The sequence below is a fragment of the Erinaceus europaeus genome, chromosome 3, assembly GCF_950295315.1.
Source record: "Erinaceus europaeus chromosome 3, mEriEur2.1, whole genome shotgun sequence".
NCBI classification, from domain to species: domain Eukaryota; kingdom Metazoa; phylum Chordata; class Mammalia; order Eulipotyphla; family Erinaceidae; genus Erinaceus; species Erinaceus europaeus.
This window is the reverse complement of record NC_080164.1, coordinates 57238423-57310511: the sequence shown is the minus strand read 5'-3', so window position 1 is coordinate 57310511 and position 72089 is coordinate 57238423.

The window sequence follows — 72089 nt, the reverse complement described above, 5'->3', positions numbered from 1 at the left end:
TTGTCAGAGAAATGCAAATAGAGAGAACAGTGAGATACCATTTCATTCCTATGAGAATGTCATACATCAGAAAAGGTAACAGCAGAAAATACTGGAGAGGGTTTGGGTTCAAAGGAACCCTCCTACACTGCTGGGAATGTAGATTGATCCAACCTCTGTGGAGAACAATCTGGAGAACTCTCAGAAGGTTAGAAATGGATCTACCATATGATCCTGCAATTCCTCTCCTGGGGATATAGCCTAAGGAGCCCAACACACCCATCCAAAAAGATCTGTGTACACATATGTTCTTGGCAGCACAATTTGTAATAGCCAAAACCTGAGAGCAACCCAGGTGTCTGACAACAGATGAATGGCTGAGCAAGTTGTGGTATATATATATATATATATATATATATATATATATATATATATATATATGAATAATACACAGCTATAAAAAAGTGGTGACTTCACCGTTTTCAGCCGATCTTGGATAGACATTGAAAAATTCATGTTAAGTGAAATAAGTCAGAAACAGAAGGATGAATATGGGATGATTTCACTCTCAGGCAGAAGTTGAAAAAAAAGATCAGAAGAGAAAACACAAGTAGAATCTGAACTGGAATTGGTGTATTGCACCAAAGTAAAAGACTCTAGGGTGGGTGGATGGGGAGAATACAGATCCAAGAAGGATGACAGAGGACCTAGTGGGTGTTGTATTATTATATGGAAAACTGGGAAATGTTATGCATGTACAAAGTATAGTATTTACTGTTGAATGTAAAACATTAATTCCCCAATATAAATTTTAAAAAATATAATTATCTAGTGAGAAGAAAAATACAACTTCCTCTCTCTCTCTCTCTCATTCTCTCTCCCTCTTTCTCTCTCTCTCTCTCTCTCTCTCTCTCTCTCTCTGTGTGTGGGGGGGTGTGTTTGAAAGAGGCATGAGTAGGAGATAGCACAATAGCTACCTAAAATGACTTTTATGTTTGAGGCTCCAAAACCCCAGGTTTATCTATTACACTACCATAAGAAGAGATCCAAAGGGCCAACAGACATATGAAAAATGCTCAAGGTCAGTAATTATCAGAGAAGTTGTATGGCAAAATAATAAAATAAAATTTAAAAAAAGTGAGGGTGAGCCAGAACATTGGGCAATCTGCCCTTGAGGGTGATTCCATGTCTACCACCAAGAGCTTTCCTCTAACAGAACCATTTGCCTTCCCTGAGTGACTTTTCCTTTTCTCCCTCTGGCTGATATCTCCCCTTGCTCTATTATTGCCACTATCAGTGTCTATAGTTTTATTAACTCAGTAAATTTAGATTCTCTTAAAGAGCACATCCAAAGTTCAAGCCATGTCAGACAGCCCTAGAAATAGTTCCTGAAACAGAAATGATGACTCCAAAGTTATTTCAGGTAGGAACTAGTAAATGTCATCAGATTGTTCTTGGTCATCTTATTGGCTTTAATTGAGTAGTTCCCCAAGAATCTATCATTTACTGGGACCAAAGATTAAATAGGATGTTAAATAGCAGGTACAAAATTCACCCCCAAACATTGTAATATGGGCAATTACAACAAAGTTTAGGTGCTGCTATATAGGAAAATTCTTGAAAATTGAAAGAGTGTTTTAACAGGGTATTAGAAATACATAAGAAAATCATGTAGAACATCTATTAAAGGAACTCCAGTGAGGAAAGAGGAGGGATACACAAAAGCTGTTCTCAATTTTTGGAGGTGCGTTATCTAGAAGAGGAGAGTTACTCTAAATTACTACACAGAACAAATGTAGGATTGGTGGTAAGTATTAATCACAGGGGAAGACTTTCCTTTTAAGGGCGAGTTTTTAATAAATAGTGTTGTCCTTCAGTGGAATAAGCTGACTTCCAAAGTCATCAATGGCATTTGAAAAGGATCTAAATGGCCAGGCACTAGGGCATTGTTGAATAACTTCCCACACACATAGAATAGTCAAAATCTAAGCATCCTTAAACACTGTGATTCCACCATTCTATAAAACCATCAGTGCTGAATAAGTTGGATGACCACACAGGCAGCCCTGGGTTTTCATGCAAGTTCTGGCAACAGGGAGAGGTGGGAAAGACAGCACAAAAAAGTCTGAGGAGGCAGCACTTCCAACATGTCACCTGTTGGCAGGTTTCGTTTTCTGATTGGCTTCAGTCTGTTGGCTACTCACCTGCCCATCCATTCTCTAAATGAAGTGCTCCAGCAATTGAGCTCAATTCAACAAGCACCAATGCTGTGCTGCTATAAATCATCAGTCCCTTCCTCCCTGAGCCCTTCAGTGGTAGAAGTAATTGGTTAATTGCCAGAGTTGTTAACAAGAATTAAGAATTCAAGGGAATTGGCTATGAATTCAGAACTGTAGCAATATGGTTAGAACAAATGTGTTTGTAAAGGGGCAGGAATTTAAAAATATGACCACCTAAGTCAAAACAAATGGGTCATAAAGTGCCATTTTTGTTACAATTTCTGAGACTTAACTGGGTCAGTATTTCCTTCTTTAAAGGGCTGGCACTATTTAAAAAAGAAAATCTCCTTTCTCTTTAGCTCCTTTCATTATATCTTCCAGATGTAGTGTCTAAAGCACTTTGCACATGCTCTTCTTCATTTCCTATTACAGAGGCTTCACTTTCTACAGCATTCACCCCACACCGACCCCCCACATACTACTTTTCTTTTGATAAAATCATCCCTTCCGACAAGTTCTCATTTTCTTCATCAAATGGATAGAAAATTTATGTAAGGGGTGAGATAAAACCTAGAATATTATTGTCCAAAAAGTTCTACTTTATAGACATGTACCTCATAGAATATAAGTTTGGTTTTTCCAAGTACAGATATTCTACCAGACCCTTTCTGGGTGGAAAGACTAAGAATTGCTAAATGCCCTACAAGTAATATAAATATTTTAAGCAGGAATACATCAAATATAGTTTAGCTTTATATGTGCACACCATTTTAAAGAAAAGTTTTTGTTTCTTTTATTTTATTTGCTATAGTAATAGCATAACACTTAGAACAAGTATCACAACTCCTATTTCCAGAACTAGAAAGTTGAGATGGAGACTAAATAGGTAAGGAAGTCAGAACTAAAACTCCCTCATTCACATTTGTACAACTTACCTTCAACCTCTGTGCTCTAAAAAGAAGATGTGTTCATTTTTTTGTAATTAGAAAATATCTTCAAGTTTGTGTTCAGAAAACATAAATAAACAATTACTTGTGCATACAGCTCGTTTGGATAGTGTGATTGTATTGCCACAAACCTGGGTTTGAACCACTCTCAAGTGCAGTGGCAGAAGCTTTTATGCTGTGGTATCATTTCTCTAGCCCACTCCATCTCTTTCTCTGTCTCGGTCTCTTTCTATATGAAATAGTAGTCAACCCTGAAGCCTGGATGAAGACAAGACAGGAAGGAGTGGAGAGAGGGGAGGAAGGAGGGAGGGACAAGAGAAGGTAGGATGAGAGCCCTACCCAACTGGGGAAAGATGGAAACAGGCTGGGGGTATGGATCCACCTGTCAATGCCTATGTACAGCTAAAAATCAATTACAAAAGCCAGACCTACCACCTTCAGCACCCCAGAAAACTCTTTGGTCCATATTCCTGGAGGGAAAAAGAATAGGGAGCCTTTCTATAGAGAGGATGGTGGTGGGAATTGTATGGAAATGTACCCCTTTTATCCCAGCATTTTATCAATCATTATTAAATAACAAATATATAAATATAAAGAAGGGAGGGAGAACAGAAGGAAATAATACATAAAAACAAAAATGGGGGAAGAAATAGTTGATGTTAGAGGCTAGTGAAAAACATGAAAATTTGAATTAGAATTTTCAAACTCAATAGAAATTTGTGATTTAGTTGACTCATTAATAAGCTACTTTATGTTTGTTATATCAGCACTAAGTATTTGACAAGAGATTACCTTTCATATCAGTTCCTCTAGAAAGAACTTGAAAAAAAAATCCCATAGCTAGAAGTGAGATCTACTTCCAGAATATTGATTGGGGCTGATAGAAGTCAACAAAATATTCAAATATATTGTAGAAGGAAAGCAGACACATGGACAATAAAGGATTCAAATATGAGAAAGACCAAAGAATAAAACACTTCAAAACAACCTCTAATTTTATTGTGGTTAGCTTATTCTTAAAGACTCTATCAATACATCTATCAATCGAAGTTTTGTGTTTACATGAACTGCAATCAGTATTTGTCCTTTCTCTGCAGCCTCTTCTTTCTAGAAGGCCACATTTTCACTAAAGAATGCTTTGGAGCTTTGGGTCCATGATTGCTCAACAACTTGTTTGGCTTCGTATGTTAACTCTCTTTTCAGCCACCAGGTACCAGAGGTCATCAGGATGCGGCCAGGCTTCCCTGGACTGAAGACCCCACCAATGTGTCCTGGAGCTCAGCTTCCCCAGAGCCCCACCCTACTAGGGAAAGAGAGAGGCAGACTGGGAGTATGGACTGACCAGACAACGCCCATGTTCAGCAGGGAAGCAATTACAGAAGCCAGACCTTCTACCTTCTGCAACCCACAATGACCCTGGGTCCATGCTCCCAGAGGGATAGAGAATGGGAAAGCTATCAGGGGAGAGGGTGGGAAATGGAGAATGGGTGGTGGGAATTGTGTGGAATTGTACCCCTCCTATCCTATGGTTTTGTTAATTAATACTTTCTTAAATTAAAAAAAAATGCTTTGGAACTGCTAGCATGCCCTATGAATGGTCACTGTATTTAATACTGTCTCCCTCATGTTGCCCTACCATATGCAATGCAAAATAAGACCAGATACCCTTTTTAAAAAGGCTTAACACCTGATTTCTGTGTTTTCTGAAGTTTTTAATCTATTTAATGCAGTGGCATTTCTAAGAGAGTATTTCTAGAGCTTCCCATTCCCATTTCCAGGTATATCTAGTTGAATTGGCTTCTCTCTGGAGAGTGGGAGGGAAGACATTACTAAATTGGCTCAATTTCGGGTATTTTACCACGTCCAAGGATTTGCTTGGCCAGTGCAGTCAGTAAATTGCTGAGTGAAAAAAAAAAAAAAAAAAAAAAAAAAAAAAAAAAAAAAAAACAACTATGGCTGTAGAAACTGAGACACCAGCAACAAACAATTTCTTTGGGTTAGATAGAGGGCCAGCATCAATGAGAGCGAATCTTGAAGAACTGGTTTTAGAGAGTTTTTCTATCACACTTTGTTGAGTTTCAGTTCTCGCCCTGTAAGTAAAGAAACAAGTTTACTCCCAGTGCTCAGATTCTTGGTCTCCCACATGTAAACTGAATCATAAAGACGTGTGTGTGTGTGTGTGTGTGTGTGTGTGTGTGTGTAGACCTAAGCTTGTATTCCAAACTCAAAGAAAGAAAAAAAAAATACTTTCCCAGATTTTTCAATTCCTATAAGGATTGTAGTTTACTATTTCTGGATTTGGATCATTGAGTTCCCTGGATTATTAAACATAGCAAAAAGCCATCTGCAATGAATCGGGTTTGCTCCTCTAATTGAGTCATGCTGTGAAACCCTTTACTGTTTCCTTCACTTCATTGCTGAATATTTTTTTCAAGAATGATAGGAAATACATTTTTACTACTTATGCCACCTGCAGGTTAAAAAGAAACCGTTGCAAGATTCTTGAAATCCTTACAGCATACCACAATAAATCCCTGGGAGATATTTCTGTAACCTTGCCAATCAAGAGGAATATTGTCTCATTTCATTGTTGACATTCTTTATCAAAAATACGCTGTTGCAATCACCATTGTAACCATCTTCCCCTTTTTACCACGTACTTAAGACCATGTAGGAACATGTAAGGAGTTATTTCCTAGCAAATAATTGCTTTGGACTACTTCATTCCACAGCTTCCCAATGCTCAACGTGCACCATGTCTCATGTCATAGGTAAAGGGGTATGAGAGTTATCCTCAACCAATTAGTTTCCACATGAATTATTTCCTGGTTCAATCAATCATTCTATACAAGTGCTGTTTCTTGGGTTCACTGCATTAAATGAATTAGCACATGTTGTGCCATCTACATGTCTTATTTTTTCTTAGCTAGGAGAGGCTTCTTAAAGAGAGATATTGTTTTCCACTCTAATTAGCCCTTATTATGATTGGCATTACCGTTACTACATTATGATTATTAGTCATAGTAGATAAACTTTGCTATCAGTTCATTATAAATTATGCTTCATCTTCTAGCCACAGTGATGTTAGATTACACTAATATGAGAGAAAGGGAAGGGTGAACCTGTCAATATTCTTACAGCCATTTGAGGCTAGTCAGTATTGAAAAACTGAACAATAGGCCCCACCCCACTTTTTCACTACCAGATAGAGATAACTTTGAATGTGTGCACCACTTTTGACAAGTGTTCACGTGGAAGGTAATGACATAATATGTGGTGACAGGGAAAGCAAGGATAATATGAAGAAATTCCTCTTTACTGAAATAAGCAGTTTGATGACAATTTCAAATATGCTCTGCTCTTTAATGAAAATGTTATACCTGAGCACAGAGATTAAGAAGTAGACGGTTACTTTCATGCACCTGACAAGTTATCCTACACAGTTACTCTACTTTCAGTTCTCTAATGTGGGGCTATTTTGATTCCTAGGAAGAATAACAAAAGAAGATAGAATAGATGACTGAGACAATCCCACCCCTTTTAGAAAGTCTTGGATGACAGTAATAAGAAAATATGCCCATAACTAAGAATGTAGGACAGACTGAACTCACAGAAGAATGCTTACCCAAATCTCAGGCGTGCTTATAAAAATGTGGGATATTGTCTCTGGCCACACACACAACAGTTTTTAAGAATTTATTCTCAAAGTTAAAACTCCATGGGAGCTTCATTCAGACACTGAGTGCCACCAGGTAACAACGTACCAAAGTGCTCACACTTTACTCAGAATAAGGTATAGTTATAGCAGAGAGTTCAAAATAAAGTGGAAACTTGAAATTCCTCCTTCCTTTGCAGCAATCATATCTCTATACATTGGCAAAAATGAGACAGTAGGTTGAACCTATATTTGTCGTGAAGACTGTTCTGTATACTGTAGGATGTTTTAACTGTAGATGACTGTAGCATTCCCCTCCAGTGGGCGCAAAAATGTCTCCATATATTGCCAAATATTCTTTGAGGTGGGTTCAAAATATTATCTTCATCTGGGAAATTACACTGTAAACTCTTCAAGTATAGGGAGTAGCTCTGATTAATCCTTGTATTCCAGCCCAATACAGGAAATATGCTGGGTACTGAGTTCAGTGAAGTTTGACTATGAGAGAGCAAGAGAGCACAGCTGAGGTTGGGAGAGAATCTCACTGTTCCTCTGAAAGGAAGGAATGTTGTCATTCAAGCATTATGATCACTTTCATATAAAGACAAATATGAAAGATTGTCCCTATTGAAATTAAAATACCAATGCCACTGTCCCTGACAAGTCAGCTCAATGAAGACACAACTGGGGGAGGGAGTAGGGAAGGTTGCTTGGACAGAAGGAAGAGAAAAAAAAAAATCACACAGGCAATTTCATTGTGGGAAGTTCAAATCATCTTTGCCAAATAATGAAATTATTAATTGCAATTCATGTCAGTTTTTGCGACAGCCATGTGTATAGATGGACAGGCTGTTCAGCAGTATTTCTGGAAGGAATTGTACATTTAAAAAATGAGGCACTGCTGCAGAAATACTCGTGTGTGTGTGTGTGTGTGTGTGTGTGTGTGTGTGTGTGTGTGTGTGTGTGTGTTTGCAAAAGCACACGCCCTTGTAACTTAACAGGGTGGTGATGGGGAAGCTGCCATACCTTAGGCCAGATGTAGCTTATAGATCAAAAGGGCATCACATTTGCCCATGTTATAGTCCCCTGAAAGATCAAATTCTCATTATATGCCTGATGCAGTATCTTTTCTTTGAGGCAGTTTACATATTTCTCTATTTTAAAAAAAATACTGGTAGCTACTTCCTTCTTTTTACTAATGTTCTTATCAGTTTTGAATTACAGAGATCTATTTTGAGATGAACACATTGAACAAAACCTTCATCTGTGTGTGCATGTGTCTATGTGTGTGTGTTTTTATTTCCCAACATGGCGGTAGGAGCTTATGCCCGCTATCTGCATAAGTCTTTTGTGTATTGCTAATGGAGTGCTGGAATTGTAGCAGCCCTGAGCAGGGAATACATGTGAGCAACAATATGCTGAGAGACCCCTCGGTGGAATCTAATCTGTTCCAGCTCATGCACTCCTCAGAAACTATTTAACTTTCATTAAACTGTGTTTGATATCAGCTAAATAGGATGCATACGGCTCCAATATAGCTCATATGGTCGCATTCATTCGATCACAGCAGTGCTTTTTTCTTATATTTCCCCCCACTTGTGTCAGTACCCAGTATAGCTGGGTAAATAGGAGACCTTTGAAGATGTAGTTAGTACTCAGATTTCTTTATTCTTTTGTACTGGTTTCTTAGTGTTGAAACAGTGATTCATGTATGTCACAGACAGCCTCCATTAATTTCATGTAATGTAGCTTTTATCTCGTAGCTGGGACAACTATCTTTAGCATTCTGTCGCTTTCGCATCCCCCACTCTGTCCCAAGTCCCCTTTGCATTTTCCAGTCTCCCTCCCCCTCCCAGGTCCTATACTCCACAGCTTTATCTTTTTTCATGGAAAATTATGTTCATTTCTAGCCACTGTCTTTATTTTCTTTTATTGTTTGAGCACAAGGAAAGAGTGAATAAATGGGTTTATATGGGTAGAATAAAATGAATGAGGGGTGATATTTTCAGTCTGGGTAAGTTTTTATGTCTTGGGAACTCTGGAGGGGGGGGGGGGCAAACACTGTAATGAAATATTCATCCAGGCAGGAGAACAGCTTTTTGCCCTCAACTAGTACTAGTCTTCCTACACACACACACACACACACACACACACACACACACACATACACACTTAAAAACACTAATTTATAAATATAGCACCATTTGAGTATGCAGTTACCCAATTTATAGGGAAGAGAGGGCCAATGGATTTACAAACTGGAACCGTAGAAAGTTTTAAAGATCAAGTATATATAAAACACAAATACATGAGGGTGGGGAAAACTGGACATATTACCAGTATGTTATCAGCCAAGTAAACATAATTATTTACTTGTAAAACATCACTTCTCCTTAATAATGAGAAACTGTTAAGAATTTCACCTTTAAGAATATTAAGGGGACATGGTTGTGATTGCTCTCTGTTATCCTTACTGATTTTTTTTTCAATTATGTTTTATTAAGTCCAAAGGAATAATCATGATTTTTTTTTTAGATCGCTTAAGAGAAACTACATGAGGTCCTTTGGTACAGGGAACCCAATTATTTAGGATATTATTTTGTGAACCTTTTTCATTTTATTAGTATACCGGAGGGTTTTTACATTCTCAAGGAGAATCTAGCTATTATTGCTTTTTTAGAAGAAATGTCTCACTGGGGCAATTAATTCTATACATTAACACCAGTCACAGTTGTGCTGTATATTATTAAAATTATAAAGGCAAAAGAACACATTTTATCATTCGGTTCAGAAAGGGATCATTTATATGTGAGTGTGTGTTAAAAAATAGGCTGTTTCATCAGTAGCCTTCACTCTGAAGAAACTTCAGGGAGCCCTATGCCAATGTGAATATTTTCTCTCCACAAATGCCCATGACTCGCAGCAAACAAAAACAGGGTTCAGAAAGGTGAACACACAGCCAGCCTGGGAGCATGCCTCTGTCTGACTCTGCACACTTGAGGGATGTTATCTATTTAACTTTGTTGATGAGCACATGTAATTAAGATGCTGTGCCTTAATGTTTGATGCTGGGACTTGAAAGGGTGATTTAAAAAAATTTATTTAGATAAGCATATTGACATTTTTAGTATATATTATTAATCTTATTAATAGTATTAACAAAGGCTAATTGAAAATGCATCATCTATAATTATATTAGTCTTCGTTTTAGTACATTTTTGTCAGAGTAAACTAGAAAGGAGTAATTAATGTGCCACTGTTATTTACCCCTGTTTGTATTAAAGCTGGTATTACACAATGTTAGAGATGAATATAGCCTGATTTCACTGAATACCACAGAGCATAGCATTCAGAAGCAGTAAAATAAGCAGCTGTGTTTTCCTGTACTAGAAACCTAAAAATAAAATCAACTTCAGAAATTCAGAATAGGTGTGCAGGAGATGGAGAGGGGACCATGACCAACTTGCTGCTATACCCAAAACTGCCCTTTCCCTCCCCCGCCAGCAGTAGGCTCAGAGATTCATAACTTCTCAGAATCTAGAGTCCCTGTGCCCCATCCATTTATGATATAAATATAGAAAAGCTTGCCTTAATGTATTTGATCTTTAGGGCCATTGATGCTGGATCCATTTGGGGCAGGACAAGGGAAATAATTTTCCTTTATTAGGAATAAACTGGGCACCACACTTAAACTTTCAGAACACACTTGCTCAGTCTTTACTATGAAAGGAAAAAACTATAACTATGGTTCAAAGAATATTTCCCTCAAGCAACCAAATTTCTAGAGTTAGACTTGACAACTTCCAAACCCCACAGCCTTACTCACAGCGCCACCATATACATGAGGTGTGTGTGTGCGTGTGTGTGTGTGTGTGTGTGTGTGTGTGTGTGTGTGTGTTACACAGGCACAGAAGGGAGTTTAAAAACTATACAGGAAAATAGTCCCTCTGGCTCCATTTTCAAAACAAAACAGAAGGAAAAATAAATAACCTAAAAAATATATATATAAAAAGCAAGCAGAGGAAACCAAACTTCATGTGGAATTAGTTACTTTAAAGTTATCTCCTTATAAGTCAGACTTTCTGAGGTCAGCCATTTCCTGAGGCAGGCTGGGAGAACACAGCACAGGGGTGTGAAATGGAGGCATGCAGGGATGGTGATGAACGGCACATCTTTTAATCAGGTAGAGCCAAGACAGTGATGGCTGGGATTCCAAAGCTGGGCTCTGGGCTTTCTCCTGAGCTCTAATAAAATGCGTGGCATATTGGTAGCACTGGCTGCCAAGTGCTATGTCCGTGCCCTCTCCACAGTGGCCAACCACAAACATGCTAGCTAGAAGCTCTCAGGGGGCCCCATGTGTGCTGTTCCTACATGGCTAACATATGTATTGACACCTGAAAGCTACAGCCTGCCACGTTGCCAGGACCCTGCTCGCCTACCTTTGCTCCTTGGTCACCAAGGGTTAATTTTCTAATGGCTGCTTTGCTGCTGAAGCTGGCCAAGTTTTTCATCGCCTGCAGAGTACCACAAGCTGTGATTTGGAGCCAGAAAACACCATTAATTTTCTAAATAGGAAGGATCACATATGTAAACTGTCTGGTTCTGTAACGAGTCAGGCAGGTAGAAGATGAAGGAGGAGGAAGTGTATTTTTCCAGACACGTAGTCCAAACAACCCAGGCCAATGGGCAGCACGCTGTGCAGGACTTTGAGGGTGCTTGGAAGGTTGTGGAGTCAGGGAATGACAAGGAGTTCCCCTCCCTTCTTTAAATCAGTTTCAAGAGCAAACTTCATTTTTTTTTTTTTAACAAAAAAATCAGTTTGTGATTTATTTGGCGATGTTGGGATTTTTTTCACATTAGACTTAACAAAAAACAAACTTATTTGTAAATTGAAGAAAGAATTAAGCAACGTGTATCAGCTCAGAGACCCCGTAGGAGTTCATGTATAAAAAGAAGTAGTGCAGTTAAGAAGTCCCAAATCTTCAAGGGGGCAGAAAGTCAAAAATTCTCCTGATGGAAACTACTTAGGCAGAAACTCACCCTGATGTTCTCGATGCCTAAGAAATGCATTTTTGCAGATTTCTCAAATCTATCAAAAAAAATCTGTAAAAATGATACAGAACTTTGCATTTGGAATTTGGTGAGTCTACATGTTTGTGTGTATATGTAAATGGGTTGGTAATTTAAAAGCATATTTAAAGGGTAATAAAAATGATTTCATTTCATAAGTTTTTTAAACATAACTTTTTCTACAATATGAACATCTTTTTTGCTTGTTTGCTTGTTTTGCCAAATCACGGATAGCTCTGGCTTATGGTAGTGCTGGGGACTGAACCTGTGACTTTGCACCTTCAGGCATGACAGTCTCTTTGCATAACCATTATTCTATCTACCCTTGCTCATTTACACCTTTTTCTAGAGTAACTGTCACCTAGCTAGATGCCAAAACAGTGTCAGATCTGAAACTACAAAGTAGACCTGATAGGATGTGAATATGACATTCTGTCCTACACTTTCCAGAATAGTAACACTGAACTGTCCTCTTTGTGGAAACTGTTCTCAAAATTTTGGTTAGAGGAGCCCCTTCTTTCTAACTATGCCATAACATTTTGCTTTTATCCCATAACTTTCTTTCTTAATTCCACAGCTTTTGAAAAATGAAAATTATCTCTATCTGGGAGAAAATGAAAACTTGAGTAGTGTGAATAAAACTGCAGAAGCTTTTATAGTATTTCCTAGGGTTGAATACTACTCCTTGATTCTTGTCCAGAAAACTCCCCAAATAGCAACAATTTGGCACCACAGTGTTTTCTATGAAAAGGAAATGGGAGGCAAAGCAATTAGTGTAGGCTTTTGGAGTCCACCCTTGTATGTGAGGGTGCAGTACCAGAAAAGAGTGGTTTGGGTGGGAAAAATAGCATAATGGTTATGCAAAGAGAATCTCATGCCTGAGGCTCCAAAATTCAAGGTGCAGTCCCCTGCACCACCATTAGCCAGAGCTGAGCAGTGCTCTGGAAAAAAGAAAAAGAAGGAAAGAAGGAAAGAAGGAAAGAAGGAAAGAAAGAAAGAAAGAAAGAAAGAAAGAAAGAAAGAAAGAAAGAAAGAAAGAAAGAAAGAAAGAAAGAGAGAGAGAAAGAGAGAAAGAAAAAGAGAGAGAAGGAAGGAAGGGGAAAAGGAAGGAAGGAGTGGTTTAAATTCTGACTAATCAAATGAGGAATGGAATAAAAAGTCATGTAATTTCACATTTATTTATCAGAAAGATAGGTAAGTTATTTCCAAGATTTTACAGGAAAAGGCCACTATGAAGATGCATTGAATCCCAAGATTCCTTAGTTTCTCAGGACTGTTATCATAAAACATCACAAACTTGGAAGCATAAACAACATGTACTTATTATCTCATACAGTTCTGGAGGCTGAAAATCTGAGCTCAAGGTGAATTCTAAGATTCAAGGGTCTGATAAAGATCTGCTCTAGGTTTCTCTCTTTGGCTTGTCTGTGGTAGTCTTGTCTTTGCACATGGTTTCCCCTCTCTGCTTAATGGTCTCTGTACTCAAGTTTCTCCCTTTTCACAAGTATGCCATTGTAATTACTAAAGATCTCAACTCCAATGAACTTATCTCAGTTATATTGACAATGACTCTATTTCCAAGTACAGTCACATTTTAAGGTACTGAAGATAAAGATTTCACTACAGGAACTTGAAAAGGGAGAGTTTTTTAACTCATAACACAGTGCAAGGCAAACAGCTTCCTTGAACGTTAACTAAAACTCTCATACTAATTATCTAAGACATACTGGCAGTTATGTCAATTTGTATGTGCTTACATTTTACATAGTGCTGCTTTCTATAGTTTATATAAATTATTTTATTTTGATCTACCCAAAGAAATGCATTTTTCCACTCTTATAGTGAGAACACAGGCTTTGAGAAATCAAATTGTTACTGTCACGCAACTACATACCTGAAACTCCAATTCAAGATTTCTGCTTCCTATCCCAGTATTCTCTCCCTACTAGTCTCCACTGTCTACTTTGTACTAATAATTTCCACACTTCACCACTAACAATGTAGTTTGAGTCTTATCATTAAGTCACCAAAGTGATCAGTTTCATTCTATAATTAAGAATGACAGAATTTAGGCTGGGGAGATTGCATAATAGTTATGTGAATGATTTTTATGGCTGAGGCTCTGAGGTCCCAGGTTCAATCCCTGACACCATCATAAACCAGAGCTCAGCTATGCTCTGGAAAAAAAAAACAAAAAACCACCAAGGAACTGCAGAATCTAATTCAACAATCCTCTCTCTTATTTCCTCCAAGGTAGAGTGACTTATTTCTCAGTTTTTGTTAACAATCTTAAGAATGTTTCATTCTGTACTAAAATACAAAAGTGAGTCTAAGGTTCAGGAAGATAAGCATAGTGGGTCTGTAAAAGACTTTCATAAATGAGTCTATTGGGTCCCAGGCTAAATCGCCAGCATCACTATAAGCCAGGGTTGGTAAAAAATGAGAAAAAAAGAAAAGAAAAGAAACAACAAAAACCAAAATTACAAAAATGGGGCTGAGTCTACAAAACTCAGTCTCACAGTTTTACTTACACATAGACATGCCCCACTTTGGGAGGCAGACAGACACCAGCACCAAGCAAAATGACTCCAGAATTGGCCCAGAGTAGGCCCAGGCTGGGTGTCGATGTTGGCAATAGCCAGGCGGGGTATATAACAGCCATCATTTTCCAGCTAATTCTTTCCTTTTGCCTACTCCTTTGCTCCAGGTAGAACATTGTTCATTAAGAGTGCTGCAGAGCTCAGTGGAGCTCATTCTCGCTGAGATCGCCTCTCTGATCTTCTGGAGCCTTTAAAAGGGAATGAGCCTTGGCCTCCTTTTTATGGGCTACATTATGACCTGGCTTCAAAGTGTGAAAAGAGGTTCCAAGATTCCCTTTGTGCGGTGGAGTCTCTTAATTGCACTTTTAAACACAGTGTAATTTTTGTAATTAACATTATGGTTTCAGAGGGCAGAGAAGCCTGCACCATGCTAATTACAAACCCGAGTCTTCAGAGTGGTGGAATTTCCAAGGCCTCTGATATTGGGGTAGAATACAGTTTTATGAAGGATTTCAAAGATCCTCTGTGGGCTGTGTTCTGAGTCATCATTAGCATTTGATAACATAAAGAAATTTTACAACATGTGACAGATTTTCTATGTGAAGATTTTATCTGATAACTGGAAAATTTGCATAAAGAGCTTCATTAGGTCTCCTCTCACATTACTGAAAGAGTAAGAAGTATAGTGCACTTTTTCCTAAGATTGTTCTTAGGAGCCAAAGAATTGGTGCGTTATAATAAAATTTACAGTATATTATGAAGTAAAGTTGTAATAATCTTCAATGATGTTGAAAATCAGAGCATATGTGCATTTTAAGGAAAGAGAGAGAGAATATGCATCAGAATTACCATGTAACTGAAAATTTTGCAGTAAAGGTACATTGTACTGTGCTTTGACACATAAAAGATCTTCTCCTGCCATGCTACACACTCAAGGCAAGAACTTCACATATACAACACCAAGTAACAATAATGTGTAATTTTTTTTCATTCTGTGGAGAGTGTTCACTGAGGAAAAAAATAGAAACTTCCCTTTTACGCCAGAAGCAAGCTTATCTTACTTTTAATTTTAACCCCAAAATATCAATCAAATTTTGTGCATAAGAAGATGTACACACCATACAGAAGGGCACACATATACACACATACATACACACACACCCCACACACACTTCTGGAGATACAGTGTGCATTCTATGCAGAGCAATCACAGCTCCTGCCAAGGTGTAACTGCCTTTTCTTAGGCTGATACTGTCAGAAACTGTGCTGTAAAGTAGGAATTGAGTCCCAAAGCCATTCATTTGCTAAAACTCTTTTCACTAACCCTGGATCAATTAAGCCAGTAACAGTGATAATTTTGGGAAAGGTTTCTGTCATGATGGGAACAAGAATTCATCATTATTACATGCTGTCTTATTATTTCAACACTATACATATGCCGTTGGATGTATAGCAATAGCTTGTGGCATTATCTCAGTTGGATGCATTTTCCTTCATGAGAGTCTTTTTCTTGGCGATTATGCAGATAATTCGTAGCTTTGTAATGACATCATCAATTGAACCCCAAGTCCAGAGAAACAATTGATGGAGTATGTCAATACTTCTCTTGTAATCATAACATCATCTGACTTCCAGGGGGATGCTAAGCCAGCTCCCCAAGTTCCATAATCATGTATGTGCACTGATGTCTGCTGCAGTCTATCTTGGAGTCTCACAAACTGTGGCACTGGAGACAAATTAATATGCATTTTAGCCCATTGTCAAGAAGGGAAACCACACTGAGGTTTTGATCACAGAGCCTAGGGTGATAACTAGGCATCCAAAACCCAAGCTGACACAAACTGGATCCTCTGTTTATTGACCTCAGGCAAACCAAGAATACAGTAAAAATAAATAAATAAATAAATAAATATTTAAAAAGCCAATATCCACTGAAAGTGAAGACTAAAGGATCCTTGCAGCAAATTGTTACTCTTTCCTTTCACAAAACTATTTCTGCAGGTGAATTTTTATTTTTAATTCCTCCCTTGAACTATTTTTCCATCCAATGTTTTCTTTCACTCTGGCTTACGTTACCCTTTTTTAGTGGGAAGAGAGGGTCACGTTCTCTAATTGGTTTGAGTCACGTCAGTCACCTCAGCCTTCAAGGGATGCAGAGTCAAACACTTAGCAGACATTTAACACCACAAGGTAGATTTTACAAGTTCTATTTTCTTCTTCATATGGGGATGAAGTAGGAAGAGGATCCATTTATAATTCTGAATTTCTTTCTCAATTTTAGGAAAGGGACAAAGCCTTCTTTTCTCCTCTCTTATAGTTCTCACCAAACAACTGAAAATTTTAGATAAATGATCAAACTTACATAGTATATAGCTTTTATTTTTACAAAATATTTGCTTCCAGCAGGGTGTATCTTAATTCACAAATGTAGAAATCTGTCATTAAGATCTGACCCAGCTACATGGCATTGTCAAATGCAATAACGTATCTTTTAATAGTTTTATATCAAGTAAGGATATAACATATCATTAGTTTAAATGTATTTGCAAGCAATTACCCCCACCAGGATATTTGAGAATGCTCATGCAAAATTGATGAAATTCTGACATGCTTAAACATTGTTCATTTAGCTCAATTCCTTATGTATAGAAAAATAGAATAAATAATTCCACTGCCATTTACAAACTACTGTTAGGCATTTTTATTCCACTCAGGGCTTCACTGCTGCCTTTAAACTATAGCCTTCGGTGATCATTTGGAAAAAAACAGTTTCATATATGTTTAATTTTAAATAATGGACTAGATTTTTCATTCTCCTTATTATTGTTCAATGTAGTAATTTAAATATGGAGTAGATTTACTGCATGTCAGTTGCCTTTCTTTTACAAAATGGGATAAATTATTAAATGAGTAGAGGTTGTTTGACGACCAGTTTTCCAGTACTACACAAAAGAAAGACCTTTGACATTCAGCTGTCTTTTGAAAAGAATAAAGTATAGGTCAATTAAGCCACTGTGCTGTGTTTCAGATATGTCACTCAATGGACAGCTCTGCTTTGCCTTTCAGGTAACTTTGGGATGGCTCCACCATCACATCCACATGGGGAATCGAATGGTAACTATGTTGAGGTCCTCTGTTGTCTTTCACGGGATTGTAAACTTTCCTTGCCCAAGGACAGTCTATCAAAATGTCTGACACAGACCATGGCCAATAGGTTCTTTTCAAAATTGCCTTAGATAGACAGGTGAAAATTATATACTAATGATTGATTAAGATTAATTTTTCTGTTTTTGTACTCACTGTACCAGAGCAGAGAAATCTTGTGTTGAACATCTCATCACCCTCTATGTAAGTCAGGTGAGAAATGTATTTCAATGCCTTTCTATGATATTCCTCAATACCATATTAGCATCTGTGTAATTAATAATACTTTGAGATCTCTCAAGATGAAATCACTTTTATTCTTCCCCAAAAGGGAATCATTCATTAACTATGTGTGAGCACCAAATACATTTTTCTTTACTAGTGTCGCCAGCAACTATACCTTTTGAAATATTAGTCCATCTGTGCAAAGTCATAAAGACTGCTCAAATTATTTTTTAATCTAGATAATCATTGTGAAAATCAGTGAGACTGATTACTTAGAGGGTCATGTGACAGCTATTTTTGGAGTATTCTTTCTGAGCATAGCAAAACCACAGGATAGACAGAAATAAAAGGATAAGGGTGAAACAACAAAAAAAAAATCATTTCTTCCATAAAGAAAATGAGAATCTGATGAGAGAAGATTAGTTTAGTTGGTTCACACAAAACAGCCAGTGGGGCACAGAAACTGTATATAGTTGACAAAAGTGGCAGAATATAACTGCAGTAGGAAGTTAGAAAAAAGAAGTCATTAATAAAGGTCAGAAAACTACAATTAGAAAAACTTCATGAGAGAACCAACAAAGATACAAGAGAATTGAATGAAGAGATTGACAGACTAGACCTCTTGGACATTTACAGAGTCCTTCAAACTAAAAAACTGGAATACACCTTCTTTTCAAATCCACATAACACATACTCAAGGATAGACCACATGTTAGGCCACAAAGACAACATCAATAAATTCAAGAGCATTGAAATCATCCCAAGTATCTTCTCAGACCACAGTGGAGTAAAACTAACATTTAACAACAAACAGAAAATTATTAAAAGTCACAGAATTTGGAAACTAAACAACATACTCCTTAAGAACCACTGGGTCAGAGACTCACTCAAGCAGGAAATTCAAATGTTCCTGGAAACTAATGAAAATGAAGACACAACCTATCAAAATATTTGGGACATAGCTAAAGCAGTAATGAGAGGGAAACTTATAGCCATACAATCACATATTAAACACCAAGAAGAAGCTCAAATGAACGACCGTACTGCACACCTCAAGGACTTAGAGGAAGAGGAACAAAGGAACCCTAAAGCATCCAGAAGGACAGAAATCACTAAAGTTAGAGCAGAAATAAACAATATCGAAAATAAAAGAACCATACAAAAGATCAATGAAGCCAAATGTTGGTTCTTTGAAAGATTAAACAAAATTGACAAACCCCTAGGCAGACTCACCAAACAAAAAAGGGAGCCGACTCAAATTAATAGAATTGTAAACAATGGAGGAGATATCACAACTGACACCACAGAAATCCAGAGAATCCTGCAACACTTCTATGAAGAACTATACACCACCAAGCTAGAGAATCTGGGAGAAATGGAACAATTCCTAGAAGCATATGCACTTCCAAAACTGAACCAAGAAGAACTACAAAATCTAAATGCACCAATCACAGACAAAGAAATTGAAACCGTTATTAAGAACCTCCCCAACAACAAAAGTCCTGGACCAGATGGCTTCACAAATGAATTCTACAAAACTTTCAGGAAACAGTTAGTACCCATACTTCTTAAGCTTTTCCATAAGATTGAAGAAACAGGAATACTCCTTTCCACCTTCTATGAAGTCAACATTACCCTGATACCAAAAGCTGATAGGGACACACAAAAAAGGAAAACTACAGACCAATATCTCTGATGAACATAGATGCAAAAATATTAAACAAGATCTTGGCCAACCGGATACAGCAACATATCAAAAAGATTGTTCATCACAACCAAGTGGGATTCATCCCAGGAATGCAAGGCTGGTTCAACATCCGTAAGACAATCAATGTCATTCACCACATGAATAAAAGCAAAGCCAAAAACCACATGATTATTTCAATAGATGCAGAGAAAGCCTTTGACAAAATCCAACATCCATTCATGCTCAAAACTCTACAAAAAATGGGAATAGATGGGAAATTCCTCAAGATAGTGGAGTCTATATATAGCAAACCTACAGCCAACATCATACTCAATGGACAGAAGCTGAAGGCATTCCCCCTCATATCGGGGACTAGACAGGGCTGTCCACTGTCACCGTTACTCTTCAACATAGTATTGGAAGTTCTTGCCATAGCAATCAGGCAAGAGAAAGCAATCAAAGGAACACAGATTGGAGGGAAAGAAGTCAAGCTCTCAGTATTTGCAGATGATATGATAGTATACATAGAAAAACCTAAAGAATCCAGCAGAAAATTACTGGAAGTTATTAGGCAATATAGCAAGGTATCAGGCTACAAAATCAATGTACAAAAATCAGTGGCATTTCTTTACGCAAACACTAAATCTGAAGAAGAAGACATCCAGAAATCACTCCTATTTACTGTTTCAGCAAAATCAATCAAATACCTAGGAATAAAGTTGACCAAAGAAGTGAAAGACTTATATACTGAAAACTATGAGTCGCTACTCAAGGAAATAGAAACTGATACCAAGAAATGGAAAGATATCCCATGCTCTTGGATTGGAAGAATAAATATCATCAAAATGAATATTCTCCCCAGAGCCATATACAAATTTGATGCAATAGCCATCAAATTCCACCAAGCTTCTTTAAGAGAATACAACAAACACTACAATCATTTATCTGGAACATGAAAACACCTAGAATTGCCAAAACCATCTTAAGGAAAAGAAACAGAAATGGAGGCATCACACTCCCAGACCTTAAACAATCTTATAAAGCCATCATCATCAAAACTGCATGGTACTGGAACAAAAATAGGCAAACAGACCAGTGGAACAGAATTGAAAGCCCAGAAATAAATCCCCACACCTATGGACATCTAATCTTTGATAAGGGGGCCCAAAGGATTAAATGGAAAAAGGAGGCTCTCTTCAATAAATGGTGCTGGGAAACCTAGGTTGTAACATACAGAAGAATGAAATTGAACCACTTTATCTCTCCAGAAACAAAAATCAACTCAAAATGGATCAAAGACCTAGATGTCAGACCAGAAACAATCAAATACTTAGAGGAAAACATTGGTAAAACACTTTCCCACCTACACCTCAAGGACAGCTTTGATGAATCAAACCCAATTGCAAGGAAGACTAAAGCAGAAAAAAACCAATGGGACTACATCAAATTGAAAAGCTTCTGCACATCCAAAGAAACTATTAAACAAACAAAGAGACCCCTCACAGAATGGGAGAAAATCTTCATATGCCATACATCAGACAAGAAACTAATCACCAAAATATATAAAGAGCTCAGCAAACTTAGCACCAAAAAAGCAAATGACCCCATCCAAAAATGGGCAGAGGATATGAACAAAACATTCACCTCAGAGGAGATCCAAAAGGCTAACAAACATATGAGAAACTGCTCTAGGTCACTGATTGTCAGAGAAATGCAAATTAAGACAACACTAAGATACCACCTCACTCCTGTAAGAATGGCATACATCAAAAAGGACAGCAGCAACAAATGCTGGAGAGGATGTGGGGACAGAGGAACCCTTTTACATTGCTGGTGGGAATGTAAATTGGTACAGCCTCTGTGGAGAGCAGTCTGGAAAACTCTCAGAAGGCTAGACATGGACCTTCCATATGATCCAGTAATTCCTCTCCTGGGCTTATACCCCAAGGACTCCAAAACACCCAACCAAAAAGAGGTGTGTACTCCTATGTTCATAGCAGCACAATTCATAATAGCTAAAACCTGCAAGCAACCCAGGTGCCCAACAACAGATGAGTGGCTGAGAAAGCTGTGGTATATATACACAATGGAATACTATGCAGCTATCAAGAATAATGAACCCACCTTCTCTGACCCATCTTGGACAGATCTAGAAGGAATTATGTTAAGTGAGCTAAGTCAGAAAGATAAACATGAGTATAGGATGATCCTACTCATCAACAGAAGTTGAGGAAGAAGTTCTGAAAGGGAAACTAAAAGCAGGACCTGACCAAATTGTAAGTAGGGCATCAAAGTAAAAACCCAGTGGTGAGGGGTAGACATGCAGCTTCCTGGGACAGTGGGGGGTGGGAGTGGGTGGGAGGGATGGGTCATAGTCTTTTGGTGGTGAGAATGGTGTTTATGTACACTCCTAGTAAAATGTAGTCATATACATCACTAGTTAATTAATACGAGAGGGGGAAAATTAATTGTATGTCTCGAAGTTTTTCAAAACACAAAATGAATCTTTTCAATATATAGGCTGTGTAATTGATGTGCAGACTCTCTCAAAAGCCTATACCAAGTAGATCAGAAGCAACCAATAGCACATCTATATACAATATACTGGGTACTGTACAGCAAACCCTAACAAAAGGACTTTTCAAAGTTAACCCAATTACCAAATAATGTGATGATAACATTAACTATCGATTGTCTTTTTGAACCCTAAGACAGCAAGAACCTCACATCTCCACTATAGAGCCTCTACTTCCCCCAGTCCTGGAACCATTGGATAGGGCCCACTTTCCTGTATGCCTCTCCCAATCCATATCAAATAATATTGCATCTGCCGATCACAACCTAAACAACACAACGATTGCCACCTCAACATGCTTCACTTCAGACTGTATCCAGAGACTTCACGTGTGGAATTACAGCCCTTCAGCTTCATTACTCAGGTGAGACCTTTCCTTTCATAGTATACTCTTAGTATACTCTGGCAAATGCTAGAAGAAGAAGAATAGTATACTCTAATTCCACCTCAGGTGGTTCACTTTCTAACAAAGTCCCAAAACCTAGATATACACCAGTTTCTGTGAGAGAGATCATATGTTCACACGTATCTGTAAACTACTGCAAAATATATACCTGAAAGCAGAAGTACACTAGAGTTTGCAGTGAGTACCCCCTAACACTTCCTCTCCACTATTCCAAGCTTTTGGTCCATGATTGTTCAACAATTTGTTTGGCTTCGTATGTTAACTCTCTTTTCAGCCACCAGGTTCCAGATGTCATAAGGATGCCGGCCAGGCTTCCCTAGACTGAAGACCCCACCAATGTGTCCTGGAACTCTGCTTCCCCAGAGACCCACCCTACTAGGGAAAGAGAGAGGCAGACTGGGAGTATGGACCGACCAGTCAATGCTCATGTTCAGCGGGGAAGCAATTACAGAAGCCAGACCTTCTACCTTCTGCAACCCACAATGACCCTGGGTCCATGCTTCCAGGAGGATAGAGAATGGGAAAGCTATCAGGGGAGGGGGTGGGATATGGAGATTGGGTGTTGGGAATTGTGTGGAATTGTACCCCTCCTACCCTATGGTTTTGTTAATTAATCCTATCTTAAATAAAAAAAAGAAAAGAAAAGAAAACCTTCACGGGTGATGGTTCTGATACAATGGATATGGATGGGTGGAAAGAGAAGAGGAAATTCGAGGTGAGAAAATTAAAATTATTGGAAAGACTAAATGCTTTAAATATATGAATAGGCTGTGTGTTGGTGTACCTGGTTGAGCGCACACCTTACAGTGCACAAGGACACAGGTTCAAATCCCTGATACCCACCTGCAGGGGGAAAGCTTTACAAGTGGTGAAGCAGGGCTGCAGGTATCTCTCCTTCTCTCTCTGTCTATCTTCCCCTCACCTCTAGATTACTGACTGTCTCTATCCAACAAATAAATAAAGATAATAGAAAAAATTAAAGATTAAAAAACACATATGAAACAATATGATTCTTTGGAAATAGTAGGAAACTGTGACAAGATGGGGGTGCATGTTGTGCAGTGGATAAGGCACTGGACTTTCAGGCATGATTATGTGAGTTTGATCCCTGGGAGTGTGTGTGTGTGTGTGTGTGTGTGTGTGTGTGTACACACACCTGAGGTAAATTGGATGGTATCTACTTTGGAAGAGTTCCAAAAAGTCAGAAAAAAAGTTTTTTATTTGACAGTTTACTTTAAGCAACACTGAGTCATTAACTCTTTGTGAAAAGAGCTGCTGCAAATATACTCCCCGCCTAAGTTGCTGACAGATTGATAAAGTGGTAAGCTGTTCAGTTATCATGTAGTTAGAGTAATGCAAGGGTGGATTATTAGGTTGCTAGGATATGACTGCAAATGAGGTAAAGACACATCTCAAAGCTGCTGATGAGTCCAAAGAATACAGGTAATGAAGGTGAGGAAGGCACTAAAATATGCTGGGGTGGAATAAATCAAAGTTAGACATTAATAAATGATATTCCCCTCAGGAATATCAACAATGACAAAACCTTTGTTTATCAATGGGGAGGAGAGAAGAAAGAACAAAACAAATTTATTTATGATTTTAACATTTAATCCTCTTATGTAAACATTTTAGGTATGCACCAAACCTGTTATCCAGAATTGGACCTATAAAACATTCATTTCAACATTATTCTTTCTTGTTAAACTACAAAATCTCAGAGTCATGTTAATCTTTGAATTCATGGAAACTACTACAAATTTATCAGAATTATATGCACATACATACACACCAATATTCTATGTATCTTTAGTAAAGAAATGTGGCTTGATTACTCATTTTAAATAGAAGTATTGCTTCCAAAGAGTTGGCTTAGTAGGTAGAGCATAGGACTTATCTCTCTCTTCTTCTCTCTCTCTCTCTCTCTTTCTCTCCCACTCTCTCTCTTTCCCTCTGTAATAAAATAAATCTATAAAAATAAAATTTTCATGATATATTATTTAAGAGGAGATGAGTAAAAAGGTAGAAGAAAATGAATTATACACAACCCACCCCCACACACATTTAATGTTACTAGCATGTTTTCTATAAAACCAGAGCACTAAAGAGTGAAAATAATTATTCAGTGAGCACAATTCAATAAATGAAATTCTGAGATAATAAATAAAGAGCATGTCCCCCAGCAACTGATGACTAAAAGAGACACAAAATTCCTCACCATCGTTTCCCAGTTTCAGTACTTTTAGGGAAAAAAATAAAAGAAATGCATTTGGATTTCCAGGTGGCTTCAAGAAACAAGCAGCTGGAGAAGGACCTAAAGCCAGAGAGAAAGGTGACTGGAGAAAATAAGTAAAAGAAAGCTTCAGCATCCGTCTGGAGGAGAGGAGACTATAAGGAAACTTAATAATAGCTTTCAAGTGTCTTAAGAGTTATTCTACAGGGAATGCTGACCAGCTGTTCTCCATCTTTATTCAGGGCAGAACAAAAGGAGAGACACTAAACTGTAGGATGAAGAATTTAATTTAGACATAGAAAGAGTGGCTAGATAATAAGTATTATTAGATGTTGGGATCAGTGTCAAAGGCAACCCTGCTCATCTGAGAGCTTGCAAACAGGACTCACATGCAGGCTCTCAGGCCCAGCTGAAGTGGACACTGTGACAGTGGTAGTGTAGACTCATGGAGCTGCCTAGTGCTTTTCCAACCTTCATTTTTAAAATAGCAGTCCAGGTCTATGAGGTCAGTTAGAGCCATTCCCAGGAACAAAGAGAAAGTGGGTTGCTCCCCAGCATGCAAACTTTCAACCACGTTTAACAAGGTGCCAGGAAAAACAAGCAGCCTGAGCATGGATTCCCAAGCCTCCTGCCTTGTTAAATGCAGTTTATGGTTTACACAAAAGTTCTCTGTCTTAATTTGCTTCTTTCCTATAAATGAAATGGGGTGCATTTAGTATTCCTAAGGGGTTACTGGCCAAGTTCATGCTGCCTGTGGATTTCAAATATGCCAAGAAGGGGTACCCACATTAGTAATCTTTGGACAGGGAGACCAAGAAGACTGGTAAGTGAAATGTTCTACAATTACTGGCACATGTTCAATTCTTTCCCCCTCTCATCTTTATTGTTGCCTTCCCATGTACAAAACAAATGTAGACAGATAGCACTTCATTAATTGAACATGAAATTTGCAAATTTACATTAACTTTTAGACTTTTCCTTTCAGAGCTCAAATTGGTATAATTTTTATAGCAAAATTGAAAAGTGAAAAACTATAATGCTCGCATAGCTCTTTTTTTATCATACCTTGAACTTACTGATTCTTAATAAATGTCTATTAAATGAATGACTAGAAATTCTATTTTTCATTCCCACACAACTCATATGAAAGGTCTCCTCATGGATAAGCACTTCAACAACTTTGCTCTCTTTATAGAATGAGTCATCAATCCTCCCAACATCTGAGTTCTTCTTCTCTCTCATCAGTGAGAATCAGATAGATATTTCTGAGAGAAGACAGAACAGCCCACATATGGTGTGCAGAGCTGGACATGTCCTTCACTCCCCTTGAATAGCAGTGTCCTTTGTCATTAGTAACTGGGTCTCCCTTTTCTCCATAACTCTGAAATCCTTCTACATGATTTGGTCACAGGGTATTCCACAATTACCTCTTTAAAGAAACAAATAAAATACACACAATATCAGGAATAAGGCATAACACCCTGATTCATATGCTGCCATTTACTCACCATTTACTCTGCCATTTACTCTGATTCATACTCTGCCATTTACTCACTCTATGAACTTAGATAAAAAGAGTTATAATATCTTCATTCCTCAGTTTCCTTATCTACCCAGTGGCCTTGGAATAGTACCTCTCTCATAGGTCTCTCATATGGGGATTAACGATGTTGACATATTTAAAGTATTTACAAAGTGTCTGACCAATATAAAGCATCAAATAAGTGTTACTTAAATAAAAAAATGGAAGTCAGGAATAAAACCATGATATTGTAACCCACAGTTAATAGCTGGTTAACATCTAGCAACCATGCTTGTCCTTTTATCCAAGCACTAGAAAGGCAATGTGTATGGTGTCTGGTGTCACCAAGGCCCAAGCAGTATTGTAAATAGTTAGAATTCTTTGAAAGTTTATTTAGGAAACAAGGACTGAAACAGGGACAATAGCATCATGGAATTAAATTAAAAAGGTGAACCATAATTATTGACTTTTGTCATTACTGAATGTCTACTGACCTACTCAAAATTAGAGTGAGCATCTTTCACTTTCCAGTGAGATGGGGATGTTATGGGTGTTGACAATCACTGATGTCAGAAGTAGACTTAAGAGGCAGCTCTAGAAGAAGCAGCAATAGCAACTAGTGTCCAAAGACCTAAGTTTTAAGATACTAATAGTATCAAAGACAAATAAATGGCATATCTACTTCCATTCACTCTTTTAGCTACAGATATGGTTTTATTTCTCATTGATCATAAACTCTCTTCTTGTAGGAACTACAAAAGCTGGAAAAGGGCAAGAGACTGGCTCACTTAATGGTGGCATTTTTGGCCAGACCACTCCATCACCTGGGGCCCAAGTCAGGTTATCTAGTATTCCCCAATAGATATGATAGTTCTAGACTTCTTACAGACCCTCTATCCACTATCATTGATCACTTCCATCAGGAGTGCCACCATAAGCCGTTTCAAGGGCCTTTCCAGGACATTGTCCTCACTATAAAGTAGCAGTGGTAGGGATTGCCTCAGTCTCTAAAAGGAGATTGGGTCAGCCTGCTCTACCACTTGAAGACAACTGGTGCTGAAATGACAGCAGCCTAGAATGTTTCCAGCTGTGACCATGGACTGCAAGCTCATATTAACAAGGACTCAGAAATTATACAAGCTCCTGTGCTAAATATGAATGAATGTACATGGGCCCTGACTCAGATTGATTTGGTAACCAATTGACTGTATTTACATATTTTCTTCAAGTTTGGGAGCTACTTTGCCATAATCCAGCTTTCTAGCCCTATTCTCAACCTGAATTACATCTTCCCAGATTATATTTTTATCCCACCTCCACTTTAACTATCAAGTGGTTGAAATCTCAAGGAACATACCTAAAATAGATTTCCTAGCTTGTTAAAATCCTAAAAACCCCTGTTCCCATCTGCTTAATTCCTACATTCTGGTTCCTATTCATTAAACAATTTGTCCTGCCTCATAACTCAATGCCTTTCAGGCATCAAGTTGCTATAATGTTTCCATCCTGAACTCCATGGGTAGAGAATGTCACCAACTTGTCTCAGAACCTCACCTGTCCAGAGCCCTACCCCAGAAAGATAGAAACAATCTGGGGATATGAATCTACCTGACAGTGTCCAAGGCAACTGGGAGCAATTACAGAAACCAGACCTACTTACTACCTTCTCCACCCCCAAAAGAATTTTGGTCCATACTCCCAGAAGGAGAAAAATATTAGGGGAAGATGACTAGAAGGCTCTGAAATGCAATTCTATCAAGACCTAGAGAGAGAAGGGAAAAAAAGGAAAGACATCCAGAAGTAATAACAGGTGTTGCTGTGGTTTAAAATGGAAAAGAAGGCAGCACTATAGGGAAATAATGGGAAGTATAGATAGAGTATGATGCTAGATGCTAGATGGTAGAATATGATGATGATAGATAGATAGATAGATAAATAGATAGACAGATAGATAGGCAGATAGACAGTCATAGAAATAATAGTCAACCCATATCTGACCTTAATAGAATCACTGCAGTTTCCAATGGAAGGAATGAGGACACAGAACTCTGGTGGTGGGAATGGTGTGGAATTGCAACCTTATTATTTTGTAATTTTGTAAATCACTAATGAAAAATTATCTTCTTCCATAACCCAATGCTACAGGGAGACTCTAAACATTCAATGGAATTTAAATACAGAATAGGGATAAAAATTTCAAGTTCTAGCTTCTAAATCCATGAAGCAACATGGAAGCCCCTTTCAGACACCAAATCCAAATAAATGAATGCCCAAGAATTATTAATCACAGTCATGTGAATATTCCAAGTATATGGAGCAGTAAATTCTGATTATTCATGAATTATTGTGTATTTTATTTTTATTAAATAATTTTCTTTGGGCCAGAAAGACAAAAGTTTTGTGAAAAAAAAATTATGCCTGAGTTTCTATGGTCTCAGGTTCAGTTCTCTGCACCATCATTAGTCAGAGCTAGTGTTCTGGTGTAAAAAAAAAAAAGATTTAAAATTATTTATGTATTCATGAAGGAAGGATAGGGAAAGGACCAGATTATCCCCCTGGTATATGTGGCACCAGAGATAGAACTCAGACCCAATTCTTGACATTCCAATGATTTACCCACTGCACATGATGGGCCTAGACCTCAAATAGATCCCTCTCTCCATTGTCACTGGTCATTTCTATCAGGAACAACACCCTCTTTGTGGGCCTCCATAGGTCCTTGCCCTCAACGTAGATCAACAACTGTAGAGAATGTTCCATCCTCTGAAGGGAGGATGGATAATATACTTTATCTACCACCTGAGGAAGATGGGTCCTGATATTGGGGCAGCTTGAAATGTTCCTACTCATGACCATAGAATGTAAGCTCAGACCTACAGGTATGCAGAAGTTACATAGGCTCCTAAGCAGTATATGGGCCCCAGATCAAATCGATGGGGTCTACAGTCAATAATATTTATATACTTTTCCCATATTTGGGATCTACTCTCTTCCCTGAGCCAGCTTGATGGTCCTTTTACCAGCCATGACATCATCTCCCAAGGCAATATCAGAGGTCAGGCTCAGGAAAAAAACTAGTATAGTCATAGGCTCTTTGGAATATAACTAAAATAGACCTGCTAGCTATCTTCAAAATGGAGACCCCAAATTTTCATCTGCAATATTCCAGCCTTTAGGTTTATTATTATTCAACAATTTGTTTGGCTTTATATATTAACTCTTTTTTCAGCCACCAGGTTCCAGATGCTACCATGATACCAACCAGGCTCCTCTGGACCCCACCAATAAATATGTCCTGGAGCCTCACCTCCCCAGAGCCCTGCCCCACTAGGGAAAGAGAGAGGCAGGCTGGGAATATGGATCAAGTTGTCAACACCCATGTTCAGGGGAGAAGCAGTTACAGATGCCAGACCTTCCATCTTCTGCACCCCATAATGATTTTGGGTCCATACTCCCAGAGGGATAAAGAATAGGAAAGATTTTAGGGGAGGGGAAGGGATATGGAGTTCTGGTGGTAGGAATTGTGTAGAGTTGTACCCCTCTTATCCTGTGGTTTTTTCAGTGTTTCCTTTTTACAAATAACAATTAAAAAGAAACAAAGAGTGATCTGGGAGTTTGTGCAGTAGATAAGGCACTAAACTCTCAAGAATTAGGTCCTGAGTTCAACCCCCAGCAGCACATGTACCAGTGTGATGTCTGGCTCTTTGTCTCCTCCTATCATTATCATAAATAAATAAATAAAATATTTAAAAAGAAATAAAGAAAAATAATAATTAAAATGTTCATAGATGACGGTAATAATGGCACAGATGAGGACAGGCATAATCACTTTTCGCAACAACCAGATAACTAATTCTAATTTTTTCCTATTTTAAAAATTTCTTACCCACCTGAAGGCTTCTGAGGACTAACAAATCCTAAGAGAAAATGTTAAAAAATAAGGCAATTTTCTTCAAGGTCATAGAAAACATCTATTAACCACAACATTCATGCTTCTCAGGAATGGGAATACAAAAAAAGGTCAACCAACCATCCTTGGTAGTATTAAGTCTCTCAACACAGTTTTAAAGTATTGCTTCAAGAGAAAAGGTTAAATGAGGTTTGAGTGCAGTGTAATAAACCTTCACTGTTCATAAAGCTCTGAGTGATAAATGTATGTATGGTTACTGTATAAAAATATTGGGGTCGAATGTCAAAGATCCGTGAGGTTAAGGTTTTTTTGCATGGATAGGTGAAGGACCCCAAATAATCAAATCTCAAGAAAATGGCAGCTTGTCAGTCAAAGACACATGCTCCAGCTCACCACAGAAGCCCATTCTCAAGCTCTACTCAGTCAGATGTTATACACTTCTAGCTGTGAAATACAGCACACAATGGCATGTAATTTGTTTGGTTCCAAGAGACTAAGACAGGGGTTTGGAAGGTTCACTGCATTGTAAAAGAGATATGCCTGGCTGCAAGTTTGCACATTTGTAAATAAAAAAAAAAAAAAAACCTAAATCTTCAATATCAGGACATCCAAAGGAGAGACATTAATTGGTATCCATAGAATAGCTATGAAGGAAATATTTCAACTAGTGTACTATACATCTCACTGTACACAAGGAAAAGTGGAGAATCTATGACAAAGTCCTATAAGCTGAAGCAAGTTTCTGCTTCTGAGTAACTTTAGTCTGTTACCAAAATTGTGCCATATGGTTTCAAACAATAAAATTTGGACTCCTGTAGCAGTGAGGTGTGAGTGGGTCACACAAAAGTACCATGGGACCCATCACTTTTATACAATGAAGAACCCATTTTCACTTCAAATCCAAAATAAGACTTGTGCTTTTAAGCAAAAATCGCTTGAATCTTATAAACCTTCTTTGTGTCACAGGACCAGGCACAGTAGTGAGGGGTAAGAGAAATTAGAAGGTATGAACATATATTCAGAAAATAAAGTTCCTTCAAATAATTTGCAGTATGGTATTTGTAGAGTATGCTCAATAAAAAGAAAAGTCTTCATTGGAAATCCATGAAGATGGAATTTTGTCTGACATCTGAGTTTTGAGCTCTTAATATTGCCAAGATTAAGATTTCCTTACAGTCAGAAGTAATGTCTTTCAGAAAAGTAAAAGTCAGTGCTCATTTTTGAACATTTACCATGGACTGAACATTCAGTTAAACATTTCATGACACCATCTGCATTTAATTCTCCCAGTAGCTTTATGACTACCTAAATCTTCATCTAAAGAAACAGGCTCAGAGAAATTTAATATAATTCTCAAGTTTAGACAATTAGAAACTATAAACAATTGAATTCTAGAGAAGTCTGTCAGATGATAAAGGTTATGTTCCCATCATACATGCTTAAACCATGTAAGTAGTCATACTGATAACCAATCCCTCCAAACAGTCATGGAATACAGAACATTAGCCAGACATGACTGAAAAAAGAGGACATGGTAATGCAAAATATAGGACTAATAACCTTACCTTCTGCTGGCTACAGTTTTCATTAACTTCTTGGAGACAGATTTTGCAATAAATATCACAACCTTGTATATTATTTGTAGTTTGATCTATGGGTTTATTCTTACATTTACTGTTTAGTAAACAATATTTAGTTGAGGGCTTCCACATATATTATCAGAATTACTTTTTATTGACCTTATAAAGACACCCAAACAATTTAGACATTGTTGCAGAAAGGCATGTATAAAAAACTACTCTCTGGGGGTCAGGTGTTGGTGCAGTGGGTTAAGCACATGTGGCACAAAGTGCAAGGACCAGCATAAGGATCCCGGTTCAAGCCCCCAGCTCCCTGCCTGCAGGGGAGTCACTTCACAGGCGGTGAAGCAGGTATGCAGATGTCTGTCATTCTCTCTCTCTCTCTGTCTTCCCCTCCTCTCTCCATTTCTCTCTGTCCTATCCAACAACGAACAGCATCAACAATGGCAATAATAATGACCACAGTAAGGCTACAACAACAAGAGCAACAGAGGGGGGAAAGATGACCTCCAGGAGTGGTGGATTCATGGTGCAGGCACCGAGCCCAGCAATAACCCTGGAGGAAAAAAAAAAAAAAAAGAAAAAAATTACTCTGAAGAACTATATACCACCAAGCTAGAGAATCTGGAATAATTCCCGGAAACATATATCCTTCCAAAACTGAACCAAGAAGAACTAAAAAGCCTAAAAGCATCAATCACAGACAAAGAAATCAAAACAGTTATTAAGAATCTTCCCAACAACAAAAGTCCTGGACCAGATGGCTTCACAAACGAATTCTACAAAACGCCGGTCCCTGTTCAGGTGCCAATTGCCGCACTAGCTTCTTGAATGGGAGACAGACAGACAACCGGGACTCATGGCTGAGCTGGGAATGCAGTTCAATCTTTATTGATGAGCAGGAATGCAGAGCAATCTATCTAACCTCTCTTCATTAGAAAATCCTGTCCTTTATATCTCCTGAGGCAGAAGTGTCAGGAAGAGGAAGTACGCAGTATACAGAGTGGGGAGAAGGAAAAAAGCACGTGAACCAGTGGGGATTAAATGGTGGAAAACAGGATGTGACTAGGAGAGGGGGCGGAGTGGAAAAAAAGCTCGAACCAGTGGGGATTAAACCAATGCAGGTCTCAAACAAAACAATAATTATGTAAATAGACCACAGTGCTAAGCAATGCAAATGAACTTAATGTCATGATCAAAACAGAAGGGGTCTTAGAAGCAGAATTAGAAGCAGAAAAACATTTCCCCCTTTCTTTTTAACTAATGGCCATGTTATCAGGAGTGTGGGGCGAACAGAAACCTATATCATGCAGGCATTTTCAAAAGAACTGGCACAAGACAGGGAGGAACAAGTAGGAGAGCAGGAAGAACCAGTGTGATGCCAAGGGGAGGCCTGAGGGGGAGTTTCCTGACTCAAAGGGCAGGGCCTATAAGGTGAAATGTCATTTCCTGCCTCTGGGGGCATCTCTTGCCTCTGGGGGCATTTCATGCCTCAAAGGGCATTTCCTGTATTCAGGTTTCTTCCCAACAGTTTTATGTTCACCCCTACACTGCTATTCCCCTGACAGAGATGGAACCTTTTACAGACATTGACCCATTTATATATGGTCATTAAGTAAGAGGGAGATTTGAGGAAATTGTGAGGATGTGGTTGAGCTTGGCAGGGCTTGAGCCTGAGGGGTGTGTCAATCCTGTTGGTATCTCTGTCTACTGAGAGGTTGAGCAAGGAGGGAAAGTAGAACCCCAAAGGTAGGCCTCCTCCTATCAGTCTCCCTGCCCCACAAAGTGCCCTACATTCCTGATACTATGGCCATTAGATAAAAAGAAAGGGGGAGATGTTGGGCAGTATGCCAGCTCCCCCCTGATCCATTGCTTAATGCTGTGGTCTATTTATATAATCACTGTTGTACCTGAGACCCACCCTGCCTGCAGAGCATTGGTTTTATCCCACTGGTTCAAACTCTCTTTTCGCTCCGCCCCCTCTCCTAGTCACACCCTGTTTTCCACTGTTTAATCCCCATTTGTTTGCACTTTCTTTTCACTCTGCCCCATCTCCTAGTCACACCCTACCACTTCCTTCTAGGGATGTATAAAAGAATCTGCTTTTCTGATTAAACACACACTGGATTGCCTTCTGGCTCCATGAGTCCCAGAGTCTCTCTCCTGCAATGCTAGCCGTATAAGAGTTCCTGATCCCTCTCCCATGCAGCAGCCTAGGTTGGCTCCAGTTGAGTTATCTCCAACCCAGAGAGCACATGATCAGAAAGAAGCACCCTCAGGCTATCTTGGCAACAAATCTTGAGGAAACAATTAATATGTATATTTCTAAATCTCTTCCACAAGACTGAAGAAACAGGAACACTCCTTTCCACCTTCTATGAAGCCAACATCACCCTAATACCAAAAGCTGATAGGGACACAACAAAAAAGGAAAACAACAGACCAATATCTCTGATGAACATAGACACCAAAATACAAAACAAGATCCCGGCCAACCAGATACAGCAGTATATCAAAAACATTGTTCATCATGACCAAGTGGGATTTATCCCAGGAATGCAAGGCTGGTTCAGCATACATAAGTCAATCAATGTCATTCACCACATCAATAAAAGCAAAACCAAAAACTACATGATTACCTCAATAAATGTAGAGAAAGCCTTTGACAAAATCCAACATCCATTCATGCTGAAAACACTACAAAAAATGGGAATAGATGGGAAATTCCTCAAGATAGTGGAGTCCATATATAGCAAACCTACAGCCAACATCATACTCAATGGACAGAAACTGAAAGCATTCCCCCTCAAATCAGGGACTAGACAGGGCTGTCCATTCTCACTATTACTCTTCATTGGAATTTCTTACCATAGCAATCAGGTAAGAGAAAGAAATCAAAGGAATACAGTTTGGAAGGGAAGAAGTCAAGCTCTCACTATGTGCAGATTATATGTTAGTATACATAGAAAAACCTAAAGAATCCAGCAGAAAATTCCTGGAAATTATTAGGCAATATAGCAAGGTGTCAGGCTACAATAAATGTACAAAAATCAGTGGCATTTTTTAATGAAAAGACTAAATCTGAAGAACAAGATATCCAGAAATCACTCCCATTCACTGTTGCAGCAAAATCAATAAAATACCTAGGAATAGAGCTGACCAAAGAAGTGAAAGACTTGTATGCTGAAAACTATGAGTCACTATTCAAGGAAATAGAAATTGATACCAAGAAATGGAAAGACATCCCATGCTCATGGATTGGAAGAATTAATATCATCAAAATGAATATTCTCCCCAGAGCCATATACAAATTTAATATGATACCAATCAAAGTTCCACCAAGTTTCTTTAAGAGAATAGAACATAAACTGCAATCATTTATCTGGAATCAGAAAACACCTACAGTTTCCAAAGCAATCTTGAGGAAAAGAAACAGAAATGGAGGCATCACACTCCTAGATCTCAAACTATATTATAAGGCCATAATCATCAAAACAGCTGATACTGGAACAAAAATAGGCACACAGACCAGTAGAACAGAATTCAAAGCCCAGAACTAAACCTCCACACCTATGAACATCTAATCTTTGATAAGGGCGCCCAAAATATTAAATGGAGAAAGGAAGCTATCTTCAATAAATGATGCTGGGAAAACAGGGTTGAAACCTGCAGAAGAATGAAACTGAACCACTTTATCTCAACAGAAACAAAATCAACTCCAAATGGACCAAGGACCTGGATGTTAGACCAGAAACTATCAAATACTTAGAGGAAATCATTGGTGGAACATTTCCCACCTAAACCTCAACGTCATCTTTGATTAAACAAACCCAATTGCAAGGAAGACTAAAGCAGAAACATATCAATGGGACTACATCAAATTGAAAAGCTTCTGCACATACAAAGAAACTGTCACACAAGCAAGGAGAGCCCTCACAGAATGGAAGAAGATCTTCGCAAGAGACTAATCACCAAAATATACAAAGAGCTCAACAAACTTAGCAACAAAAAAGCAAATGACCCCATCCAAAAATGGGCAGAAGATATGAACAGAACATTCACTACAAAAGAGGATCCATAAGGCTAACAAACATATGAAAAATTGTTCCAGGTCACTGATTGTCAGAGAAATGCAAATAAAGATAACATTGAGATAACACCTCACCCCTGTGAGAAAGGCATACATAAAAAAGGACAGCAGCAACAAATGCTGGAGAGGCTGTGGCGACAGAGGAACCCTTCTGCACTGCTGGTGGGAATGTAAATTGGTCAAATCTCTGTGGAGAGCAGTCTGTAGAACCCTCACAAAGACCTTCCATATTACCCAGTAATTCCTCTCCTGGGGATATACCTCATGAACTCCATAACACCCAACCAAAATGATATTTGTACACCTATGTTTATAGCATCACAATTCGTAATAGCTAAAACCTGGAATCAACCCAGGTGGCCAACAACAGATGAGTGGCTAAGAAAGTTGTGGTATATATACACAATGGAATACTATACAGCTGTAAAGAACAATGAGCCCACCTTCTCTGGCCCATCTTGCATGGAGCTAGAATGAATTATGTTAAGTGAGCTAAATCAGAAAGACAAAGATGAGTATGGGATGATCTCACTCATCCACAGAAGTTGAGAAAGAAGAGCAGAAAGGGAAACTAAAAACAGGATTTGACTGAATTTGGTGTAGGGCACCAAAGTAAAAACCCTGGGTTGAGGGTGAGGGTGGATATTCGGCCACCAGAGGGTGGGATGGGACAGAGTCTTTTGGTGGTGGGAATGGTGCTTATGTACACTCCTATTAATTTGTAGTCATATACACCACTATTTAATTAATATGAGAGGGTAAAATTGATTGTATATCTCAAACTTTTTAAAGTACAGACAAGGTCTTTTGATACATAGGCTGTCTTTGATATGTTGACTCTTTCAAAAGGCTAGACAGGGGAGAATAGAAACAACAAGTGACACAGCTATATACAAATAATGTCAAAGGACATCCATTATGATGATGTTGTGTATGATACAGCAAATCGTAACAAAGGGATTTTTCAAAGTTAATCCAATTACCAAATAATGTGATTATAACAATAACTATCTATTGTCTTCTTAACCCTAAGAGAGTAGGAACCTCCCATTTCCTCTATAAAGCCTATATTTCCCCCAGTCCTGGAACCTCTAGGCTGGGGCTCACTTTCCCACATGCTTCTCTCAATTCATACCAAATAATGTTGCATATGTTAACTCTCTTTTCAGTCACCATATTCCAGATGTTAGCATGATGCCAACCAGACTTCTCTGGACAGATGACCCCACCTATGTGTCCTGGAGCTCTGCTTCCCCAGAGCCCCACCCTATAGGGAAAGAGAAAGGCAGACTGGGAATATGGATTGACCTGTCAACTCCCATGTTCAGTGGGGAATCAATTACAGAAGTCAGTCCTTACATCTTCTGCATCCCACAATGACCTTGGGTCCATACTCCCAGAGGGATAAAGAACAGGAAAGTTCTCAGGGGGAAGGGATGGGATACAGAGGTCTGGTGGTGGGAATTGTGTAGAGTGGTATCCCTCTTATCCTATGGTTTTGTCAATGTTTCCTTTTTATAAATAAAAAATAAAAGAAAAAAACAAAAAACAAACAAAAAAATGTACTTTGAATTGATTATTCAAAATCAAGATGCAGGAGCCGAAAGTGAGATGTTCATGTAAATAGCAAACTTTACAGTTTGTTTCACACTTTTGGGTCTGTTTCTGGTGGAGAAGAGTTGAGCACAAAATGCTTTAATTAATTCTTGTCTACTCACTAAAATGACATAGAGATATTCTCCTATGTTATCATTTAAAAGTTATACATTTCACATTTAAATTCTCAGTATAAATGGGATTAATTTTTGTTGTGGTGGTGGTCTGGTGTTGGGCTGCACCACGGAGAAGAGAGCGGATGTCCAGAGCAAAAGGGTACACAAATCTTTATTATAGGATGGGGGGGTTTGGTTCAGACCACGTGGAGCCAGCCGGCAATGGCCGACCACGGGGGGAGAGCAGGGAGTGAGACCTCAGAGAGGGAGAGCTGAGAGCCCAGAGGGGGTGGGTGAGGGGGCTTTTTATAGGGCGACAACCAGGGGTGACGTGTAGGGCCAGGATTGGTTGAAGGGGGCAATGCTAGGGTTTTGCGTGGCGTAGCAAAACCTGGGGGCGGAGACTGCATCAGAATAACTCCTCAGCAACATCTCCTCCTATCCCTTTATATCTAAATGGACACAGTAAAGAAAAATGGAATGGAGCAGGCTTAAATGTTTTAGAGGAATGTCATGCTCAGGTGGGAAGATGTAGGACTTTCTGTGGAGGATGGAAGGCTTAAATGGCTGCGAACCTTGTGAGATTTATGCGTCCTCCTGTGCTCAACCTCTCTTTAGAGAGAGAGACTTACCTGGAGAGACTCATCTCATAGGTTTAAGCGCAGCCTGCTCAACCATCTCTTCACAATATCTCTACATCTTTTCTATCTTTCTATCTAGTAATTGCATAAGATGTACAAAGTCTGTAAAAGACTATCATGGGGCAGAAACCTTTTGGGCATAAGCCTAAATGATATAACAAAATAGGAAGGGACAAGTAGGGGAGTAGTAAAAGCCAGTGTGGTGTGAAGGGAAGGATTGGTGTGTAAAGGAACATTCCCTGCTTGGGTGGGGAAAGTGGCAAGGGTACATAATGAGGGGGAGGCGGGAGGCATGACCCACCAAACAGAGGGGCTATTTGGCATTGTATAGTCCTCAAGGCAAGTCTGTAAAGTCTATGAATTACTCAGGATCAGTCTATGAAAAACCAACACCGTGAAGGGAAATAAGCTGCTTCAAAATTGTGTAAAATCTATAGAGAGTATGTCAGAAAGTCCGATACAAGTCTCAGTCCGAAGTAGATGGCTAGGGGAAGAATTGGCAGGGGATGCAATGCTGCATGAGGGAGGTCAGCCGCTGGAATGTTGCTTTTCTGTAGAAGCCAGCTGGAACTGCCAACACGTGACAAGCAGGTCAGAAGCAGGAACGGTAACCAGGCATGAAGAAATTTCTGTCCTTGGAGTCTGTGTATCAGGTTCTTCAGATAGCGTTGAGTGACATCTAGGGTTTCGGGGGGTGTGCCACAGTAGTCGTGCCATCTAGTGGGTGACGTCAGGGTGTGCAGGGGTTCAGATGGTTTTTCTGGGATTCCTGTGAAAGAAACACGAAGAATCTGCTTCTCGTGGTTAATTTGAACTTGTAACAAGTTATAGGTTTGTTATAGTTGATACCTCAATGATTATAATTGGTTTAGAATCTCTTTATGATTTTATTTAAAGGTCATCTAATGTGACCTCCTGTAGCAGCCTCTACCACAGGATCTTGAGACCAATTTTAGCTAAAATATGTATTTTAAACAGACTCAAATTGCTTAGAGAGTTAACGCATATTCGTGATAATGATTTTAATGTTTACAGTGCCAGATTGATGCCAGATCTGTTGTGGATTAATTTCCACAAGATAGTTTACAGGGCACCTTTGGGGGCCCTTCAAAGGTGTCCTGTATATAAAATTTATATAGTTTAGTTATGGGAATGAATAGTCACATTGAACATTTAGACTTTTGCCTAAATAGTAAGTTGCCTTAACAAATTAATTTTTACCTTGTCTGGTAAAAGTGTAGCTGTAGGGTTACACTTTTGACCGTTAAGTTAGTGTTACCAAACTTGAGACATACCCATAAACATTTAGTTATAACAAACTGGAGGAAAAAGAACTTTTGTTATAAAAACACATTATTTAAAAACAAATTTAAATCTGTCATTAGTCACACAGTTTAAGACTAAACAATTACATATAAACCAAAACTATATATAAAATTCAAAAGAGGGAGGAAGAAAAAAAATTTTGGAATGTTTCTGGACGTCTCCAGAAACTTTGGCTGCGTCCAGCATTTTTATATAAAGCCAATTACCTTTTAGAATACTCCAAGCAGATGGGTCATGCAAAAAAAAAAGTTTTTTGGTCATTCAACACACTCACTCACAAAAACAACTGGCCAGTTATAACATAAGACATACAGGGAAAGGGTAGGAGAGAGGTCTCTGTGAGCCAGATTTTGTAGGTTCTGCCATGTCGTATTATGGGTCCTGGGATGTATCCTGCATCTGGTCCTCTTGTAGTATTTCTTGTTCTTCAGGAATAACAGTGCCATCCTGCGGGTATTGTCGAACATGGCGGGCAGGAACCCAGACAGGTTTAGAGAAATTTTGAGGGAAAATGCATGCGAAACCCTTTCCCATGGTCAATAATGGGTCAGGCCCTTTCCAAATTTTATCGAATGGGTCTCTCCATTTGATCTTAATAGATGGGAGGGTAGATGGTGTTTGCCAGTGAAGAATAATCAGGGGTAAGGCCGAGTTATTGTAAATATTAAAGAGATTTAATGTAGTTAAGGCTTTTGCTAGCTGGATATTGGGGGGATATGTTCCTCCTTTATCTTTATTTAGTTGAGCCTTCAGAGTTTGATGGGCCCTCTCGACAATGCCTTGTCCCTGTGGATTGTAGGGAATGCCCGTGCTATGAGTAATATTCCAGAGGGAACAAAAATCTTTAAATTGTTTGCTTGTAAACATAGGTGCATTGTCTGTTTTCAAAAATAATTGGACCCCATAACGGCAAAATAAGAGAGCATATGGCTTACAAGCTCTTTAGCACTTTCTCCTGTCTGAGCTGTAGCCCACATAAATTTAGAAAAGGTATCAATTGAGACAAACACATATTTTTGTTTGCCAAAGTTTGGTATGTGGGTGACATCAATTTGCCAAATAGCATTAGCTTTTAAACCTCGGGGGTTAACCCCAAGGGTCTGGATAGCAGGTGTCTTTATGAGACTTGCACAAGAAGAGCATGTAGCGAGGATATGTTTTAACTGTGGTACAGGAACATCAGGGAATCGAGCTCGAAGGCCTTTAAGATTAACATGGGTTAGAGAATGAAAATTAGCAGGATCAGAGACAGAGACTGGGAAAGTTCCTGTGGAGGCAAGGTGGTCAACTGCGGCATTCCCTTCGGACAGGGAACCAGGAAGAGAGCTGTGGGAACGAAGGTGTTGAATATATAGTGGTTGGGTTCAAGAATAGAGCTTAGAGGCGATTTGAATCAAGAGAGGGGAAAGTGGGTTGTCATCAATTTTCACATAAGAACGAGCAAGCCATGGAAGTAAGTTAACAGTATACACACTGTCAGAAAAAAGGTTGAAGGATTCTGGTACAGCTTTTAGTGCAAGAAAAACAGCATAAAGTTCTTTGTACTGAGGGGAATTATCAGGAAGCTCAGCAAAGAGAGGTTTAGGAGATTGTTTGTCTGGGTAATATATAAGGGCAGCAGCTCCCCTTTTTCCGCCATCAGTAAAGATTGTAGGAGCAGAGGGAATGGGATCCCGAGAGAAAAGTTAAGGTGCTAGTAGAGGCAGAAGAGGTAAAGAAGCTATCAATTTATTAGAAGGAAAATGGTTATCTATTTGTCCTGGAAACCCCACAAAGCTTATGGCAAAGCGGGAATGATGGCGTATAAGCCACTCTGTATCTGTGAGAGAAAAGGGCAGAATGATTAAATCTGGTTCTTTCCCTTAGACCTGCACAGACCTATTTCTCCCTTGGCGAACCATGAATGCTAACGTGTCTATCTCAGTGAGGAGTCTTGGAGCTCCTCCTACTGGCATGTGAAGCCATTCGAGAACCCCATGTTCTTGCCACAGTGCCCCTACTACTGTGGGGGTGGAGTTGAAGATTAGAAGGTTTACCGGAGAGGAGGGGGAGAAACAAGGTGCATGTCCTGGAGGGCCTGGTTAACCCTTTCCAGTGTCAAGGAGGCCTCAGGAGTTAACTTACGTTTTGAAAAGGGCTGTTTGTTTCCTTTCAACAGGTCAAACAGTGGTTGGAGGCAGCTTGTGGGCAGATAGAGATACTGCCTAAGCCAATTTAAATTTCCTAGAAAACTTTGTAAAGAAGCAAGAGTAAGGTTAGAAGGGAAGGTAACATTAGGTTTCAAGGGACGAATTTGCGTTAGAGAAATCTCTGACCCTAGGAAGGATATTGGAAGGATTAGCTGTATCTTCTCAGGGGCTACATTAAGGCCACTTTTCTTTAATGCAGGAATGAGAAAATCACGTAAGGCATAGAGATCTGTATCTGATTTTCCCCATATTAAAATATCATCTGTATAATGAAAAATATTGAGGCCCTTATGAATATATGGGAAAAGGGCAGATTTAACAGCCTCCTGAAAAATTGTAGGACTATTGGCCATACCCTGGGGCAGCACCACCCATTCAAATCTATCAGCAGGGCTGGCGTTATTAATAGACGGAACAGAGAAGGCAAAATGTTTACAATCTCGCGGTTGCAAGGGATAGAGAAAAAACAATCTTGTATATCAATAGCTATGATTGGAATTCCAGTGGGAATTGCAGAAGTAAGAGGCAAACCCCTTTGGGGGGAGCCCCAGACCTGCATGGTTTTATTTACTGCATGGAGATCTTGAAGGAGGCGCCATTTTCCCGAGCGCTTTTTAATCACAAAAACAGGAGTATTCCATGGGCTTTGAGAATGACGAATGTGTCCCAAGGACAACTGCTCTCGGACGAGCTCTTTTAAAATTTTTAGCTTATCCCTAGGTAAAGGCCACTGTTCCACCCAGACAGGCTCATTAGAAAGCCAGCTTAAGTGGGGTGTTTGGCTACGAACAGTGGCATTTAGTATTGGGGGTGCTGAATAGGCCTGGTATCACGGGAATGAGTTTTACATTCTGCAGAAGCGTCTGTGGATATCCTAACATCAAGACATTCCAGAAGATCCCTGCCCAGTAATTTGGTGCTAATATTAGCTACCAAAGGGCGGAAGTGTCTGGTATAACCTTCTGGGTCTTCCCACATGAGCGAGTCTCGTGTGCAAAATGCTCTGGTCATCCCTCCTATTCCATGTAAACTGGGTCCAGGGATAAGTTCCCAATCTTGGGGAACCTCTTCTTGCCTTAAAATCATCTTTTCTGCCCCCGTGTCAATCAAAAATTTAAAAGGAATATTGCCAATCTTTACTGTCATAGAAGGGTGGCCCCATTCTAAAACAGGAGTGGTCCACAAAATCTCAGGCCCCGAATTTGTACCATTCAGGGGCGAACCATCTTTATGAAATTGGGACCAACAATCTCTCTTCCAATGAAACCCCTTACGACATTTTGGACAAACAGTACGTGGTCTCTGGCTCCCTGACTGAAAGTGTGGTTGCTCTGGCTGGAGGCGTGGTTTCCCTGACTGGAGACTTGGTCGCAACTTATCAGGACATTGGTTACGCCAATGTCCTTGGCGACCGCACTCAAAGCAGGCCCCGTTTTGCTTACATGGGACAACTGCATAGACCTGCGTCGTAGCGGGTGCCCCATAATTGCCTGATGTAAGTTCCTGTGTCGCTAGAATCCAATTATCTGGGTGTAGGTGTTTAAGATTAAGGTATACCTGACGGAATTGTGGTGTCATGCCTTCCCAGACAATAGAGCACAGGAGTAGTTTGCGGATGTCAGGATTATAAACATTTCTCTCTAAGCTTCTCTTCACCCTTGAGATGAAGCTCGCCAATGATTCATCAGAGCCTTGGTGAAAAGAGTTAATGGGAGCTGACAGATCTACATTGGGTTCGGTCACCCTTTCCCATGCTTGTGTTGCACCGATGCGTACCTGTTCAAAATAACTGGTTGGAAACCTGGCTTCTGCCTGCTGAGCTCCAGATTCATAAGCTCCTGCTCCAAACAAAGCATCAGAATTCCATTCTACCTGTTTGTTACTGTTTTCCTGCAATTGCCTAGAGCACTCATCGCGGAAGTATGCCTGCCACTGAAGATAGAGTGGGTCTGGGAGTGCAGCACGAGCCAGATCTTTCCAGTCTTGTGGTGTATTTAAATGCTGGTAAAAACTCCTCAAGATGGACTTGGTCCATGGAGAATGCATTCCGTGCTCCCTGACTGTTTGTCTGAGTGTTCCAAAATCTTTAGAGGAATATGGGTGCCACGGCTGAGGGTTTTGTTTAGAAGGGGCCAAGTTTACCGGGAATGTGTGGATTTGGTCCGATGGTGCAGGAGAGGGAGCTACAGAAGTGGAAAGTGCTGTAGAAACTGCTGTAGTGGCTGCAGGGGAGACTAAATGCATATCTACGGGGACGGAGCTCCCGGGGTGGACTGCACATGGTTTAAAATCCTTAAATGCTGAAAAAATATCCTTTAGCTCTCGTATCTCAGCCACTAGGTCCCTTAGTGGTGACGTATCAGCAGGGGGTGGGGTCAGGGACGAGGAAGCCTCAGGCAGAGCTGAAACCATGGCGGCAGGGGCAGGGGGGGTTCAGGAATGTAGAAACCTCAGGTGGAGCTGAAACCGTGGTGGCAGGGGCCGGGGGCAGGGTCAGGAGAACGGAAGCTGCAGGCAGAGCTGAAACCATGGCAGCAGGGGCAGGGGGGGTTCAGGGTCGCAGAAACCTCAGGTGGAGCTGAAACCCCGGCGGCGGCAGGGGCCGGGGGCGGGGTTAGGAAAACGGAAGCTGCAGGCGGAGCTGAAACCGGGGCGGCAGGGGCAGGGGGGGGGTTCAGGAATGCAGAAGCTGCAGGCGGAGCTGAAACCGGGGAGGCAGGGCCCAGAGGCGGGTTCAGGGACACAGAAACCTCAGGCGGAGCTGAAACCGGGGCGGAAGGGGGCGGGGTCAGAGGAGGAGCGTCTGAACACGTGTGTGTGTCTGTGGGAACGGAATTCTTGGGTTTAGCCGCTGATTGCTTAGGACGTCTAAGTCTTAAGCACATGTGATTTAACTCTCGTACCTCAGCCTCAAGGTCACTTATCCTTATGGCATACCATGTTTTACATATCTTGAAAGTGGTAACCACAGTTAAAAAAAATCCAAGGGGTAGCGAAAATTAAACCGTTTATGACAGCGCGAATCTGTCCCAGGTCAAGAGATAATGACTGGGACACCTCCTCATAAAACGAGAAATTTCCCATGGTGGAGGGAAACACAGGGCCACAGAAGTGGGCGGATGCCACTTACCTGTGTCTGGGCAGTTTCGGAGACCTCAGGCCGGGCGTGGTGTGGGTATGGAACACGATGGGCGCCAGATGTTGTTGTGGTGGTCTGGTGTTGGGCTGCACCACGGAGAAGAGAGTGGACGTCCAGAGCAAAGGGGTACACAAATCTTTATTATAGGATGGGGGGGTTTGGTTTAGACTACGTGGAGCCAGCCGGCAATGGCCGACCACGGGGGGAGAGCAGGGAGCGAGACCTCAGAGAGGGAGAGCTGAGAGCCCAGAGAAAGAGGGGGGGTGAGGGGGCTTTTTATTGGGCGTGTAGGGCCAGGATTGGTTGAAGGGGGCAATGCTAGGGTTTCGCACGGCATAGTAAAACCTGGGGGCGGAGACTGCATCAGAATAACTCCTCAGTAACAAATTTTTGTATATAACTTTTATAGAAGTCAAATTTAATTTAATTTTTCTTTATGGATATCCAGTTGATCTAGTATCCCTTACTGAAAAGACATCTTCTTTGCTGCACTGTAGGGGGATCCTGTTTTGAAATAAGTGTAATTATATGCTTAATAGTTTTTTACTATCTAACAGTATATATCATCTAACTTTGCATCTGTTCATAGCAATTCTTTCCAGGACACATAGGTGGGGTCATCTGTCCAGAGAAGTCTGGTCAGCATCATGCTAACATCTGGAATGTGGTGACTGAAAAGAGAGTTAACATACAAAGCCAAACAAACTGTTGAACAATCATGGACCTAAAGGCTAGAATATTTCAGTGGAAGTTAGGGGGTCCTCCATTTTGTAGATAGCTAGTAGGCATATCTTAGCCAAAGGGCCCATGGCTATACTAGTTTTTTTGTTTTTTGTTTTTTCCCCTGAGCCTGAAATCTGATGTACAGGTGGATCCAAATTATTGTCTGGGGAGATGATGTCATGGCTGGAACAGGAATAGAAAGCTGGATCAGGGAAGAGAGTAGATCTCTAATATGGGAAAGGGGTATAAATATTGTTGACTATAAACCCCATCAATTTGATTTTGTCTGGAGCCCATATTCATCTTAGGAGCCTATGTGACCTCTGCATCCCCACAGATCTGAGCTCACATTCTTTGGTCATGAGTAGGAACATTCCAAGCTGCTCCAATATCGACCCATCTTCTTTAGGTATAGCATACAGTATGTTGTTCATCCTCCCTTCAGAGGATGGAACATTCTCTATTGTTGTTGATCCAAGTTGAGGGCAAGGTCCTATGGGGGGCCACAAAGGGGTCTATTTTGTTGTTCCTTATAGAGATAACTGGTAACAATGGAGAGAGAGATTTATTTGAAGTCTAGTTCCATCATGTCTGTTTGGGAATCTCAGGACTCTCCAAATAGGGCCTTCTCTGATGGGGTGGCCTGATAGTGACTAAAGAGTCATCATTAAAGTATGCCAGTCTCTTACCCTTATTCAGCTTTTGCAGTCCTTGCTTTGCTAAGGTTAGCTTTGGAGTGAGTGAGAGAACTGTAATAGGAAGTAGGTTAGGAGGGTATCTAAGTCTAATTAAATCTAGTCTATATCTAGGTTTTGGGACTTTGTTAGGAATTGAACTGCCTGGAATGGAATTAGAGAATACTATGAAAGGAAAGGTCTCACCCAAGTAATGAGACTGAAGGGTTGACATTCCATGCCTGAAATCTCTGGACACAGTCTGAAGTGAAACATGCTGGGGTGGTACACATTGCATTGATTAGGTTGGGATCAATGGATGCATTGGATCCACTTTGGGATGCATTGGATCGACCTTCTCGTGGTGCATCCTGTGAGTACCCATTCATTGGGGAAACTGACGATCCTTCCTAGCTGACTGAATCCACATGGATCCCAGTCACTTTCAAAGCCAGCAACAAGCAGCTCCTGACAGCTTTCAACCTGACGCTGTTGACTGGCTATGGAAGAAGGGCAAACGCTAGAAGAAGAAGAAGTGGATGCAATATTATTTGGTATGAATTGAGGGAAGCATGTGGGAAAGTGAGCCCAGCCTAGAGGTTCCAGGACTGGGGGGAAATATAGGCTATATAGAGGAAATGGGAGGTTCCTGCTCTCTTAGGGTTAAGAAGACAATAGATTGTTATAATCACATTATTTGGTAATTGGATTAACTTCGAAAATTTTTTTGGTGTTTTCTTTGAATATGGTCTCTCTGAACTTATACCTCATTTTTTCCTCAGAATTCTTCCTCTGATAGCTTTCACATTCACCTTTCTAATTAAGTTAGCTATTTCAAGAAAAATTGCTTCACATTCCTAAACCTTTTTCATTTTTGTTGAATTCACAGATTGTGTTTGGTGTATCTTTTAGACCTGATACTTTCTCCTCTGCATAATTGAATCTACTTGTAGGACTACTATCTGAGCCTTCCATTCAGTTAATTTCCTTTCATTCTTTTTTTTTTTTTTTTTACTATAGAGACAAAAAGAAATTGATAGCGAAGGAGATAAATAAATGGGTAAAAATAGAGAGACACCTGCAACACTACTTCACCACTTCTGAAGCTTGTCCCTGCATGTGGGGACCAGGGACTCAAATCAAGGTCCTTACACATTGCAGCTCAACCAGTTGTACCACTAGCCAGCCCCTCTTTCATACTTTGTAATTTCTGTTTTGAATTTTACTTCAATTATCACTAGATCCCTAGTAAAATAATCTTTCAGTTATTGAGTGATTCTGCATGATAAATTTAGACCGTTGAACTGACCTCATGATAACTTTTTTCTAAATTCTATCTATGGTAAATCTTCCTGTTCTTTATATAACTGGAGTGTTTAGTGCCTCTTCTTTCTGTAAACTTTTCCATAGCTGTGGTTTGCTTGGAAATAGTATGCCTCTGTGTGTCTATTTAGTGTCATCTCTCTTGTCGAGCAGGCAGCTGGTTCTATGACTACAGTGTTTGATTTCCCTTTGCTTACATATTGTGGCAAAACAAAAGGCAGTTTCTACAGTGTCAACAGGCTGATTTAATAACCTTCTTTAATACCTTCTCTTCAGTGTTTCAGCCTGTATCAATATCTCTAAAGCTATTTTTCAAGAATTGCCTGCTTCTGAGTATTTGAAAAAATCAAGTTTACTGCCCTAGCTATCAGCAAGCAGCCATAAATTTCTGCTTAAGCAGCTGCTAATTTTCCTTGAGCCAGGGATACATCACATGTCTTTACTTATCAGTTAGAGTTTTCTCTGCCATACACTGAGGAGTTCTTGTTGGCAGTTCAGTTTCCTGGTGCCCCTGAAGTTACGGGATAAGAGTACAGAGATTCCCAATTCTCCTATAGTCATCACTGTATACTACTATGTAGCCACCCAAAAAAGGTGCCAACTTCTAGCTTTCATGGCTTATTCTGTACTCAGAATCTCTCTCTCTATGTTTTGCACGCATTGGACACTTATGTGTACACTACATGTAGATAAGTGTATTTCTTCAGAATTCCCAGCTGTGATTTAATGAAAATCTTTCATTGACTTTTATAGCTATTTTGGGGAACTCCATAGGAGCTGCCATGCATATATTTTTTTTTCTTGAGAATCAGTTTATGCAGTGCTTCTGGTAACTCAGGTATGAGAGCTTATTATACAACCTCTATACTATCTTACCAGCCTGAAAATATTTTATATCAGGTTTTCATTTGAATTATTGCTAAGTAAATTAGTGCTTAGTGCCATGCTAAGAGATATAATCATTAGTTGTAGCTTTTTGTTTGGAATTTGACATTTTAGGGTCTTTCAAAAATTCATGTAAGAAAATCTTAACCTCAAAGATCAACAGTATCAGACTCTAATATTTTTGTATAATAAGTATATATATTTGTCATTCAGAGTTTTATGAACTCTGAAAGCTTATCACGTGCATGTAAAACTCAATTGACTTTTGCTACATTCACTTATTAATTCTAATAAGTTTTTTGTGTTCTTACAGATTTTCTACACATAATATTATCTTACCAGTGAGTAATGGGTAATTTACTTCTTATTTCTTAATTATTATGTCTTTTGTGCATTGGCTAGATTCTCTTGTACAAAGTATAGTAGAATTGGTGAGAGCAGATATTTTTGCTTCTTTTTTCCAATATTGGGGAAGATGTTGTAACATTTTGCTATAGGGTATGAATATTATTGGAGTTGTTTTGAAGCCACTTAACCAAATTAAGAAAATATTCTACTATTATTGGGAATCACTACTAGATCTTTTCTAATACTATCTGCATATCTACTATCAATAAAAGAAAAGCCAAAAAAACTGCATAATTATCTCAATAGATGCAGAGAAAGCCTTTAATAAATTCCAACATCCCTTCATGATCAAAACATTACTAAAAAATGGGAATAGATGGAAAATTCCTCAAGATAGTGGAGTTCATATACAGCAAAAACACAATCAACACCATCCTCAATGGGGAGAAGCTGAAAGCATTCCCATTGAGACAGGGCTGCCCACTATCACCATTACTCTTAAACTTAGTACTGAAAGTTTTTGCCATAGATATTGGACAAGAGAGAAGAATCAAAGGTTGGAAGGGAAGGAGTCAAACTCTCACTCTTTGTAGTTGATGTGATAGTATACATAGAAAAACCTAAATAATCCAGTAGGAAGCTCCTAGAAATTATCAGGCAATGAAACAAGGTGTCAGACTATAAAATTTATGTGTAAAAATCAGTCATGGGGGTCGGGCGGTGGTGCAGTGGATTAAGCGCATGTGGCACAAAGCGCAGGAACCAGCGTAAGGATCCTGGTTCGAGCCCCCGGCTCCCCACCTGCAGGGGACTCGCTTCACAGGTGGTGAAGCAGGTCTGCAGGTGTCTATCTTTCTCTCCCCTTCTCTGTCTTCCCTTCCTCTCTCCATTTCTCTCTGTCCTATCCAACAACGAATTGCATCAACAAGGGCAATAATAATAACCACAACGAAGCTACAACAAGGGCAACAAAAGGGGAAAAAATGGCCTCCAGGAGAAGTGAAGGACCTATTTATTGAATACTATGAGTCTCTATTCAAGGAAATAGAAAATGATACAAAGAAATGGAAAGATATCCCAAGTTCATGAATTGGAATAATTAACATCATCAAAATGAATATACTATACAAATTCAATGCAATACCCACCCAGATCACACCAACTTTCTTTAACAGAACAGAATAAAAATTACAAACACTTATCTAAAACCAGAAAACTCCTAGAATCATCAAAACAATCTTAAGAAAAAGAAACAGAAATGGAGCCATCACACTCTCAGATATCAAACTATATTATAAGGCTATCGTAGTCAAAACTGCTGGTACTGGAACAAAAATAGATACATAGATCAGTGGAAAAGAAATGAAATCCCAAAAATAACCCCCCAAACCTATGGACATCTAATTTTAGATACAGGGGCCCAAAGTACTAAATGGAGAAAGGAGGGTCTCTTCAATAAACAGTGCTGGGAAAACTGGGTTGAAACATGCAGAATAATGAAACTGAATCATTATCTCTCACCAGAAACAAAAATAAATCACAAATGTATCAAGGACCTGGATGTCAGAACAGAAACTATCAAATACTTAGAGGAAAGCATTAGTGAAAAACTTTCCCACCTTAACGTCAAGGACATCTTTGATGATACATATCCAATTGCAAAGAAGAGTAAAACAAAAATAAACCAATGGAACTACATCAAATCAAAAAGCTTCTGCACAGCAAAAGAAGCCATCACCCAAACACAGAGATTCCACATAGAATGGGAGAAGACTATATATATATGTAGAGAGAGAGAGAGAGAAAGAGAGAGAGAATTATATATTGACAGGGGTTTGAATCCATACCATTCCAACCACCAGAGTTCTGAATCTTCACTCTACCCACTGCAATTCACCACAGTTCCCCTAAAGTTGTAGACATGGGCCAACCATCTTCTCTACAACTATCTGTCCATATTTATACAAAGTTACACCTTCTTTTCCTGATTCAATCCTCTCTTTCCCTCTAAACCACTCATGATATCAAAGCCACCTCCATATGTCCCTCTCCCTTTCCTTCTATCTCTCTGGGTGCTGTTGGAGCTGGAGTGCAGAGGCCCCTTATCCTCATCCTGTCACTTCTCCTGTGCTGGGAATATAGTTCAAGGTTGTTTACGGGGAGCAGAAGGTAGGAGTTTTGCCTTCTGTAGCTACTTCTCCGCTGAACATGGGAGTTGACAGATCAATCCATACCTCAAGCCTGTTTCTATTTTTTCCTAGTGCCAGTCCCTGTTCAGGTGCCAGAGGCCAGGTAGCTTTGCAGGTGGGAGACAGACGACCAGGAACTCATGGCTGAGCTGGGACGCAGTTCAATCTTTATTGATGACATGATGCAGTGCAATCAATCTAATCTCCCTTCATTAGAAAATCCTGTCCTTTATATCTTAGAAGCAGAATTAGAAGCAGACCAACACCCTAGTAGACCAGAGCACTGGAGATGCAAGGGTCCAGGATACACTGAGGAGATCATCTTCCCAGAAAAGATAGAATGGTGTCACTGTAGCATCTGAAGCCTGGTATCTGGAAAGTGGCATAACCTGAGGTTGGATGAGAATGTTGTCTGAAAGAATGGTGTCAGAGTGGAGTACCAGATTTGAAGAGCCGCGAGTTTGACTTCTCAGGTATCTCAGGTTATTAAAATCCACAGTAGGATTTTAATAGCAGCATAATGCAGGGTGGCAGCACCAGTAGTGATTTGGTTAAAGTTGACAAGGTTGGTATGGTGGTAAGGAATCATAGAAAAGGAATTTCAAGGGGAGTCAGGAGGCAGCACAGTGGGTTAAGTGCCCATGACACAAAGTGCAAGGACTGGCATAAGGATGCTGGTTAGAGTCTCCAGCTCCCCACTTGCAGGAGAGTAGCTTCACAAGCGGTAAAGCAGGTCTGCAGGTGTTTTTCTCTCTTCCCTCTATCTTCCCCTCCTCTCTCCATTTCTCTCTCTCCTATCCAACAATGACAACATCAATAATAACTACAACAATAAAACAACAAGGGCCACAAAAGGGAATAAAATAAAATTTAATTTTTTTTTAAAAAAGGAAAATAAATATCAAGAAGTATGGGCAAATCCTAGAGGTACCAGGACAAGGAGAAATGCAGGTCTTAAAGAGGATACAAGGGGTTTATTATAGTCTTAGGGAAAGTTAAAATATCAATAATTAATTATTATAGCCAGGTTAGTTGGAGTTATTATTGTGTTATTACAGTTAACTTCACTATGTTATTATTGTGTTATTACAGTTAACTTCACTATGTGTTACTGTGTTATTACAGTTAACTTCACTATGATCTGAATGCTTCTAGTGGTATTCGAACCTCCTTGTATTTTAAATGCTTACAAGGTCAAAAGGTCTTGACCTATCTGGCCTAAAGCTGTAATTGATTTAAATGTTTGCAGAACTTTATTTTCTGATACATATTTAGAGATCCATAAACTATTAATACCCTTATCAGAGTATGACCATTTTGCAAATCTAAGATAAATATTGGCAAGAGGTAGTATTTGTGCTTAGGGCTATAGTCTGTGCAGTTGGGTTAACTTGAAATATTAAATCTATCCTCCTCTCCCACATATCGTATTGCTATTGATAGGACTAAAAGTGATAAGACTAGAGCTTCACATCTTCCCTGCCACCGAAACTCTGTGCCCTCCCCCACCCCCTGGGTATCCACAATATTTTTCCCATTTTAAATGCGGGTTGTGTTGTGTCTGATTCTTTATTTTGTGTATGTGTGTTCAGTTCTCTAAATTCCACATATGAGTGAGACCATCCTATAGTTTCAGGTCTGATATCCAGATCTTTGATCCATTTTGAGCAAATTTTAGTGTATGGTGTTAATTGGTGGTCTAGTTTCATTTTTCTACATGTGGCTGTCCAGTTCTGCCAACACCATTTGTTAAAGAGACTTTCTTTTCCCCAATGAACAGATTTGTCCCCTTTGTCATATGTAAGGTATCTATATATGTATGGATTGAGTTCTGGGCTCTCTATCCTATTCCATTGGTCCCTATGACCATTTTTGTTTCAATACCACACTGTTTTGATTACTACTACTTTGTAGTATAACCTAAAGTTAGGTATTGTGATGCCTCCATTTTTCTTCTTTTTCCTTAGGAGTGTTTTTGCTATTTGTGTTTTTTTAGAGTTCCACACAAATTTTTGAATAGTCTGTTCAATTTCCTTGAAAAACATCATTGGGATTTTAATAGGGATTGCATTGAATCAATAGTGAATTTGACACTAATTTTTCTTGCGTTCTCTGCAAATCTCTGTTCCCTGTTTTGTTGTTGTTGTTACCCTGTGTGTAATAACTAGCACTGTGTATCTAGAAAAGTCTTTTTTAAGTTGATCTTGGTTAACAAATATTTGATATGGCTTCTTTGTCTTTTAATTCCCTCCCCTATTTGCTTGTTGTTCTTTCCTGTTTTGTTGTGTTTTTGTTTCTAGTCTACTGCTCTTCACCTCACTAAGAACCTGTGTTCCTTTGTTTGTTTTCTCATTTCCTATAAGACTCCAGTTAGTATTTCTTTTCAGTTGGGGTTGATTGTGGCAAATTCCTTTAATTTTTGAGTATTTGGGAATACCTTTATTTCTCCCTCATACTTGAAGGATAATTTTGCAGGATACAAAATTCATGGCTGAAATTTTCTCCATTTAGTACCTTGAATATGCCATTCCACTCTCTCCTTGCCTCTAGGGTGTGGAATGTCTGATATTTCTCCCTTTATATGTAACTATTTTTTCCTTTCTCTAGCAGCCTGCAACATTTTCTCCTTGTCATTGAGTTCTAATAATTTTACAATAATGTGCGTTGGTGTTGGTCATTTTGAATTTGTGAACCTGGGTGATCAATCTGCCTCCAAAATAGGTATATTCTGAGGATTGCCTAGGTGAGGAAAATTTCCATCTAAAATTTCTCTGAAAATTACCTCTGGACATTTGACCCAGTCTACTTCCTCAGGTACCCTTATAGCGCATATGTTCAACCTTTTTATGGAGTCTGCAATTTGACAGAGAGCAGCTTCATTCTTTCTAAGCCTTTCCTCTCCCTCATCTTTGGTTTGAAAGAGTGGGCTAATTGTGTCTTCTAAATTGCAAATTCTTTCTTTTGCATGTGTGAGTCTATTACCTAAGCTTTCTACCTGAGATTGAACTGCACTGAAGATGTCTTTCAGTTCTTGTAGTTCTGTTTGAAGTTTTTCCTCCATATTGTTTAACTGCTTAGTGAAGTCTGCTTTGAGTTCTTCTTTCACACTTTGTAGCTTTTTATCAAATTCCAAAGAAAACTGCTCTTGCTGATATTATTGCAAAGCTCTCATAAGATTTCTATAGTCTGTCTCTGATAGACTCTCTGTATCTAGAATTTCTTGGATTTCGTCTAATTTTCTTTTCTCTGTTTGATATGACATGCTATTTAACTTCCTGCCTCTTTGCTTTTGCATGTATGGTGTTGGTTATGTTAGCCAGCAGGTGGTGGTATTGTGGTCTTTGCTTTCCACTTATTTAAATCTGTGGTGGGGGGTGGGGAGAGGGGTGTTTGGGGCTACCTTGTGGGCTGAGTTTTGTCTTTGTCTTAAACTCAGACTGAGAAAAATAAAAGCAAATAGAACCCTGAGTCAAAGATTAAGAGGGTTTAAGCTCCAATTTCTTTTCTTCCAAGGAGTCTGCTAACTGTGTTAGTGTCCAAGACGGTGCAGGTCATTGCTGAGTGCTGTCAACCCAGAGCTCTCCTTTGGAGCAACCTTGTCCTCCAATCCACTCCCATTTCCCCAGCTGCACACACCAGCACACACCTGAGGCTGTGAATTTTTTTTAGTTTTAGATTATGTGTCCAATTTGGTCTCTTGTGTTTAATAGATGTATCAGGGAGAGTGAAGGTCTGATTGCAGCCACTTTGTAAGCCACATGTCCTGGGGGTGGGAGATCTTAATATGCCATACAGAAGACAAGAAGATAATAAAATATATAAAGATCTCACCAAAATTAATACCAAAAAGAAAAAAAATGGCTCAATTCAAAAGTGGGCAGAGGATATAAACATAATACTCACTACAGAAGAGATACAAAAGGCCAACATATGAAGAATTGCTCCAAGTCTTTGTCACTGAAATGCAAATAAAGTCAACAATGAGATACCACCTGACCCCCATGAAAATGTCATCCATCAGAAAGGACAGCAACAACAAATATTGGAGAGGTTGTGGGGTCAAAGTATCCCTCCTACATTGCTGGTGGGAATGTAAATTGATCCAACTCTTGTAAAGAGCAGTCTTGAGAACCCTCACAAAGCTAGACATGGACCTTCCTTATGACTCAGTAATTCCTCTCCTAAGGAGTCAAACACATTCACCCAGAAAAATTTGTGTACACCTATGTTCATAGCAGCACAATTCATAATAACCAAAACCTAGAAACAACCCAGTTGTCCAACAACAGATGCAAGATAGCTCACCTGGGAGGGCTATGACCCTGGTTCAAGCCCCTAGTACACCACATGGGAGTGCTGTCAGACCAGGGGAAACTTTGGTGCTGTGGTCTCTGACTCTGTCTCTCTCTCTCTGAAGAACATTTATTTATTTATTTTGCATAGAGACAAAGAAGTTGAGAGAGGAGAGATAGAAAGGAAGAAAGAACTAGCTGGGGCCCTAATTGGGGAATCCTGAGATCCCAAGCAGACTTGATGGGCATAGAACTCGAATAAATCCCTCTCTCCATTGCTAACAGTCATTTCTATCAGGAATAACAAAATAGACCGATTTGTGGGCCCCCATAGGACCTTGCCCTCAACTTGGGTCAACAATGGTAAAGAATGTTCCATCCTCCTTTCAGAGGATGGACAACATACTCTATGCTACACCTGAGGAAGATGGGTCAATACTGGGGCAGCATGGAATGTTCCCACTCATGACCACAGAATATGTGCTCAGATCTAGAGGGATGCAGAGGTCACACAGGCTCCTAAGCTAATTATGGGCCCCAGATCACATCAAATTGATGGGGTTTACAGCCAACAATATTTATACCCCTTTCCCATATTAGGGAGCTACTCTCTTCCCTGATCCAGCTTTCTGGTCCTTTTTCCAGCCATGACATCATCTCCCCAGACAATAACTTGGATCCACCTGCATATCAGATTTCAGGCTCAGGAAAAAACAAACAAAAAAACACTAGTATAGCTACAGACCCTTTGAAATATAGCTAAAATATGCCTACTAGCTATCTACAAAATGGAGGACCCTCCAACACTTCATATGCACTATTCCAGGCTTTAGGTCCATGATTGTTCAACAATTTATTTGGCTTTGTGTGTTAACTCTCTTTTCAGCCACCAGGTTTCAAGTGCTAGCAGGATCTGACCAGACTTCCCTGGATAGATAACCCCACCAATGTGCCTTGGAGCTCTGCTTCCCCAGAGCCCTTCCCCACTAGGGAAAGAGAGAGACAGGCTGGGAGTATGGATCGACCTGTCAATGTTCGTGTTCAGCAGGGAAGCAATTACAGAAGCCAGACCTTCAACCTTCTGCATCCCACAATGATCTTGGGTCCATACTCCCAGAGGGTTAAAGAATAGGAAAGCTATCAGGGGAGGGGATGGGATATGGAGGTCTGGTGGTGGGAATTGTGTGGTGTTGTCTCCCTCTTATCCTATGATCTTGTCGATGTTTCTTTTTTATTAAAAAAAAAAAAAAAAAGGAAGAGAGAGGGACACCTGCAGCACTGCTTCACTGCTTGGAAGCTTTTTAATTTTTTTATATTTATTTTTTCTTTTGTTGTTCTTGTTGCTTTTTATTGTTGTTGTAGTTATTATTGCTGTTGTTATTGAAGTCCTCATTGTTATATAGAACAGAGAGAAATGGAGAGAGGAGGGTAAGACAGAAAGGGGGAGAGAAAGATAGACACCTGCAAACCTGCTTCACTGCATGTGAAGCGACTCCCCTGCAGGTGGAGAGCTTGAGGCTCAAACTAGTATCCTCATGGTGGTCCTTGTGCTTCATGCCACGTGTGCTTAACCCTTCACACTACTGCCTGACTCCCACAATAACAGTTTTTTACGGCATGCAAGGAATACATAAGTTTTATTTTCCGTGTCTTTAAATGAGTTTTCTCAATCACAACCATATTCATTAGTGGTTCTGTATACTTGTTTTCATGCTACTGTAGCAAAGCTGAATAATATGGGAAAGACAGTACTACCCCAAAAGTTGAATATTTACTATTTGACCTTTTATATGAAAGTGTTTTCTATTGGCTTGGGAGATAAGTAGCAGTGGCACTTAGTCACTGATTATAAGCGGTCTCAGGTTTCAACACCACCAATAGCCAGAACTGAACATTATTCTGGCCAAAAATAAAATAAATTAAATTAAATCTTAGGGACTATTTACATATCATATAACACTTTTTGCGATTTCTGTTTTACACTAGTATTATTGTTTTAATTATAGTAGCAATGTAATACATTTTTGAAATCACAAAACTAATTCTATAATTTGTCCAGAGTTGCTTTGGCTTTTATAAAACTTCTGAAGTTCCATATCAAAGTTAAAATATATATTTTAATATATGAAAGAAATAACTCACTGTGATTTTTAACTGTGGCTGAATTGATTCTATGGTCAATCTGATGAGAACTTTTCAATGACTATGACCCATACACACAGTGTATCATTCTCCTCAAAAGGTATCTGCTCTTTCCTTCACCTTTCAGTGCAAAAGTGATTGTTGGCAGAAATACAGATGTTTTTCTCACTCTTTTAGATTCCAGTAAAAACTTCAGATTTCTCCAGACCTATGATCCTACATGTCTCTCTCTGAAAAAAATTTGAATAAAGAGAAAACAGAATTTGCCTGTCAAGTTCTAGTTTTTCCTTCAAATCTAACTACAATAGCTCTAATAGAAGAGAACTATAATCCATTTAGCATTATATATGAAGCATCAAGACATGAATATAAACATATTATTTAGAAGGTAGTCTTCATACCTTACCATAGAATATTAATTTTTTGGATGGCACATTACAAGCATTTCAGGTGCTTCCTATATATCATCAGGAACACCCATTTCACAGTTAATTAAGACATTCCACCAGTCAGCCAGCCACTGTTTAGAAAACAGTTGTTATATTTCATATCAACAAATTATGATTATAAAGGCAATAATTTCCTTCAAAACAGGTTGTTGTCTTGATAAAAGGCTTGTTTCCAATAGGTTTTTACTGTCCACCTTCTGTTTCACCTCTGCTGTCAAGCAGCAGTGGAAGTATGAAAGGAACCTTGACATTTCTGGGTAGTCTGTGAAATCCTCTAAATCTCTTCTGAAATTCATTCCCATCTAATCATTGCCACCGAACAAAGACAGCCTTGAAAGGTAAGAGCCTTGTCCCTGAAAGGGCAAGTCCTGGGACCGGCCAGGTCAGGATTTGGCTGCTTTGTAGAGAGAGTGTGATGACTAAACCTGTTTGGAGAGAGGCCAAGGTTTGCTCTTTCACCACAAAGGTAACCCTTATTGATAGAATTTTCTTTTATGTTCAGCTCAGATTTTGCCCCTCACTCAGTTTCACTCTACCATTCATGCTCATGATCCGATCTCCTAAAAATAATTCTTCTGTATGGTCAGTTTTCAATTTTTCAAACCTTCTTGATTCTATACTACTCACAGCTATGAATAGATCATATTATATATATTTATCTTCAGATTAGCAATAAAAGAGTTGACAATATTTGTTTTACAATCATCCAGAAATTCTTTTGAATAGTACTTCCTGGTAGCTCAGATTTGCAAAATTCACATCAGATTCTATTTTTTAGACTCAGGCTCTTGAATTCTTAAGGGCATAGGAATCAAGGAAATTGTTTTTTAATTTCACCCAATCAATGCCTACTGAAATTTTAGTATAATACAAAAGTAATGTAAAAAGAAAAAGATGAATATATTTTAACCTGATTTGTTTAGGTATGCCATCCATGTAATTAAAATGTAGTTCCATCCATGTAATTAAAATGTAGTTATCATTCATAAGCAGAAATATGAAAGCCATAGAAGAAGTGGAAGACCAGGAAGGTGACTCAGCAGTAGAGCTCATGACTTGCATGCATGAGTCTCTGTAGGTTTCTATCCTGGAAATATAGAAAATGATGGAGTAGTGCTCTGGTATTCTTTCTCTTCTCCTTCTCCACCCCCTCCCCTTCACACACATAAACACACACACACACACACACACACAAAATTACATATATTTACATTTATTTTATTTTGAATAAAGGCAGAAAGAAATCAAAATAGAAGGATGAGATAGAGAAGCAATTCCTGCAGCCCTGTTTCCTCATCTGTGAAGCTTCCCCCCTGCAGGTGGGGATCAGTGATTGAACCCTGGACCTTACACACAGTAATTGATATGTGTGCACAACTAGGTGCACCATCACTGAGTCCCACAAGATTATATTTTCATACCTCCATACCACAGTTATTAGCATATACCTCACCCACCACCATATTGGCCCCCTCTTCCTTAGGGCAGTGAGCCACCATTCCCTTTTACTTCTCTACCACCTCCCCCTACTGTGTTCTTGGATATGTTAAAATAGACCACAGCTCATGTGTTGAAATAAATGATATTGTCTCCCTGTATTTCCACCTTCCAAATCGTATTCCAATCAGAAGACTGGATGATTTCAATAATTTAAATACATGAAACATAACATTTTCCTATGTAAAATCTGCTATATTGTACCTCTGTGACTAGTAACTTAACATCACTGAAAAAAAAAAAACCTCCCTATATATATGTAACATTATATAATAGAAGGAATACCTTCCCAGAATAGATTTGAGGAAAAATACACATCAGACTCTGTAATTGGGGATATGTATATGCTATGGATGCTAGCCATCAAAACACAATGAAGGAGACATGGTTTGGGAACATGTAAGATTGAACTCTACATGGAGACAACCAGCTGGACAGCTCATCTGTGTAGGAGTGCCTGGTTCTCTGAGAGAGAATATGGCAGGACTTCTGACAGGCAGGACCAAGAATTGTTGGTGCCAAGGGAAAGGGTGTTTTCAGTAGAAAAATCTCTAGTGTGGTCAGGTATGTCTCCTGTTGGCATAGCTTCACAGCTTCCCTTACTGATATTTCCAGTGTTCTATTAGAAATGCTATCTCTAGAACTAGGCCAATGAGATCTCCTTTAGGTCCTGAGTCTCAAGAACTCTGAAGCTTTTATTATATAAAGTAAGGTAAAAAATGAACTATGAAAAAAGCATAAAATAATGAGTCGCATAACACATGAGCATGCTAGCTTATTAGTACAGGATTTAACTATACGTGCATACACCTAATAAATCCAGTAAATTTTTTGAGTTAAAATCAAGAACTTTCTATCTTGACAGTCCCAGACTCTGATATAATTGAAAATGACAGGGAAAAAAAATCTGAATTCATCCAACAAGTCCCACTAGTCCTTCATTGTTGTCTAATTAGGTATGTGTTCATAGATTTGATTTATCAGTATTCACAGATAATAGTTATCATTTACAATTATCAATGCTGTATTATTAGAACCAAAATATTTACCATGGATCCATATAATCAGGGGTAGTGCTAAGAGATATCTAGGATCTTTCTAACATATTATTTTCCTGGTTTAACTACATTGAATGGATTCCATTACTTGGTAACACAGAATATAGATTGATATACTGCACTAGAAAAAAAATCCACATTGCCTAATGTAGCCATCAAAAGCACAAGATTTTCTGAATCTACATGAACAAGAATGTAGAATGTGTGCCATGTAGTATACAGAGGCTAGGAAGGTCCACAGAGAATAAAACAGAAACACTTGTATTCTCACAAATTATACACTATAGAGTAAATGACAGAAAATTATTAAATGAAAGAATTAATGATACAGTCAGAACAGCCATATCTGCACTATTCCAGACATTAGGTCCAAGATTGATCAACAATTTGTTTGGCTTTGTATGTTAACTTTCTTTTCAGCCACCAGGTCCCGGATGCCAGCATGACGCCAACCAGACTTCCCTGGACAGACAACCCTACCAATGTGTCCTGGAGCTCTGCTTCCCTGGAGCCCCACCCTACTGGGGAAAGAGAGAGGCAGACTAGGAGTATGGATCAACCTGTCAATGCCCATGTTCAGTGGGAAAGCAATTACAGAAGCCAAACCTTCCACCTTCTGCATCCCACAATGGCCTTGGGTCCATCCTCCCAGAGGGATAAAGAATCAGAAATCTATCAGGGGAGGGGATGGGATATGGAGATCTGGTGGTGGGAATTGTGTGGAGTTGCCCCCCTCTTATCATATGGTTTTGTCAATGTTTTCTTTTTATAAATAAAAATTTTTAAAAAACAGTTAAAGTAAGACAGGACTCATGCAGCGAATACTATAGATAGGTTGGCTAGATATGAGAAAGTCACACTGAAGCAAAGAACTGAAAGACATGAGAACAATTGGAGTAAAGATATACTACACAGAAAGAACACTACTCTAAAAAAATATTCAGACAAGAAACTAATCACCAAAATATATAAAGAGCTCAGCAAACTTAGCACCAAAAAAAGCAAATGACCCCATCCAAAAATGGGCAGAGGATATGAACAAAACATTCACATCAGAGGAGATCCAAAAGGCTAACAAATATATAAAAAACTGCTCCTGGTCGCTGATTGTCACAGAAATGCAAATTAAGACAACACTAAGATACCACCTCACTCCTGTAAGAATGCCATACATCAAAAAGAATGGCAGCAACAAATGCTGGAGAGGATGTGGGGACAGAGGAACCCTTTTACATTGCTGGTGGGAATGTAAATTGGTACAGCCTCTGTGGAGAGCAGTCTGGAAAACTCTCAGAAGGCTAGACATGGACCTTCCATATGATCCAGTAATTCCTCTCCTGGGCTTATACCCCAAGGACTCCATAACACCCAACCAAAAAGAGGTGTGTAGTCCTATGTTCATAGCAGCACAATTCATAATAGCTAAAACCTGGAAGCAACCCAGGTGCCCAACAACAGATGAGTGGCTGAGAAAGCTGTGGTATATATACACAATGGAATATTATGCAGCTATCAAGAACAATGAACCCACCTTCTCTGACCCATCTTGGACAGAGCTAGAAGGAATTATGTTAAGTGAGCTAAGTCAGAAAGATAAAGATGAGTATGGGATGATCTCACTCATCAACAGAAGTTGAGTAAGAAGATCTGAAAGGGAAACTAAAAGCAAGATCTGACTAAATTGAAAGTAGGGCACCAAAGTAAAAACCCTGTGGTGAGGGGAAGGGTGGACATGTGGCTGGGCCGGGGGTGGGGTGGGGTGGGGATGGGTGGATGGGACACAGTCTTTTGGTGGTGGGAATGGTGTTTATGTACACTCCTAGTAAAGTGTAGTCATATAAATCACTAGTTAATTAATATGAGAGGGGGAAAATTAATTGTATGTCTTGAAGTTTTTAAAACACAGACTGAGTCTATTTAATATATAGGCTGTGTATTTGATATGCGGACTCTCTCAAAAGCCTAGACCAAGTAGATCAGAAACAACCAGTGGCACAGCTATATAAGATACTGGGTACTATACAGCAAACCCTAACAAAAGGGCTTTTAAAAGTTAACCCAATTACCAAATAATGTGATGATAACCTTAACTATCCATTGTCTTTTTGAACCCTAAGACAGCAGGAACCTCACATCTCCACTATAGAGCCTATATTTCCCCCAGTCCTGGAACCTTAGGATAGGGCCCACTTTCCCACATGCCTCTCCCAATGCATATCAAATAATATTGCATCTGCCGATCACAACCTAATCAACTCAACGATTGCCACCTCAACATGCTTCAGCTCAGACTGTGTCCAGAGACTTCAGGTGTGGAATGACAACCCTTTAGCTTCATTACTCGGGTGAGACATTTCCTTTCATAGTATTCTCTAATTCCATCCCAGGTAGATCACTTTCTAACAAAGTTCCAAAACCTAAATATAGACCAGGTTCTGAGAGAGAGAGCCTGTGTTCACACGTATCCATAAACTAGTGCAAAATATATACCTGGAAGCAGAAGTACACTAGAGTTTGCAGTGACTACCCCTCCCAACACTTCCTCTACACTATTCCAACCTTTGCATCCATGATTGCTCAACAATTTGTTTGGCTTCGTATGTTAACTCTCTTTTCAGCCACCAGGTTCCAGATGCCATCAGGATGCCGGCCAGGCTTCCCTGGACTGAAGAACTCACCAATGTGTCCTGGAGCTCTGCTTCCCCAGAGACCTACCCTACTAGGGAAAGAGAGAGGCAGACTGGGAGTATGGACCAACCAGTCAACTCCCATGTTCTGTGGGGAAGCAATTACAGAAGCCAGACCTTCCACCTTCTGCAACCCACAACGACCCTGGGTCCTTGCTTCCAGAGGGATAGAGAATGGGAAAGCTATCAGAGGAGGGGATGGGATATGGAGATTGGGTGGTGGGAATTGTGTGGAGTTGTACCCCTCCTACCCTATGGTTTTGTTAAGTTTTCCTTTCTTAAATAAAAAATAAATTAAAAAAATATTCAGGTTCATTTCATGGGTGTTTTAGTGAAGATCCCTGGAGTTCTATAAGGAAAGCACAATGCCTGCCTTTTCAGAAGGTGCTCTGTCTGGAGGAGCAAATCTAGTCCAGGTGACTCTGCACATTTCAATATCATTTAGTATGTTCATCCAACACATTCTTACTGAGCAAATATCAATCACAGGCACCATTTGTTAATAACAGCATAGGAGGACTAACAAACATAATGTTCTCCAGTTACTATCAAAAGGATTAAAGGAAATAAGTGCAACTAAGCATTACAAATCCAAAAGAAAAAAAAATCATATTAGAATAACCATTGCTACTCTCTTCTCTAATCCAGCTTTCTGTTCCTTTTCCAGCCATGACATCATCTCCCCAGACAATAAGTTGGATCCATTTGTATATCACATTTGAGGCTCAGGGAAAAAAAACAAACCAAAAACTAGTATAGTGACAGGTCCTTTGGAGTATAACTAAAATATGCCTATTGGCTATCTACAAAATGGAAGACCCCCCAACTCTTCATCTGCACTACTCCAGCCTTCAAGTTCATGACTGATCAACAATTTCTTTGCCTTGTATATTAACTCTCTTTTCAGCCACCAGGTTTCAGATGCTAGCATGATGCTGACCAGACTTCCCAGGACAAACAACCCCAACAATATATCCTTAAACTCAGCTTCCCCAGAGCCCCATCCAACTAAGGAAAGAGAGAGACAGGCTGGGAGTATGGATCAACCTGTCAAAGCCCATGTTCAGTAGGGAAGCAATTACAGAAGCCAGACCTTACACCTTCTGCATCCCACAATGATCTTGGGTCCAAACTCCCAGAGGGCTGAAGAATAGGAAAGCTATCAGGGGAGGGTATGGGATACGGAGTTCTGGTGGTGGGAATTGTGTGGAGTTGTACCCCTCTTATCCTATGGTTTAGTCAATGTTTCCTTTTTTTAAAATAAATAAATATCATTTAAAGGAAAAAAGGATAACCACTGCTGGAAATGCCAGTTAAGAGTCCCACCTCACATTAGAGGACATACATAGATGCTCAATTCATACAAAGTGGTTCAGTTTTACTCAGACCTCACTGTTTAGAGTCAATTCTTTTAATTGCTCCATTTCAAAAAATGAGATAGTTGTGATTACTTCTACAATACTCCTCCTTACTTTCATCTCTCTTTTCTTTCAATACACTTTTCTTTTATTCTTGTCTTCCTCACAACTTTTCACTTTGTTTTCTTGTTCTCTTACCAACACCCAGTCTCCTTATAACTTGAGTTTTCCTTCCCTTCCCTTCTCATTTAAACAATTCAAAATATATGCACATAATTTTTTCTGCATTAGCTTAGGATAAAAATCTAAATGCCAGTGGTTTTAATGAATATCATGAGAAAAATCATAAAATAAAATGTCAGTCAGGACAAAGTGTATGAAATGGGCAGTGATTATGATTAGTAAAGTAAGTAAGGAGGTGAAAGACATCTGTGAGATGGTGCTGAGCATTTGTGGAATATAGATAATTGAATGACATGAGCTCACAAAAAATGGGAGAGGTCATAGTTAGACTGTCTGTAAGATATTGTGCAAAATATGGAGGCTATCTGGGGAGTGCAAGTGGGACAAAGGAGCACAGAACTTTTACTAATAAAATAATAATAAGGAAAAACTGAAAAAATAAGATGCACACATATCTCTCTTTTTTAAAAAGTAAAGTAAAAAAATTGAACAAAGAGTCAAATACTTAATAAAAATACATAAAGTCAGACTTTGGAAAAATTAGCATAATAGAAGTAATGCTCATAAGAGAAGGTCCACTAAAATCTACTAAAATCATTATGGGCATAAAATTGATCAATAAAGCACATATTCATTGTAAAATTTAGATGGAAAAATAATTGATTTTGACAAAAATAATTACAATATTATGAACCTTAGGATGAAAAAAAAAGTTGGGTTAGCTGAGTCTTATACCAAACTGATGAACAAATTAAATTTGCTAAGTGGAAAGTGTTCACTTAAATCCTCAAGAAAATTTAGTCTGTAGCAACAAAACCCTTGTTTGTATGTGCTTAGTCAAAATAGTAGACTCTCAAAGCCTGTAGGATAAAAGATGGTAGACATGACAGTGCCAAATACACTAAATCTCAAAAACCGACCTGGATATAATGTAATTTAACTCAGAGTAATAAGGCTTTGGACTTTAAGATCCTATAGAAACCCATAACAGATAGTTGAGAATTAGTTATTATATGAGGAGAAAGTGAAGCCACAGGATGTTAGGAAACTTCACTTTTTTTGATATAGATGCCTAAGGCTGGTGCTAAAAATAACTGAGTAAGTCTGTAAGTGTTGTTAGCTGGGGCTGTTTCTGCTATCCATCCATGTACAGGGCCAGCCATCTACCTTGTTCACTATCACCTCTCCATCATCAACACTATGTCTGGTACACAGCAGGGGTTGAACAAATACTAATTGAATGAAACATTTACAAGTCTTCTGATCAACTGTGTTTTGAAGATGTTAATAAATCCACTTCTGTGAACTGTATACAAATGAATTATTCCAGTTCAATTCCTAGTAATACTGTGCTGGGTCTATAATGCCAGACCAATAATTTAGTCTATGTATCAGTTTCCTTACTAGAAAATAAGGAAAAGAGATATACCTATATCACAGGTTCAATTGAGAGGATTAAATAGAGGTGTCAGAGGGCAGTGGTGGTTGTCTATGTAAACCTACCATTTAGTAAGAGCTCTCCAGATTTTATACATTAAGATTATCACAGCCATCATCGCCATCTTTGAACAAAACTGACAATAAAAATCAAATAATAAGCCTTTTTAGACACTTTATTTATGAGAGAGAGAGAGAGATATGATAACAACTGAAGGAATAAGTCTCATTTCTCATAACCAACACCTGTTTACTCAGTGACAAATGCTAATATTCTGAAAATATAAAACAGGCAGTACAGATTCTGTACAATTTCTTTAAAGTTTTGAAAGCAGCTCCCACATGACTGAATGATGATCACTTGTTTTTAATAGTTATAAGTGCCGGAGAGTTCCAGGAAGATGGCGGACTGAGAAGCTGCTAAGAGTGTGTGCTCTGATCACATCTTCTGGAAACGGTAGGATTTTCTGCCTTTAGCAGGCCAGTCAATAAGGGGTCCTAGTGGTGACACCAAAGAGGTGACTATAATTTAATTTGGGTTAAGAATTAGAGTAAAGGTGGCACGGACTAGCAGGCAGGCTACTCCAGACTTCCCAGATGGCGGCAGGCAAGGGGGGTGTGCCAGGCATTCTCCTCCACCCAAGAAGGCGGCTCCTCCGCCGGTTGCAGAGCACTGCTGGGCGGCCGGCAAAGGACCCGGAGGGAGCACTATAGCTCGGGGGCTTTCTCTTGGGAGTATCCAGGGACCACCGCGACCCTGAGGGTGGATCCAAAGACTTCTTAAGTATAGCTCTCATTGGATCAAAGGACTTGGAGCTAGTTTTCATTTTTGAGAAATCCTTTAAAAAAATCTGGAGGGGGGGCATTTCCCATAGATGGCGGACTGAGAAGCTGCTAGCCGCTGAGCTCCGAACACATCTCCTGGAAACAGTAGGATTTTCTGCCTTTAGCAGGCTAGCCAATAAGGGGCCATAGCGATGACACCAATGAGGTGACTATAACTTAATTTGGGTTAAGAATTAGAGTAGGGGAAAAAAATTATTTTTTCTTCCTTTTAATTTTCAAGCATACCTCCTCCCACCCCCCATAAGCAGTCCCTGGGGACCAGCTCCTAGCAGGATACCCCACACCACCAAACAGGGTGCTTTTTTGAATTCACTGATACACATTTGGGAATTTCCTTTCACTGCTCTTTAATTACAACTCTTTTTCTTATCTTCTCCCTTTTCTCTTGTCTCTCTCTCTCTCTTTTTTTAATCTTGTCATACACTTCTTCCTTCTTCTTTGCCTTTCTGAATTTGTGAATTATTTTGGGGAAGAAATCTGACGCAGAGTGGACTCTCTATGTGTGTATCTCTGCTCTAGTTCCCTTTACCCTCTTGTTACCACTAGAATATACAGTGGATAGTAGATTTGCATAACTGTCTATTCTTGCTATCCTCTCTTTTCTCTTTCTTCACTGGGATTTGGCTACTATTTTTTCACGGACGGGAGAAATTGTTTGGCTAACTGGTAACGATTAAACTACTTCAATACTTACATCAGTTGCTACTGTAATTCCGGAGGTTGGTGAGTGCAATTGTCATAAAAGTATTTAGTACAGTGTTACTTGTACTGAAGACACAACAACTGAGGAACAACAGAGCATAAAAAAAAGAAACACATAAATAAAAAATGGGTAGATCAAAAACAAATAAAACTGCTACTGCAATGAATGAAGACAAGAGCCCAGAAGAAACTACAAATCAGCCAGAAGTAACCATAGATAAGAAAAGTATGCAAGCAATAATAAACTTATTAATCACAGAAATGAAAAGAACATTGGAGTAAAGGAATGGCTGTATTAGGGAAACAACAGTTGAGACCCCCAAGGAAAATACTGATTATCTTGAGGCAATTAGACAACTGAAAGCTGAAATAGCTGTAATAAAGAAAGAAGCTGAGGCAAGGGAAAGCAGACTAACAGAAGCAGAAAACAGAATTAGTCAGACAGAAGATGAGTTAGAGAAAACAAAGAAAGAGGGGAAAGAGCTTAAAAAGAGATTGAGAGACACTGAAAACAACAACAGAGACATATGGGATGATCTCAAAAGAAGTAACATTCGTATAATTGGCCTGCCAGAGGAAGAAAGAGAGGAAGGGGAAGCAAATATTCTAGAGGAAATAATAGAAGAAAACTTCCAAGACCTGAATAACAGAAAGGACATCAAGATTCAAGAGGCCCAGAGAGTACCAAACAGAATCAACACAGACCTGAAGACACCAAGAACCATCAGAGTCACAATGAGAAGAAGTAAGGATAAAGAAAGGATCCTAAAGGCTGCAAGAGAGAAACAAAAAGTCACATACAAGGGAAAACCCATAAGATTATCTGCAGACTTCTCCACTCAAACTCTAAAAGCCAGAAGGGAGTGGCAAGATATCTATCGAGCCCTGAATGAAAAAGGGTTTCAACCAAGGATAATATATCCTGCTAGACTTTCATTCAAACTAGATGGAGGGATCAAAACCTTCTTAGATAAACAACAGTTAAAGGAGGCAACCATCACCAAGCCGACCCTGAAAGAGGTCCTAAAGGACCTCTTATAAACAAGAACATCACTATAATACTTGAAATATATCAGAGCGAGCGAATTTTTTTTAGAACAATGGCACTACAATACATTAAATCCATAATATCAATAAATGTCAATGGCTTAAACTCACCCATCAAAAGGCACAGGGTGGGGGGATGGATCAGAAAACATAACCCAACCATATGCTGCTTGCAAGAATCCCATCTGTCACACAAGATAAACACAGACTTAAAGTGAAAGGATGGAAAACTATCATACAGGCTAACGGACCACAAAAAAGGGAAGGAACAGCCATTCTCATCGCAGACATGATAGATTTTAAATTAAATAAAGTAATAAAAGATAGGCAAGGACATTACATAACGATTAGAGGATCAATCAGCCAAGAAGACTTAACAATTATTAACATCCATGCACCCAACGAGGGACCATCTAAATACATTAAGCATCTACTGAAAGAATTTCAAAAATACATCAATAGTAATACAATAATAGTGGGAGACTTCAATACCCCACTCTCACACTTAGACAGATCAACAAAGCAGAGAACCAATAAAGATACAAGAGAATTGAAAGAAGTGATCGACAGACTAGACATCTTGGACATTTTCAGACCCCTTCACCCCAAAAAACTGGAATACACCTCCTTTTCAAATCCACATAACACATACTCAAGGATAGGTCTACAAAGACAGCAAAGTTAGGCCACAAAGACAGCATCAATAAATTCAAGAGCATTGAAATCATCCCAAGTATCTTCTCAGACCACAGTGGAGTAAAACTAACATTTAAGAACAACCATAAAATTATTAAAAGTAACAGAATTTGGAAACTTAACAACATACTCCTTAAGTACCACTGGTTCAGAGACCCACTCAAGCAGAATATTCAAATGTTCCTGGAAACTAATGAAAATGAAGACACAACCTATCAAAATATTTGGGACACAGCTAAAGCAGTACTGAGAGGGAAACTTATAGCCATACAATCACATATTAAACACCAAGAAGAAGCTCAAATGAACGACCTTACAGTACACTTCAAGAACTTAGAGGAAGAGGAACAAAGGAACCCTAAAGCAACCAGAAGGACAGAAATCACTAAAGTTAGAGCAGAAATAAACAACATTGAAAATAAAAGAATCATACAAAAGATCAATGAAGCCAAATGTTGGTTCTTTGAAAGATTAAACAAAATTGACAAACCCCTAGCCAGACTCACCAAACAGAAAAGACAGAAGACTCAAATTAATAGAATTGTAAACGATGCAGGAGATATGACAACTGACACCACAGAAATCCAAAGAATCCTGCGAAACTTCTATAAAGAACTATATGCCACCAAGTTAGAGAATCTGGAAGAAATGGAACAATTCCTAGAAACCTATGCACTTACAAAACTGAACAAAGAAGAACTACAAAATCTAAATGCACCAATGACAGACAAAGAAATTGAAACAGTTATTAAGAATCTCCCCAACAACAAAAGTCCTGGACCAGATGGCTTCACAAACGAATTCTACAAAACTTTTAGGAAACAGTTAATACCCAAACTTCTTAAGCTATTCCATAAGATTGAAGAAACAGGAATACTCCCTTCCACCTTCTATGAAACCAACATCACCCTGATACCAAAAGCTGATAGGAACAGAACAAAAAAGGAAAACTACAGACCAATATCTCTGATGAACATAGATGCCAAAATATTAAACAAGATCTTGGCCAACCAGATACAGCAACATATCAAAAAGATTGTTCATCATGACCAAGTGGGATTCATCCCAGGAATGCAAGGTTGGTTGAACATCCATAAGTCAATCAATGTCATTCACCTCATCAATAAAAGCAAAGCCAAAAACCACATGATTATCTCAAAAGATGCAGAGAAAGCCTTTGACAAAATCCAACACCTGTTCATGCTCAAAACTCCACAAAAAATGGGAATAGATGGGAAATTCCTCAAGATAGTGTAGTCAATATGTAGCAAACCTACAGTCAACATCATACTCAATGGACAGAAGCTGAAAGCATTCCCCCTCATATCAGGGACTAGACAGGGCTGTCCACTGTCACCGTTACTCTTCAACATAGTATTGGAAGTTCTTGCCATAGCAATCAGGCAAGAGAAAGCAATCAAAGGAATACAGATTGGAAGGGAAGAAGTCAAGCTCTCACTATTTGCAGATGATATGATAGTATACATAGAAAGATCTAAAGAATCCAGCAGAAAATTACTGGAAGTTATTAGGCAATATAGCAAGGTATCAGGTTACAAAATCAATGTACAAAAATCAGTGGCATTTCTTTATGCAAACACTAAATCTGAAGAAGAAGACATCCAGAAATCACTACCATTTACTGTTTCAGCAAAATCAATCAAATACCTAGGAATAAAGTTGACTAAAGAAGTGAAAGACTTGTATGCTGAAAACTATGTGTCACTACTCAAGGAAATAGAAACTGATACCAAGAAATGGAAAGATATCCCATTCTCATGGATTGGAAGAATAAATATCATCAAAATGAATATTCTCCCCAGAACCATATACAAATTTAATGTAAAAAAGTTCCATCAAAGTTCCACCAAGCTTCTTTAAGAGAATACAACAAACACTACAATCATTTATCTGGAACATGAAAACACCTAGAATTGCCAAAACAATCTTAAGGAAAAGAAACAGAAATGGAGGCATCATACTCCCAGACCTTAAACTATATTATAAAGCCATCATCATCAAAACAGCATGGTACTGGAACAAAAATAGGCACACAGACCAGTGGAACAGAATTGAAAACCCAGAAGTAATTCCCAACACCTATGGGCATCTAATCTTTAATAAGGGGGCTGAAAGGATTAAATGAGAAAAGGAGGCTCTCTTCAATAAATGGTGCTGGGAAAACTGGGTTGAAACATGCAGAAGAATGAAATTGAACCACTTTATCTCACCAGAAACAAAAATCAACTCCTAATGGATCAAAGACCTAGATGTCAGACCAGAAACAATCAAATACTTAGAGGAAAACATTGGTAAAACACTTTCCCACCTACACCTCAAGGACATCTTTGATGAATCAAACCCAATTGCAAGGAAGACTAAAGCAGAAACAAAACAATGGTATTACATCAAATTGAAAAGCTTCTGCACATCCAAAAGAAACTATTAAACAAACAGAGAGACCCCTCACAGAATGGGAGAAGATCTTCACATGACATACATCAGACAAGAAACTAATCACCAAAATATATAAAGAGCTCAGCAAACTTAGCACCAAAAAAGCAAATGACCCCATCCAAAAATGGGCAGAGGATATGAACAAAACATTCGCCTCAGAGGAGATCCAAAAGGCTAACAAACATGAAAAACTGCTCTAGGTCACTGATTGTTAGAGAAATGCAAATTAAGACAACACTAAGATACCACCTCACTCCTGTAAGAATGGCATACAACAAAAAGGACAGCAGCAACAAATGCTGGAGAG